Source organism: Erinaceus europaeus, chromosome 5 (genome assembly GCF_950295315.1).
Source record: "Erinaceus europaeus chromosome 5, mEriEur2.1, whole genome shotgun sequence".
Taxonomy (NCBI): domain Eukaryota; kingdom Metazoa; phylum Chordata; class Mammalia; order Eulipotyphla; family Erinaceidae; genus Erinaceus; species Erinaceus europaeus.
The window spans coordinates 60,275,716-60,347,804 of record NC_080166.1 but is presented as its reverse complement, the minus strand read 5'-3'; positions in this window follow the sequence as shown (position 1 = coordinate 60,347,804).

Genomic DNA, 72,089 nt, shown 5'->3' with positions numbered 1-72,089 from the left:
TGTAAAAAATGGCGACTAATCCCTAGCACTGCAAAAACAGTATCATCTGTTTTCCATCTACACCATGCCTCGGCCTCGCGTGAGCTTAATGTGCAGCTTGGCGATACGAGAATCCAGCATGAAGCCCAGCCAGTCTATCTTGGCGTTACTCTCAATCGCACTCTGTCATTTCACGAACATCTCATAAAAACTGCAGCAAAGGTGGGTGTGCGGAATAACATCATTGCAAGACTGGCCAGCTCCTCATGGGGTGCGAGCACTTCCACACTACGATCATCATCTCTGGCATTATGCTATTCCACTGCAGAATACTGTGCCCCAGTATGGTTCTGTAGCCCCCATGTCCACTTGGTCGATTCCAAATTATATTCCTCCATGAGGATAATTTCTGGAACCATCCATTCCACCCCGGTTCCATGGCTGCCAGTTCTTAGCAACATCGCCCCGCCAGATATTCGTCGGGATGCGGCATCATCTAAGTTCATTTCCCACGTCTGCGCTCGACCAGACCTGCCAATATACGTGGATATCTTCACCCACCCTGTCCAACGCTTGACGTCTCGTCACCCAATCTGGTCCCCTACGCCTACACTGAACTTCTCTGTTCCAGTCTCTTGGAAACAGAGCTGGCAGTCAGCTGAGGTAAAGAACAAACACCTCATCACAGACCCCTGCAAGCGTCAACCCGGCTTTGACCTAGCACGTTATGATTGGGCCCTCCTCAATCGCTATCGAACAGGCCATGGCTGGTGCACTGCTATGTTCCATCTCTGGGGAGCCAGAGATGACCCGAACTGCCCCTGCGGCTCCAGACAGACTATGACCCACATAGTTAACGACTGCCACCTCTCCAGATTCAAAGGAGGTCTTGAAACTTTACATCAGGCTCAACCTGACGCTGTTGACTGGCTACGGAAGAAGGGCAAACGCTAGAAGAAGAAGAAGAAGAAGAAGACCGGGAGAAGGGGTGTATTCCAAGCCGACTTGCAGGCACCAAGATACAGGCCTCCTTTAGGCGTCTAATATGGTTCCTGATACCATACTGGGCTTCCCGACTCATGGGATACTGCCGGACGTGGACTGGGGTGGCAGCGCTAACCAATTGAACTATTATGGGGGTCGCATGCTTAGCCAATCCTGGGGGGTTTGGCTCGGCCCAAACTCTTGGGATCTCCCACTTCCACCTTGTTAATAGGTCCTGATTGCCTGCATCCTGTGGTGCTTCATAGAGACGATATTCTTCCCTTGCTGGCATGGTGAGCAAAATTTGGCCACCTGCTTGTACTATTGGCCCTTCATTTGTCTCAAAGGAAATGGTGGCCTGTAACTTACGAAGGAGATCCCTACCTAACAGTGGCTCAGGGCACTCAGGGATCACCAGGAAAGAATGAGTAATAGTCTTCAGGCCAGGGCCGGTGACTCTTCCTATGGACTTTGGGTAACTCCTTGCTTCCCCAGGGGCTCTTATAATTTTAACCTTATCCTTTCCAGTGGGTCCAATTGGTTGCTGAAGTACTGAGTGGGTGGCCCTGGTATCCACCAAAAAATCAATTACCTTTCCCCCTACCGAGAATTTTACCCTAGGCTCCCGGGGACTGGAGGAGCCCTGACTTCCTCAGCCTAAAACTAAGAGGAGGGCTTCCTCCTCCATCTTCTTTCCCTCCTCTTCTTTTCCTTTTGGACATTCCTTCCTCCAGTGCCCTTCTTCCTTGCATAGGGCACACTGATTCTTTCTCAGTCCTCTTAGGGGCTTACCTTTTCCCCTTATCTGCCCTTTTTCTCTCGCATACCTCCCTCTTTCCTCTCTATTTCCTGTTTCCTTAGCCAAAAGGACCTGCACCATCTTCTTACTCAGTTCCAGAGTGGCTTTTGCAGGGTCCTCTCTATTATCAAAAACCTTCTGGGCTACAGCCAACAGCTGAGAAAGAGACTTCCCCTCAAAACCCTCTAACTTCTGCAACTTCTTCCTAATATCTGGGGCGGATTGGGCCACAAACTGGAGGGCGATATACCTGGTACAACTTTTCCAAGAAGGCAGTCGGACTCTCATCTGCACCCTGCTTACACTTGGTCACCTTAGATTGGTGGGTTTCCGACCCACAGCTCGGATACCCCTCTGGCGGTACCTGGTGAGGGCCTTGTACCAGGTGCTCGTGTTGGGGTCCCAGTTAGGTCAGGATTGGGGGAATACCTCCTCCACCACGTCCTGGTCGGTGGTAGGTTCTCCCCTTTTATCCCGGACCTGCTTCTTTCCCTCTGTTTTAATTCTTTTCCTTTCCTCTAGAGTGAATAGGGTACTCAGCAGCTGCTGACAATCATCCCAAGTAGGTTGATGAGTGTAAAAAACTGACTCGAGTAGGGTTTCCACCCCCTCTGGGTCTACAGAGAAAGGAGGGTTTTGGTTCTTCCAATTATACAAGTCAGAGGTGCTAAATGGGACATAAGTCCTGAGGGGCCGTCCTGACGCATCTAACTCCCCCACCTCCCGCAAAGAAAAAGTCCCAACCGGCATAGACCCTGAACCGTAGTTCCCGTTCGGGTGTGAGGTGGGCTCATGACCCCTGAGGGAAACCCAGAAGTGGAATCGGTTCAGGAGTGGTAGCCTTGGAAGTGCCATCGTATGGTGGGGGATCATCATCCCTCCTGTTCCTCAGTCATGGGGGGGATTTGGGATTAGTGGGGAGGACAGGAGCTGTGGGCTTTCTAAGAAAACTCTCCTCCCTCTTGCCCTCAACCACCAACACTCTCGACCTGCTCTTGACCTGCTTCTTTCCTCTGGCATCTCCCTGGCATTCCCGTACATACTTTGGTTTATCATAAGCAATACTCATCCAGATCTCAATATATTGCATTTGATCAGGGTGCCCAGGATTCCCAAAGATCACATCGTGCACCGCCACGTACTTTCCTAGGTCGAGAATTCCCATCTCAGGCCAACCGACCTCAAAGGTTGGCCATTCCCTCTCACAGAACTTCCTCAGTGTGAAGGCATCCACTTGGGCTCCAAACCCAGTGGCTCTCCTAGAAAAATCTGAAAAATTTTTAGTCAAACATTCAAGGGGGGTGAGTGAGCTGGTTTTGGACTGACTCTGTCCCATCTCCTCTTCAAAGTGGAACAGAAGGGAGACAAACACTGCAACAAGAATCACAGCGATTAGACCAAGGATTCCTCTCACTCTTCCTTGTACTCGCTGGTCAGCACACCATACACTCTCACACGTTCTCTCATTCTCCACCGTTTTTCCTACTGACCCAAAGGGTGTCCACCTGGGACCTTCTCCCTTAACTAGGCTGCGTGGAGTTTCTATAAATGAGGACTCCAGTTTTCCTACCCAAGAGTTCCTTTTAGAGCCTGTTGGCGTCTGGACACAGAAAGAGACAAACAGTGAGTGTTGGAAAAAGAACTGACATCCGATGGATGTCAGACAATCAACTATGCTCACCTGACCAGCCCCTGGAGGGACCTTAAGGAGTCTTAGCATAGGAGTAGCCGTATAAACCTCGGCCTCGGTCTCATTAGGCTGAGAATCTCCACTGAGCTGAAACAACTCCACGGACACGCAGGTTGGAGCCCAATCAGGCCCCATAGTGTTTTGACCATGAGGCACACGACATGCACACTAGCATTCACATCAAACCATTCACTCAGTCAAGGGAGGGCAATTACCTATCCGTTCGCCGCTAATAAGGCATCACGAGTTAGAACTTCAGGAGTCACCGGAGAGTAGCTCCAGCCAGACCCGTCAGTTGCACTAACAAGGTCAACCTTTTCACGAATCGCCAAAGAGGAGAGACAGAGAGAAGACAGACACGACAAGTGGCCACAAGAGACAGAACTAATATTCAGGCTGTCGGACCCTTTTGCAGATCCTTAGGGTGCGGATCCTGTTTCAGATCCAGTTATCACCCAACCCAACCTGGCACTGGAAGTAGTCACTTCCTAGTGCTGCGATCTGGGATTTCAACACGGCGTCCCGCAATCCTCAGATCCCTTGGCCCTGCGGGGACACCTGTACGGTACCATACACAAAAAGAAAAGACAAACAGAAAAATACAGGCCTGTCTCACCAGCACCGGGCTTCCGAGGCTGCTTAGGGTCCGGACCGAGGATGGGGTGTCCTTGGGGGTCTCCGTCCTCGGAGATCTCACTGGGGCCTAAAATGTTCGCGAGCAAAATCAAACCACCATCCGCTGCGAGGAAGCAAAAGATTTTATTAACGAATTCGAATCCAGGCCGAGTGGCAACTGACAACAATCCACCAGCTCGACCCTGAACAAGGCTCAAACCACACAATTTATAGGAATTCAGACTACACTCAGGGAGGGGGAACACATCACATATTAGCCTATATCCAATAACATGCTATAGAAAACACAAAATCCAATCATTTCAAACTTAGCAAAAGCATGATCCATTCAAAGCAAAGCATGAGCTAGTTCTAAACATCACACCATGAACCAGACCAATAGGACCCAGCCACAGTGGGGGTCACCACATACTTTTGCTATCTGCTGGGACCACCCGGCCATCTGTTTGCAATTTATCTGGCCATCTTAAGTAACTATTCGGTAACAGCATTCCTCAAACCCAATACAAAGGCCATGATAAGGCTTGCCCGATGCAGGGTCTTTAAAGCAACTTGCAAAATAACTGATGGCCTTCACTGATTAGGACCTGTTTATCAAGGGAAATGGGCAAGGAATTTTCCACCTCACTGGGCAGGAGGGCAAAAAGCAACTATACTTAAAACTGCCTCTAACAAAAATAAAAAAGGTTGAAGCATGGCAATCAGGAGTGGGAGTGTCCCCCTGGAAGGGCTGGAGGGACGGACCTAAGTCCAGCCAGTCCTGGACTCCTGAGAGAGAGGGATCCTAGAGGTTGCTGCCCTCTGGGGTAATATCTCAGGTACACCTGCCCGCCTGCCCCAGACACACACCCTTGATCTGGTCTGGTTACCCTGGTGCCTCTTGCTTGCAGCTGGCTCACTGGCTCCTTCCGTTGGGGGGCTGAGGAGGGCAGCAGGGCTGATCCAGGAGGTTGGGTGGGGGGGATTGTGAATGTGGGTGCAGTGAGCAGGTGAGCCTGTGAGCCTGGTCGGGTCAGGGGCAGGGAGGGGAAGGGTGGCAGGCACAGGAGCACTGTCACTAGGGCTGCAGCTGGTGAGCAGGGAATCCTGAAGAGAGGACAGAGGAGAGGAGACAAGAGGAGAGGAGTGGAACTAGGAAACCCACCTCAACAGAGGCAGGCATGCAGGCAGCCATCTTCTTGGCATGCAGGCAGCTGTGGCATGGGCTCCCGGGCTACCTGGCGCAACTCCTCCTTTCCTCTCTCGGCTGCCAACCCTGAGGTCCTTCGTCATTGTCTTTGGTTAGAGCTGTCCTCCCGTCTGTCCGTCCCTCTGTGTCAGAGCCCTGGGGTCAAGGCGCTGCCACCTGCCCTAGTGGCTGAGCACTTGAGCTGCCCAGTGCCAGAGCACCTGCGCACAGAATCCTGGGGACATCACAGAGGGCTTGCCCAGTTGCTAGGACACGGGGACCTCGCCCACGCAGTTGACCCCTTGGGTGGTGCTTGTGGCAGTGGCCTTGACCCTAACTGAACTTGATCTGAAGGGTGGTGACCAGCCGCCAGAGCCATGGCCCCTCCAGAGACTGAGCTGATGGCCAGGTAAGGGGGTGCAGGTGTCCAGACCTATCAGTAAGTCCCTGGCTCTTTGGACCTGCCTGCCTCCAGCTCCACCCACTCTTCAGTCTTGCCCCCTCCCCCAGGAGGCCCACATTCTCCTTGCCCCCTGTTCCCCAGCTCCCCAACTGTCTCCTACTGTGTGCCTCCCTGACCTTCTTTACTGCCACCTTGCCGCTGCCCTCCAGCCCTGAGGGACGTGGGCCAGCCCAGCTGCCATCTCACCATCCAGATGGGAGACCTGCCCTAAGCCCCTCCACACCCTCCCACACATCAAGCCCTGCACACTCTGGGACTTCCCTTCCTGCAACCTGCATCCCAGAGAGTCTCCCTCTGCCCCTCAACCCCCCTTCCAAACCCTGCCCCTCTCCCCCCCTTGACCCTCCCCCCCCACAAACAACCTGGGCTAGAGCAGCCCACAGGAACTCCTCTCTCTACCCCTCCACCCCATTTACATTAAGGATGTATAGATTCCTTTTCTCTTGTTGTAGGGGAGGGAGTTGAGTGTATCCAACGTTCTGGGGAGCATGAATGCCAAACAATCTACAATGTAACATTTGGGTCTGAGGCCGCCCACCTCCTACTGTGCTTCTAGGCCTAGGACTGGCTAAAACACCCCACCCTGAGCACCAGGTGTGGCTGCAGAAGTCGCTCTTCCTGTGGACTTGGAGACAGACAGACAAGGGTTTTCAGCTTCAAGACCTGGACTTCCTAGAAGCCGGTGATTCACTGTGGAAAAAAACAAAAAACTCTTTTGCTGCCTGGATCTCCTGTCTGATGTCTGTTTCTCTGTGAACTAAGGGAAAGATCTTTTTGGGAGGGAGCAGGACCAAGATGCTGGCAGGCGGAATCCCTGGAGCGAGGATGGGAAAGCCCTCCTGCCATGGCTCCAGAGCCCCAGCTGCTGTTCCAGGAGCTCTCTGATACCAGAGATCCCCCCTCCCCCCTCCCCGTGTTATCTCATGACACTATTTCCAGGACTGATCCTCAGGATAATGAGGATTCAAAAATAAACAGGTCATATTGCTGTAAAAAGTAAATACAGGGGAGGCAGGCTGTGGTATTGCAGAGGGTTAAGTGCTCAAGGCGTTAAGCACAAGGACTGGTGGAAGAATCCCATTTGGAGCCCCTGGCTCCCCACCTGCCGGGGAGTCCCTTCACAAGCAGAGGTGAAGCAGATCTGCAGGGGTCTGTCTTTCCCTCCCACCTCTGTCTTCCCCCCATTCACTTCTCTGTGTCCTATGCAACGACAGTAACAACATCAATAATAATAATATCCACAACAATCATTGTTGCAGAGGAGTTATTCTGATGCAGTCTCCGCCCCCAGGTTTTTCTGTGCCCCGCTAAATCCTAGAGTGTCCCCTTTCAACCAATCCTGGCCCTACACGTCACCCCTGGTTGTCGCCCAATAAAAAGCCCCCTCACCCCTGCCCTTGCTCTCTCTGGGCTCTCGGCTCTCCCTCTCTGAGGTCTCGCTCCCTGCTCTCCCCCCGTGGTCGGCCATTGCCGGCTGACTCCACGTGGTCTGAACCAAACCTCCCCCCCCCATCCTATTATAAAGATTTGTGTACCCCTTTGCTCTGGACGCCCGCTCTCTTCTCCGCGGTGCAGCCCGACACCAGACCACCGCAACAACATCTGGCGCCCATCGTGTTCCGTACCCACACCATGCCCGGCCTGAGGTCTCCGAAACCACCCAGACACAGGTAAGTGGCATCCGCCCACTTCTGTGGCCCCACGTTTCCCTCCACCATGGGAAATTTCTCGTTTTATGAGGAGGTGTCCCAGTCAGTATCTCTTGACCTGGGACAGATTCCCGCTGTCATAAAAGGTTTAATTTTCGCTACCCCTTGGATTTTTTTAACTGTGGTTGCCACTTTCAAGATATGTAAAACGTGGTATGCCATAAGGATAAGTGACCTTGAGGCTGAGGTACGAGAGTTAAATCACATGTGCTTAAGACTTAGACATCCTAAGCGATCAGCGGCTAAACCCAAGAATTCCGTTCCCACAGACACGCACACATGTTCGGACGCTCCTCCTCTGACCCCACCCCCTGCCGCTGCGGTTTCAGCTCCGCCTGCAGCTTCTGTGTTCCTGAACCCCGCCCCTGCCCCTGGCGTCCCGGTTTCAGCTCCGCCACCGGCCCCTGCCATCCCGGTTTCAGCTCCACCCCCGGCCCCTGTCGCCTTGGTTTCTGCTCCGCCTGCAGCTTCTGCGTTCCTGAACCCCGCCTCTGCCCCTGCCGTCCCGGTTTCAGCTCCGCCCCTGGCCCCTGCCATCCCGGTTTCAGCTCCGCCCCTGGCCCCTGCCGTCCCGGTTTCAGCTCCGCCTGCAGCTTCCGTTTTCCTGACCCCGCCCCCGGCCCCTGCTGCCGCGGTTTCAGCTCTGCCTGAAGCTTCCTCGTCCTTGACCCTGCCCCCTGCTGATACATCACCATTAAGGGACCTAGTGGCTGAGATACGAGAGCTGAAGGATATTTTTTCAGCATTTAAGGATTTTAAACCATGTGCAGTCCACCCCGGGAGCTCCGTCCCCGTAGATATGCGTTTAGTCTCCCCTGCAGCCACTACAGCAGTTTCTACTGAACTTTCCACTTCTGTAGCTCCCTCTCCCGCGCCATCGGACCAAATCCACACATTCCCGGTAAACTTGGCCCCTTCTAAACAAAACCCTCAGCCGTGGCAGCCATATTCCTCTAGAGAAATTGGAACACTCAGACAAGTAGTCAGGGAGGACGGGATGCATTCTCCATGGACCAAGTCCGTCTTGAGGAGCTTTTACCAGCATTTAAATACACCACAAGACTGGAAAGAACTGGCTCGTGCTGCACTCCCAGACCCACTCTATCTTCAGTGGCAGGCATGTTTCCGCGATGAGTGCTCTAGGCAATCGCAGGAAAATAGTAACAAACAGGTAGAATGGAATTCTGATGCTTTGTTTGGAGCAGGAGCTTATGAATCTGGAGCTCAGCAGGCAGAAGCCAGGTTTCCAACCGGTTATTTTGAACAGGTACGCATCTGTGCAACACAAGCATGGGAAAGGGTGACCACACCTGATGTAGATCCACCAGCTCCCATTAACTCTTTTCACCAAGGCTCTGATGAGTCATTGGCGAGCTTCATCTCAAGGGTGAAGAGAAGCTTAGAGAGAAAGGTTTATAATCCTGACGTCCGCACACTACTCCTGCGCTCTATTGTCTGGGAAGGCATGACACCACAATTCCGTCAGGTATGCCTTAATCTTAAACACCTACACCCAGATAATTGGATTCTAGCGACACAGGAACTTACATCAGGCAATTATGGGGCACCCGCTACGACGCAGGTCTATGCAGTTGCCCCACGTAAGCAAAACGGGGCCTGCTTTCAGTGTGGTCGCCAAGGACATTGGCGTAACCAATGTCCTGATAAGTTGCGACCACGCCTCCAGTCAGGGAAACCACGCCTCCAGCCAGAGCAACCCTGCTTTCAGTCAGGGAGCCAGAGACCACGTACTGTTTGTCCAAAATGTCGTAAGGGGTTTCATTGGAAGAGAGATTGTTGGTCCCAATTTCATAAAGATGGTTCGCCCCTGAATGGTACAAATTCGGGGCCTGAGATTTTGTGGACCACTCCTGTTTTAGAACAAGGTCACCCTTCTATGACAGTAAAGATTGGCAATATTCCTTTTAAATTTTTGATTGACACGGGGGCAGCAAAGACGATTTTAAGGCAAGAAGAGGTTCCCCAAGATTGGGAACTCATCCTTGGACCCAGTTTACATGGAATAGGAGGGATGACGAGAGCATTTTGCACACGAGACTTGCTTATGTGGGAAGACCCAGAAGGTTCTACCGGACACTTCCACCCTTTGGTAGCTAATATTAGCACCAACTTACTGGGCAGGGATCTTCTGGAATGTCTTAATGTTAGGATATCCACAGACGCCTCTGCGGAGTGTAAAACTCATTCCCGCGATACCAGGTCTATTCAGCACCCCCAATACTAAATGCCACTGTTTGTAGCCAAACACCCCGCTTAAGCTGGCTTTCTAATGAGCCTGTCTGGGTGGAACAGTGGCCTTTACCTAGGGATAAGCTAAAAATTTTAAAAGAGCTCGTCCGAGAGCAGTTGTCCTTGGGACACATTCGTCATTCTCGAAGCCCATGGAATACTCCTGTCTTTGTGATTAAAAAGCGCTTAGGAAAATGGCGCCTCCTTCAAGATCTCCGTGCAGTAAATAAAACCATGCAGGTCTGGGGCTCCCCCCAAAGGGGTTTGCCTCTTGCTTCTGCAATTCCCACGGGAATTCCAATCATAGCTATTGATATACAAGATTGTTTTTTCTCTATCCCCTTGCATCCGCGAGATTGTAAACGTTTTGCCTTCTCTGTTCCGTCTATTAATAACGCCAGCCCTGCTGATAGATTTGAATAGGTGGTGCTGCCCCAGGGTATGGCCAATAGTCCTACAATTTGTCAGGAGGCTGTTAAATCTGCCCTTGTCCCATATATTCATAAGGGCCTTAATATTTTTCATTATACAGATGATATTTTAATATGGGGAAAATCAGATACAGATCTCTATGCCTTACGTGATTTTCTCATTCCTGCATTAAAGAAAAGCGGCCTTAATGTAGCCCCTGAGAAGATACAGCTAATCCCTCCAATATCCTTCCTAGGGTCAGAGATTTCTCTAACACAAATTCGTCCCTTAAAACCTAATGTTACCTTCCCTTCTAACCTTACTCTTGCTTCTTTACAAAGTTTTCTAGGAAATTTAAATTGGCTTAGGCAGTATCTCTATCTGCCCACAAGCTGCCTCCAACCACTGTTTGACCTGTTGAAAGGAAACAAACAGCCCTCTTCAAAACGTAAGTTAACTCCTGAGGCCTCCTTGGCACTGGAAAGGGTTAACCAGGCCCTCCAGGACATGCACCTTGTTCGATTCTCCTCCTCCTCTCTGGTAAACCTTCTAATCTTCAACTCCACCCCCACAGTAGTAGGGGCACTGTGGCAAGACCATGGGGTTCTCGAATGGCTTCACACGCCAGTAGGAGGAGCTCCAAGACTCCTCACTGAGATAGACGCGTTAGCATTCATGGTTCGCCAAGGGAGAAATAGGTCTGTGCAGGTCTTAGGGAAAGAACCGGATTTCATCATTCTGCCCTTTTCTCTCACAGATACAGAGTGGCTTATACGCCATCATTCCCACTTTGCCATAAGCTTCATGGGGTTTCCAGGACAAATAGATAACCATTTTCCTTCTAATAAATTGATAGCTTCTTTACCTCTTCTGCCTCTACTAGCACCTAAACTTTTCTCTCGGGATCCCATTCCCTCTGCTCCTACAATCTTTACTGATGGCGGAAAAAGGGGAGCTGCTGCCCTTATATATTACCCAGACAAACAATCTCCTAAACCTCTCTTTACTGAGCTTCCTGATAATTCCCCTCAGTACAAAGAACTTTATGCTGTTTTTCTTGCACTAAAAGCTGTACCAGAATCCTTCAACCTTTTTTCTGACAGTGTGTATACTGTTAACTTACTTCCATGGCTTGCTCGTTCGTATGTGAAAATTGATGACAACCCACTTTCCCCTCACTTGATTCAAATCGCCTCTATGCTCTGTTCTCGAACCCAACCACTGTATATTCAACACCTTCGTTCCCACAGCCCTCTTCCTGGTTCCCTGTCCGAAGGGAATGCCGCAGTTGACCGCCTTGCCTCCACAGGAACTTTCCCAGTCTCTGTCTCTGATCCTGCTAATTTTCACTCTCTAACCCATGTTAATCTTAAAGGCCTTCAAGCTCAATTCCCTGATGTTCCTGTACCACAGTTAAAACATATCCTTGCTACATGCTCTTCTTGTGCAAGGCTCATAAAGACACCTGCTATCCAGACCCTTGGGGTTAACCCCCGAGGTTTAAAAGCTAATGCTATTTGGCAAATTGATGTCACCCACATACCAAACTTTGGCAAACAAAAATATGTGTTTGTCTCAATTGATACCTTTTCTAAATTTATGTGGGCTACAGCTCAGACAGGAGAAAGTGCTAAAAAGCTTGTAAGCCATATGCTCTCTTGTTTTGCCGTTATGGGGGTCCCATTATTTTTGAAAACAGACAATGCACCTATGTTTACAAGCAAACAATTTAAAGATTTTTGTTCCCTCTGGAATATTACTCATACCACGGGCATTCCCTACAATCCACAGGGACAAGGCATTGTCGAAAGGGCCCATCAAACAATGAAGGCTCAACTAAATAAAGATAAAGGAGGAACATATCCCCCCAATATCCAGCTAGCAAAAGCCTTAACTACGTTAAATCTCTTTAATATTTACAATAACTCAGCCTTACCCCCTATTATTCTTCACTGGCAAACACCATCTACCCTCCCATCTATTAATGTCAAATGGAGAGACCCACTCGATAAAATTTGGAAAGGGCCTGACCCATTATTGACCATGGGAAGGGGTTTCACATGCATTTTCCCTCAAAATTTCTCTAAACCTGTCTGGGTTCCTGCCCGCCATGTCCGACAATACCCGCAGGATGGCACTGTTATTCCTGAAGAACAAGAAATACTACAAGAGGACCAGATGCAGGATACATCCCAGGACCCGTAATACGACATGGCAGAACCTGCAAAATCTGGCTCACAGAGACCTCTCTCCTACCCTTTCCCTGTATGTCTTATGTTATAACTGGCCAGTTGTTTTTGTGAGTGAGTGTGTTAAATGACAAAATTTTTTTTTCTTTTTTTTTTTTGCATGACCCATCTGCTTGGAGTACTCTAAAAGGTAATTGGCCTTATATAAAAATGCTGGACGCAGCCAAAGTTTCTGGAGACGTCCAGAAACATTCCAAAATTTTTTTTCTTTCTCCCTCTTTTGAATTTTATATATAGTTTTGGTATATATGTAAGTGTTTAGTCTTAAACTGTGTGACTAATGACAGATTTAAAATTGTTTTTAAATAATGTGTTTTTATAACAAAAGTTCTTTTTCCTCCAGTTTGTTATAACTAAATGTTTATGGGTATGTCTCAAGTTTGGTAACACTAACTTAACGGTCAGAAGTGTAACCCTACAGCTACACTTTTACCAGACAAGGTAAAAATTAATTATTAAGGTAACTTACTATTTAGGTAAAAGTCTAAATGTTCAATGTGACTATTCATTCCCAAAACTAAACTATATAAATTTTATATACAGGACACCTTTGAAGGGCCCCCAAAGGTGCCCTGTAAACTATCTTGTGGAAATTAATCCACAACAGATCTGGCATCAATCTGGCACTGTAAACGTTAAAATCATTGTCACGAATATGCGTTAACTCTCTAAGCAATTTGAGTCTGTTTAAAATACATATTTTAGCTAAAATTGGTCTCAAGATCCTGCGGTAGAGGCTGCTACAGGAGGTCACATTAGATGACCTTTAAATAAAATCATAAAGAGATCCTAAACCAATTATAATCATCGAGGTATCAACTATAACAAACCTATAACTTGTTACAAGTTCAAATTAACCACGAGAAGCAGATTGTTTGTGTTTCTTTCACAGGAATCCCGGAAAAACCATCTGAATCCCTGCACACCCTGACGTCACTCACTAGATGGCACAACTACCTTGGCACACCCCCGAAACCCTAGATGTCGCTCAACGCGATCTGAAGAACCTGATACACAAACTCCAAGGACAGAACTTTCTTCATGCCTGGTTACCGTTCCTGCTTCTGACCTGCTTGTTACGTGTTGGCAGTTCCAGCTAGCTATCTACAAAAGAGCAACATTCCAGTGGCTAACCTCCCTCATGCAGCGTTGCACCCCCTGCCAATTCTTCCCCTAGCCATCTACTTTGGACTGAGACTTGTATCGGACTTTCTGACATACCCTATATACATTTTACACAATTTTGAAGCAGCTTATTTCCCTTCACGCTGCTGGTTTTTCATAGACTGATCCTGAGTAATTCATAGACTTTACAGACTGTTGCCTTGAGGACTATACAATGCCAAATAGCCCCTCTGTTTGGTGGGTCATGCCTCCCGCCTCCCCCTCATTATGTACCCTTGCCCCTTTCCCCACCCAAGCAGGGAATGTTCCTTTACACACCAATCCTTCCCTTCACACCACACTGACTTTTACTTCTCCCCTACTTGTCCCTTCCTATTTTGTTATGTCATTTAGGCTTATGCCCAAAAGGTTTCTGCCCCATGATAATCTTTTATAGACTTTGTACATCTTATGCAATTACTAGATAGAAAGATAGAAAAGATGTAGAGATACTGTGAAAAGATGGTTGAGCAGGCTGCGCTTAAACCTATGAGATGAGTCTCTCCAGGTAAGTCTCTCTCTCTAAAGAGGGGTTGAGCACAGGAGGACGCATAAATCTCACAAGGTTGGCAGCCATTTAAGCCTTCCCTCCTCCACAGAAAGTCCTACATCTTCCCACCTGAGCATGGCATTCCTCTAAAACATTTAAGCCTGCTCCATTCCATTTTTCTTTACTGTGTCCATTTAGATATAAAGGGATAGGAGGAGATGTTGCAGAGGAGTTATTCTGATGCAGTCTCCGCCCCCAGGTTTTTCTATGCCCCGCTAAATCCTAGAGTGCCCCCTTTCAACCAATCCTGGCTCCGCCCCCAGGTTTTTCTATGCCCCGCTAAATCCTAGAGTGCCCCCTTTCAACCAATCCTGGCCCTAAACGTCACCCCTGGTTGTCGCCCAATAAAAAGCCCCCTCACCCCTCCCCTCGCTCTCTCTGGGCTCTCGGCTCTCCCTCTCTGAGGTCTCGCTCCCTGCTCTCCCCCCGTGGTCGGCCATTGCCGGCTGGCTCCATGTGGTCTGAACCAAACCTCCCCCCCCCATCCTATTATGAAGATTTGTGTACCCCTTTGCTCTGGACGTCCGCTCTCTTCTCCACGGTGCAGCCCGACACCAGACCACCGCAACAACAAATCATCAAGCAACAAGGGCAGCAAAAGGGGACAAATGGTCTGCAGGAGCAGTGGATTCATGGTGCAGGCACCAAGCCCGGCAATAACCCTGGAGGCAAATAAATAAGTAAATAAATAAAAACATATAGAAATAAAATTACAGGTAATCTACATGTATACACGTGTGTTTCCACTGTAAATGTTCATGCTTTTTTTTTTCTTTCTTACCTAGCCATGTGGATTTCCTTTCATTGCTAAAGAAACGTCACATTCAGTGGACCAGGCAGTGCTGCACCTGGTTAAGCACTCCACAGTGCAGGAGGACCTGGCTTCAAGACCCTGGACCCTACCTGCACTCTAGGGGGAACGCTTTACAGGTGGTGAGGCAGTGCTGCAGGTGTCTGTCTGTCTCTCAGCCTCTCTATGACTCCCTTCCCTCCCGATTTCTATCTCTATCCAATCAATAAATAAAGATAAGTGAAAAAAATACATTAAATAAATAATGTTGGTATGTTCCCTTCCCCCTGACCTCTGTGAAGAATTGGTTTGCCCCTTGCTACTTTCGCGCCCCTCTTTCTCCCTGCCCCCTATGCTAAGGACTGGCAGAGTCCCAGCAGCAGCAGCGGAGGGAGGATGATGGAGAAAAGCACATGGTGTGATGATTTGCCTGTTCGTGAATAAAGATATACAGCTTCTCAGCCCAACTGTGTGTCCTCAAGTCTCTGTTACCTGCCCGTGAAGCCAGCTCGGTTAAAACAACAAAATTAAATGAATAAAATTAAGAAAGAAAAAAGAAAAAGCAGTATCCCAACACTTCAAGGGCCCGCTCAGGACACTGTTAGGAGCGGAAAATTTAGCTCTCTGCTCTCCTGCTTTAAACATAGTTAAGTGTAGTTTTAAGTTTTAAGTTGCTTTTTTCTTTCAGTGTGAGATGGAAAACTCTTTCCCCTTTCCCCTAGAAAAGCAGAAACTAATCAGCTGGCCACCAGTTGTTTTGCAACTTACTTAAAAGACCCTTCATGGGGGGCAAGCCTTATCAGGGCCTTTGCACAGGGATTGAGGAATGCTGTTTACCGGATGGTCATAGCAGATGACCAGATGATTACAGCGGATGGAGGGAGAATGTGGTGACTCTACCTGGCTAGGTTCTATTGGTTGTGTGGTTTTGCAATGTTTGAAATTAGCCCGCGCTTTGCTCTGAATGGATCACGCTTTTTGCTAGGTGTGAAATGATTGGATTCCGCCTTTTCTATGAAGTGTTATTGGACATAGCTTTATAAGATGATGTGTCTCCCTCCCTGAGTGTATTCAGAAATCCTATAAATTGTGTGGTTTGAGCATTGTTCGGGGTCGAGCCTGGGCTGTCAGTCACCTCTCGACCTGGATTCGAATTCATCAATAAACATCTTTTGCTTCCTTGCTGTGGATGGTGGTTTGATTTTGCTTGCTAACAGACACTGCCTTCCCTGTTCAGATCCTCACAGCATCCGATACCCAGGAAGGGCAAAGACATCTTTTTTTTTTTTTCAACTGAGTTTATTATATTGACTGATTTATTTATTTCTTTATTGGGGAATGAATGCTTTACATTCGAAAGTAAATACAAACATCTGTACATGCATAACATTTCCCACTAGGTTCTCTGTCACTCTTTTGGGACCTGTATTCTCCCCCACCCCCATACCAGCAAAAGACACCTTATCTTTTGAGTGTCTGAGGAATTTACTTACTTGGCCAGTCTTCCTGGAATGTTCCCCTCTTTCTCTTTCTCATGTGCAGGTCAGTGTCCAGGTCCTCCAGGAGGGATGGATCCTTGGCCCTTTGGGGGCTGTGCAGGGGGAGATATTGTTGGTGCTGAAGATACCCTTCTCCCCTGATGAACACAAAAGCAGCAGCGGCCAGGGAGCCCCCAACCTGTAGACCCTCCCTGTAGACCTGGATGGGTATGGAAATAAAAAAGGTTGAAGCATGGCAATGAGGAGTGGGAGTGTCACCCAGGAAGGGCTGGAGGGACGGACCTAAGGCCAGCTGGCCCTGGACTCCTGAGATTGAGGGATCCTAGAGGCTGCTGCCCTCTGGGGCAATAGCTCAGCGACCCCCTTCTACACCTGCCCACCTGCCCCAGACACACACTCTGGATCCGGTCTGGTTACCCCGGTGCCTCTTGCTTGCAGCTGGCTCACTGGCTCCTTCCGTTGGGGGGCTGAGGAGGGCAACAGGGCTGATCAAGGGGGTGGGTTTTGGGGTGTGTGTGTGAGTGTGGGTGGAGTGAGCAGGTGAGCCTGTGATTCTGGTCGGGTCAGGGGCAGGGAGGGGGAAGGGTGGCTGGTACAGGAGCACTGTCAATAGGGCTGGAGCTGGTGAGCAGGGAACCCAGAAGAGAGGACAGAGGAGAGGAGAGGAGAGGAGAGAAGAGGAGAGGAGAGGAGTGGAACTAGGAAACCCACCTCAACAGAGGCAGGCATGCAGGCAGACACCTTCCTGGCATGCAGACAGCTGTGGCCTGGGCTCCTGGGCTCCCTGGCACACCTCCACATTTCCTGTCTAGGCTGCCAACCCTGAGGTCCATCGTCATGGTCTTCGGTCAGAGCTGTCCTCCCGTCTGTCCGTCCCTCTGTGCCTGGGCCCTGGGGTCAAGGCGCTGCCACCTGTCCTAGCGGCTAGGCAGATGAGCCGCCCAGTGCCAGTGCACCTGCGCACAGAATCCTGGGGACATCACAGAGGGCTTGTGCAGTTGCTAGGACACGGGGTCCCCGCCCACCCAGTTGACCCCTTGGGTGGTGCTTGTGGCAGAGGCCTTGAGCCTCACTGAACTTGACCTGAGGGGTGGTGGCCAGCCGCCAGAGCCATGGCCCCAAGCCAGAGACCAAGCTGATGGCCAGGTAGGTGGGTGCAGGTGTCCAGACCTGTCAGTCAGTTCCTGGCTCTTTGAACCTGCCTGCCTCCAGCTCCACCCACTCTTCAGTCCTGCCCCCTTCCCCAGGAGGCCCATCTTCCCCTTGCCCCCTGCCCCCCAGCTCCCCAAGTGTACCCTACTGTGTGCCTCCCTGACCTTCTTTTCTGCCACCTTGCTGCTGCCCTCCAGCCCTGGGGGACCTGGGCCAGGCCAGCTGCCATCTCACCATCCAGAAGGGGGACCTGCCTTAAGCCCCTCCCCACCCACCCTGACACACACCAAGCCCTGCACATACTCTGGGACTCCCCTGCCTGCAGCCTGCATCCCAGAGAGTCTCTCTCTGCCCCTCAACCCCCCATCCAAACCCTGCCCTGCTCCCCCACAACCCTGCTCCCCCCCACATACAACCTGGGCTAGAGCATCCCACAGGAACTCCTCTCTCTACCCCCTCCACCCCATCTGCATCAAGGAAGTAAAGATTCCTTTTCTCTTGTAGGGGAGGGAGTTGAGTGTGTCCAATGTTCTGGGGAGCATGAATGCCAAACAATCTACAATGTAACATTTGGGTCTGAGGCCGCCCACCTCCTACTGTGCTTCTAGGCCTAGGACTGGCTAAAACACCCCACCCTGAGCACCAGGTGTGGCTGCAGAAGTCGCTCTTCCTGTGGACTTGGAGACAGACAGACAAGAGTTTTCAGCTTCAAGACCCGGACTTCCCAGAAGCCAGTAATTCACTGGGGAAGAAACCAAAAAACTCTTTTTTGCCTGGATCTCCTGTCTGATGTCTGTTTCTCTGTGAACTATGGGAAAGATCTTTTTGGGAGGGAGCAGGACCAAGATGCTGGCAGGCGGAATCCCTGGAGCGAGGATGGGAAAGCCCTCCTGCCATGGCTCCAGAGCCCCAGCTGCTGTTCCAGGAGCTCTCTGATACCAGAGATCCCCCTTCCCCCCTCCCCCTGTTATCTCATGACACTACTTCCAGGACTGATCCTCAGGATAATGAGGATTCAAAAATAAACAGGTCATATTGCTGTAAAAAGTAAATACAGGGGAGGCGGGCTATGGTATTGCAGAGGGTTAAGTGCTCAAGGCGTTAAGCACAGGGACTGGTGGAAGAATCCCATTTGGAGCCCCTGGCTCCCCACCTGCAGGGGAGTCCCTTCACAAGCAGAGGTGAAGCAGATCTGCAGGGGTCTGTCTTTCCCTCCCACCTCTGTCTTCCCCCCTTCATTTCTCTGTGTCCTATGCAACGACAGTAACAACAACAACAATAATAATATCCACAACAATAATCAAGCAACAAGGGTAGCAAAAGGAGACAAATGGTCTGCAGGAGCAGTGGATTCATGGCGCAGGCACCAAGCCTGGCAATAACCCTGGAGGCAAACAAATAAGTAAATAAATAAATACATAAATAAATAAAATTACAGGCAATATACATGTATACATGTGTGTGTGCTTCCACTGTAAATGTTCATGTACTTTTTTTTTCTTTCTTACCTTGCCAAGAGGATTTCTTTTAATTGCTAAAGAAATGTCACATTCAGGGGACCAGGTGGTGCTGCAATTGGTTAAGCACTCACTTCACAGTGCAGGAGGACCTGGCTTCAAGACCCCGGACCCTACCTGCACTGCAGGGGGAACGCTTGACAAGTGGTGAAGCAGTGCTGCAGGTGTCTGTCTCTCACCCTCTCTATGCCTCCCTTCCCTCCCGATTTCTATCTCTATCCAATCAATAAATAAAGATAATTGAAAAAAATAAATAAAATAAATTAGATGAATAAAAGAAGAAAGAAAAAAGAAAAAGCAGTATCCCAACACTTCAAGGGCCCGCTCAGGACACTGCCATCCCTGTTGAGATCCTCACAGCATCCCATACCCAGGAAGGGCAAAGACACCTTTTTTTTTTTTTCCTCAACTGAATTTATTATATTGAGTGATTTATTTATTTCTTTATTGGGGAATGAATGCTTTACATTCGAAAGTAAATACAACATCTGTACATGCATAACGTTTCCCAATAGGTCCTCTGTCACTTTTTTTGGACCTGTATTCTCCCCCACCCCCATTCTAGCCAAAGACACCTTATCTTTTGAGTGTCTGAGGAATTCACTTACGTGGCCAGTCTTCCTGGAATGTTCCCCTCTTTCTCTTTCTCACATGCAGGTCAGTGTCCAGGTCCTCCAGGAGGGATGGATCCTCGGCTCTTTGGGGGTTGTGCGGGGGGAGATATTGTTGGTGCTGAATATACCCTTCTCCCCTGATGAACACAAGAGCAGCAGCGGCCAGAGAGCCCCCAACCTGTAGACCCTCCCTGTAGACCTGGATGGGTATGGAAATAAAAAAGGTTGAAGCATGGCAATGAGGAGTGGGAGTGTCACCCAGGAAGGGCTGGAGGGACGGACCTAAGGCCAGCTGGCCCTGGACTCCTGTGACTGAGGGATCCTAGAGGCTGCTGCCCTCTGGGGCAATAGCTCAGGGACCCCCTTCTACACCTGCCCACCTGCCCCAGACACACACTCTGGATCCGGTCTGGTTACCCCGGTGCCTCTTGCTTGCAGCTGGCTCACTGGCTCCTTCCTTTGGGAGGCTGAGGAGTGTAGAAGGGCTGATCCAGAGGGTGGGTTTGGGGGTGTGTGGTTGTGGGTGGAGTGAGCAGGTGAGCCTGTGAGCTGGGTCGGGTCAGGGGCAGGGAGGGGGAAGGGTGGCAGGCACAGGAGCACTGTCACTAGGGCTGGAGCTGGTGAGGGCACCCTGGAGAGAAGACAGAGGAGAGGAGAGGAGAGGAGTGGAACTAGGAAACCCACCTCAACAGAGGCAGGCATGCAGGCAGACACCTTCCTGGCATGCAGGCAGCTGTGGCCTGGGCTCCTGGGCTCCCTGGCGCACCTCTTCCTTTCCTTTCTTGGCTGCCAACCTTGAGGTCCATCGTCGGTCAGAGCTGTCCTCAAGTCTGTCTGTCACTCAGTGCCAGGGCCCTGGGGTCACAGCGCTACCACCTGCCCTAGCAGCTGGGCTATTGAGCTGCCCAGTGCCAGTGCGCCTGCGCACAGAATCCTGAGGACATCACAGAGGGCTCACGCAGTTGCTAGGACACGGGGACCCCGCCCACCCAGTTGACCCCTTGGGTGGTGCTTGTGGCAGAGGCCTTGACCCTAACTGAACTTGACCTGAGGGGTGGTGGCCAGCCGCCAGAGCCATGGCCCGAAGCCGGAGACCGAGCTGATGGGCAGGTAGGTGGGTGCAGGTTTCCAGACCTGTCAGTAAGTCCCTGGCTCTTTGGACCTGCCAGCCTCCAGCTCCACCCACTCTTCAGTCCTGCCCCCTTCCCCAGGAGGCCCACCTTCCCCTTGCCCCCTGTCCCCCAGCTCCCCAACTGTCCCCTACTCTGTGCCTCCCTGACCTTCTTTTCTGCTGCTTTGCTGCTGCAGTCCAGCCCTGGGGACCTGGGCCAGCCCAGCTGCCATCTCACCATTCAGAAGGGGACCTGCCGTAATCCCCTACCCCCCTACACACAGCCCTGAACACACACAGGGACTCCTCTGCCTGCAGCCTGCCTCCCATACAGTCTCCCTCTGACCCTCACCCCATCTTCCACCCCCTGCCCCTTCCCCCCCACAGATCTGGGCTTGAGCTGCTCACCGGAGCTCTACTCTCTACCCCCTGCACCCCATTTGCACTAAGGAAGTGAAGATTCTTTTTCTCTTGTTGTAGGGAAGGGAATTGAGTCTGTCCAATCTTCTGGGTAGCAGGAATACCAAACAGTCTACAATGTAACTTTTGTGTCTGAGGCCACCCACCCCCTACTGCTCTTCTAGGCCTATGACTTGTGCAAATACCCCACCCTTGGCACAAGGTGTGGCTGGAGTAATGGCTCTTCCTGTGGACTGAGAGACAGACAGACAGAGTTTTCAGGTTCAAAACCTGTACTTCCCAGAAAGTGGTGATTCACTGGACAAAAAAAAAAAAAAAAAAAAAAGTATTTTGCTGCCTGGATCTCCTGTGTGATGCCTGTTTCTCAGTGAAAAAAGGAAAGATCTTTTTGGGAGGTAACAGGACCAAGATGCAGGCAGGCGGACACCATGGAGGGTGGATGGGAAGGTGCTCTATTCATGGCTCCAGAGCCCCAGCTGCTGTTCCAGGAGCTCTCTGATACCAGAGATTCCCCGTGTCATCTCATGACACTATTTCCAGGACTGATCCTCATCCCGACAATGAGGATTCAAAATAGGTCATATTGCTTTAAAAAATAAATGCAGGGTGTTCAGTTGGTATTGCAGAGGGTTAAGCACACGTGGTGTGAAGCGCAAGGACCTGTGGAAGGATTCCACTTTGAGCTCCAGGCTCCCATCCTGCAGGGCAGTCGCTTCACAGGTGTGAAGCAGATCTGCAAGTATCTGTCTTCCTCTGCCCCTCTGTGTCTTCCCATCCTCTCTCCATTTCTCTCTGTCCTACCCAACGACAGCAACAACAGCAACAACAATAATAGCCACAACAATGATAAAACAACAAGGGCAGCAAAAGTGGAATAAATTGTCTGCAGGGAGTTGGGAGGTGGCGCAGCACATTAAGAGCGCATGGAGCAAAGTGCAACGACCAGAGGAAGGATTCCGTTTCGAGCCCCCCGGCTCCCTACTTGCAGGGGAGTCACTTCACAGGTGGTAAAGAGCTTATTTATTCTAGGATCTCTTCTCTTGAGTTGCAGATGTCCATCTGTCCATCTTCTATTTACATTCTCCCTCTCTCTCTCTCTCTCTCTCTCTATATATATATATATATATATATATTATTGCCACCAGGGTGTCCATGTGGCTTGGTACTTGCACCTTGAATCCACAGTTCCCAGTGGCCATTTTTTTCAGTCCATTTTATTTAATAGAGACAGAGAGAAACTGAGATGGGAGGGGAGATAAAGAGGGAGAAAGGAAGAGAAACACCTGCAGATCTGCTTCTGTTGGGAACATGTGTAAGCCTGATAGAGCTTAGGGAGAACTACCCCCATCTTTGGATGGAGGTCTGAGAAGATAACCTCTTGGTAAGTCTCTCTCAACCGAGGTGAGCGTAAGGGGGAAAACTCAGACTTGGTTCTTTCCTTCTTGACTCTCAGGCCCACAGGCACCCCAGTACTTCCCTCCATTAACTGCAGGCCACATGGCCACAGATTCACTCATTCAAAGTCACCTTCTGATCACAGAAGAACACACCTTATCACACACTTCATTACACACCTCAGACCCCAGACAAGAGAAATTCCAAACTATATGGCCTTTTGATATTCATCTTCTTTCTGTCTCACCCTACGGGTTTAACCCCTATGCTTCTCTCAAATACCTTCGGATAATTAAGTTGCTTGTATCATGGAAAATAACTGTTTTGTATCTCATCAATTCCTGTCATACCAGCCCCCTACCTTGGGGGCATGCTGACTGTTAAGAAACCTGTAATCTCTGTCATATTTCAACAATAATTACCTCCATTGCTTTTCTATTTAACTCATGTCAATTTTGCTAATAAATGGACTCTAGGATTCTGGGACTCTAAGGACTCAGATTCTAGATTCACGCTAAGAGTCCCCTGGTGTCTTTTACTTCATGTCACCCCTGTCGTGAGCGAGAAAGAACCAGCCCGTTACCTTTCCCCTGGAGGCCACCCTGCCGGAGAAGGAGATAGACACCCCAAAATGCTTCACTGCCTGTGAAACTTCCCCACAGCAGGTAGGCAGTATGGCCTTGAACCAGGGTACTTGCTCATGGTAATGTGTGCAATCAATCAGGTATGGTAATTGCCTGGCCCACTCAGAGGGTCTTCTTTCTATGTGTGTCTAACCCCTTGTTTACCACCAAAGACTTGATACCTGCACTGCTCTAGCAATCCTGGAGGACATTTTTTCTTCTATTTTGAGAGAAAGTAAGGGTAGCATATAAAGACAGAGGAAAGGAGAGATACCTTCAACACTGTTCCATGGCTTGTAAAGCTACCCTGCTTGAATGTGGAGACAGTGGATTATACCCAGGTCTTTGCACACTTTACAAGGTGAGCCACCATGAAGCCCCATCTCCCCTTCTTGTAATCATTAAAATTTAATTTACACTGACCTTGATTACCTTGAATCAGTCCACAAAATACCAATAGTAGCTTTAGGAGGCGTTCCCTTCAAAATGAAGGCAAATACATGTTAGCAAGATTTGTAATACTTTTAGTAGCAGATAACATACCACTTAAAGGGAATAGCATGGTCAAGACAGACATCTCAGACAGAGACTCTGAAGAACATGCCCAGGGATTGGAGTGTGTCTGAGTAAATTTATACAATTTAAATTATAGGACTAATTTTTGGGGGAGATTTAAAAACTTGGAACTAGAATGTTCTAAGTGCAACTCATTCTTTTGGGGGGAAAACAAGCATAATATTATGTAGCAATAAGTTAAATAAAGGACAAATTTATAGATTTATGCAACATCAATTATTAGCAACAGTAGAAAGAAAGTTGGAGGCAGAGAAAAACTCACTGGATTTTAACATGGAGGATTTGTTATCCAGGTGCTTATAATTTCAACCAAAAGCAAAACTGACCCTGTAAGATTTTTAGTGACTATAAAGTTTAGAAAGGCATTACAAAATATTAAATCAGTTATCCTAAGTAGTTGATGCTGTGAGACACTATGTAATTATATTAAGCTTACAAAGGTGGCTCTCTAAAATAAATTTAGGTTAGGAATATCATATTAAATCTTCTTAAGCGTACTGTGCACTGTAGTCTTAACTTTTGTCAAATTATATATTTTTCTTCTGGATTGTCTCCAAATGATGAATCATATCATTGTTTATCCTTAGAAATAAATGTTACATGTCTGGGGTAAGTCACAATCTATTTCTATAACAGGATTGGCAGCATATGCCTTCTACTTTCCAGTTATTAAGACACTGCTGACTCAATGCAGTCTAAGCTGTAATTCCATTATTCTATTTTGCTAAAATATAGACTAACAATACAGAATGCATACCTTTCCCTTGAATAGTTTAACTCATGTTAAAAAAATAACATGCAAATATTGTTAAAACAGTTTAAAGAAATAATGGCAGTGAGATATTTATATGAGCATCAGAGTTGACAAGTCGACGCTTTTTGAAATCAGGGTTAAAATTACTTATGAAGATTTTGATTGTCTGCCTATGGATAAACATGTGAAATTGTACATAGTGCCTTAGGAAACCTGGCACTGACCCTTCTATTAATCAGAAGAATGCACAAGTCAATATTTACTGCTTTCCCCTCCTAGAGAATCTTAAGAGAATAGCAGTATAAAGAAAACGAACACACACACACACACACACACACACAGAGAGACACACACACAGACACAAATCTGAGATTTGGAGTGAACATAAAATGAGAATTCAATTCTTTCAGAGTATTGAATATCAATTACCATGCTAAAAAAAGAAATGCTGGTTTCTTATACAAGTAAAATGTTAAGGTATGGATTCATTTCTTCCAAAAATTTGTAATTACACTTTATGTATACATACATAATATATATTCTTTATATATATAGCCTTAGTCATTCCATTTTAATTTGAAAATTAATATTTAAAATTTTAATACAATTCTGTTGACATTCTTCAAGCATGATAGTTTAGTTCCAAACCATTAAACTATATACTTATTTTTAATATCTTTTCTATATTTAATTTATTTATGTATTGAATAGAAACAGAGAGAAATTGAGAGGAGGTGTGAAGACAGAGAAAGAGACACCTTCAGTAGTTTCACAACCAGTATAATTTTTCTCTCTGCAGGTGGGGAACAGAGGCTTGAACCCAGGTCCTTAAGCATTGTCAAATCTGAGCTCAACCAGGTGCACCACTGCATGGCCCCTAAATATTATGGGGCTGGGCCCATGTGCAAGGATCCAGGTTCAACATGCCCCCACTCCAACCCCACCACACTCAGTGGGTCCACTTCACAAGCAGTGAAACAGGTCTTCAGGTGTCACTCTTTCTCCCTCTCTCTCTCTTTCTCTCTCTCTCCTCTCTCAATTTCTGTCTAGCTTATCAAATATAACTAGAAAGAAAAAAGAGGAGGGCAGGGAATGGCCACCAGGGGCAGTGGATTCATAGGACTGACACTGCGTCTCAACTGACAATCTTGATAGTATAAAAATTGTAAATATTCAATAAATTATAAAACTTTCTTACATGTTTTTCCATCATGGTAGTCATTGGAGGTTCAAGACTGCATTATTTCATAACGCCCAACAGACTCTTTAGTATTATTATTTTAAGAAGAGGGTGAAATATGGAGGAGAGAGAGAAAGAGAGAGAGAGAGACTACTCTGTCAGGCAGTGATGCAGAGGAGAGATAGAGGAGATCCGGAGAGGAGAGGGAACACAATTCTTCATTTGCGCAGGCACCTCAGAATTGGGTGAGAGTGCAGTAGTTCGGGCCACTTGGAGATAGCAAAAATGGCCACCTTCCGCTACGTGCAGCACCCTTCCCTTGCGTCTATTCACTGAGGTGAAAAGCGGGCAAGAGTGAGAGAGGCGGAAGTAGGAGGGCTTTATAGGGCAAAACCCAGGAGTGATGAGTCGGGACAGGATTGGTTGGGAAAGTCACTCCGAGAATATTATATTAACTCTTGTGGGAACTGGCAATAACCTGAGGGGACAACATGGTGGAACAGGCACTCCGAGAATATCATCTAACTCTCACTCCGAGAATATTATATTAACTCTTGTGGGAACTGGCAATAACCTGAGGGGACAACATGGTGGAACAGGCACTCCGAGAATATCATCTAACTCTCATGGGAACTGACAATAACCTGAGGGGATAACATGGTGGCTGTTGAAATTGTGCAGACTGCATCTGCACAGTTTCCCAGCACTGCTTACCACACATGAAGCTTCCTCCATACAAGTGTTCCTGCATGGTGGCTGGGGACTTAAACCCTGAGTACAAAATGTGTGTTTTACCTGATGAACCATCTCCTACCCACTCTTCCATGTTCACTAAATAGTAAGCCTGATGTAATTAAGCAGTGGACTTGAGTTCTGAATATAATTTTCCTTCAAAACCAAAAGTTATACGGAAGGGGTTTTTAAAATACTGTGTGAATATTTCTCTGGAATATTGCAGTTCTCATCCATTTACTGGCATCTGTAGAGGACATAAAACTTGGCAAGTACATTCACACAAAATCTGCTAGTTTTATATATATATTGCTGGGTTTCATATTGATAATTGACCAAGTTGCTATATGTGGATTTATTATTACAAAAAATGAGTACAGAATCAAGTGGTGTTTCATCCATTAGGATGCATGGGTTCCTGTCTGCATGGGGGAAGTTTCCTGAGCAATGGAACAATGCGATATATGTCTCTCAGTCTCTCTGTTCCTCTTCCCCTTTGTCTCTTAACTTTACAAAAAAAAGAAGGGAAATACAAATGGTTACTTTTAGTAGTGGAGTCACCAAGCCCCAGCAATACCCTGGTGTAAAAAAAAAAAAAAGTGAATAAAGTACCAACAAGATAAGTTACCCAAGAGGGGCACCTGCTTTACCATCGATACAACTCTGGTTCAAGCCTTACTCTCTGGAGGAAATATTGGTGCTTTTGTGTTTTTTGTTCTCCTCTTGCCCCCACCCATTTCTCTTCTCTTCTCTTCTCTTCTCTTCTCTTCTCTTCTCTTCTCTTCTCTTCTCTTCTCTTCTCTTCTCTTCTCTCCTTTCTCCTCTCCCCTCCCCTCCCCTCCCCTCTCCCCTATCCTCCCCTCTCCAATCCTCCCCTCCCCTCTCCTTCCCATTTTCTCTTCACCTCCCCTCTCCTTCCCATCTCCCTCATAAAGGTAGGCATGGAAAGGTAAAGCCTTAGAAATAGGTACAATACAGCGAATTAGTGAACTCTCAAATACAAAGGCACAATATAATACATGTTTCTGTACCTTTTATGCTCTAACTCTTGATTCTTGCAATACTTTAACTGAAATCAATTATTCAAAAAGGCAATGTACTGAAATTTCTGAAATCTGCATTCTAGCCCAGACATTGAATTGGAATTCACATTGTGTGGGAAAGAGGATCAGGAGCAAAAATCAGATTTGGTATAGAGGAAACACTGAAGTATACCAGCATTGAGAGCTATTATTTCAACCCTCTAGTTTCTTTTTCTCTTCCTTTATTTTCCTTTTATTACATCATTACCCAGGTTTTATCTAAAAATCTCTTATAAAATGGGTGTCTGACCAAAATGGCAGTGGAAAAAAAGGACACTTTTACTTTTTTTTTTTTGCTAGGGCTTGGTGCCAGCACTATGAATACACTGCTCCGGAGGCTATTTTCCCCCCCGTTTGTTTCCCTTGTTGTTTATCATTATTGTTGTGATTATTATTGTTGAGTTGCTGTCTTTGTTGGTCTTCTTTACTTTTGTCATCACCACCATGACAGAGAGTGTAACAATATAAATGAACCAGCATAAAAACCAGAGTTTTGCTCTGTGGAACTATGTGAAAGCTTGGTAGAGCTTAAGGGATGCCCCCATCTTTGGATGGAGGTCTGAAAAGATACCCCTCTTGTTAGCCTCTCTCCACAGAGATGAGGCAAGAGAGAAAAGTCTATCAGACTCAGCTTGCCCCTTACTAGACTCCCAAATTCACAAAAAGCCTACACTCTCTCACTTAGTTCCCCCTGCTGTCAGCCAAATGGTTGCCTGCTTTAAGGTTCACTCACTCAAAGTTCACACATTCCACTTCACCTTTTGATCACAAAGGAAGAACACATCCTGTCACACACTCCTAACACCGGACAAGTGAAAAGCCCCCAAAACCGGACAAGTGAAAAGCCCCCAAAACCTTATTTCCTGGAGCCCTTTTGATGTTCTTAAAGCCTTGTTATTCCTTCTCTATCTCACCTTACTAGTTCAACCCCTATTCTTCTCTCAAATGCCTTTGGATAATTAAATGCCTACATCAGGAAACTGATTGTTATGACCTTTGTGTATCACATCAACTCTTGTTATACCAACCCCCTACCATAGGGGGCAAGCTGACTTCAAAGAAACCTGTGAATTCTGATGTATGTGAAAAATGTTCTTTGTTTAACTTTCTATATTAACCAAAACCCACCCCCAAATAAATGAGTGCATTTATGCCAGAATCCTCCCTGAGTCTCTTTCTTTATCACGCAGTCTCTTGAGCTGGTTATTGGAAACTCGGTAAGTTTACCTTCCTGGAGACACCCCTACATGAGCCCCAGTATTGTTCAGATAAAATAATGACAAAAGAAAAACAACTCAGAATACAGGCTTTAAGGACAGAGATACTTTCTCAGCAAATGTAAAGATCTCTTCCTCACAGAGTTCCACATCACCTGGCCAGGTGACCACTGCTGCTGTCATATATCCCATCAGGTTTTCCACACTGCTGCTAACCTTAACCAGACAACTACTGTGATTTTTGCTGCTTATCCTCACTCCTACCACAATTGTCTGCTGCCTGCTGCCTCCTGTCTGTCTTTGTTGCAGCTTCCCAGCATACCTGGCAAGACTCCTATGATCATTGCTGGTACCTTCACTCATAATGTTCACTGCACCCCAATCACTATTACATATGTGGCCTGCTATCTCCTGCACCACCTTCACAACTCATGATGTCTACATTACAACTCTCTGTCTATGCTGGCACTCACGTGGAGTGGATCCATCCAGGGGGCAAGTCTCCGCTTCTCCCTCACCAGTTCTAGTGACTGCGTGGTACAGAAAGGAGGGCTCAGGGAAGACTCTGGTACAAACACTCATTTACTTGGAGATAGGTACAGGTTTATATAGAGAGTTAAACAAAGAACATTTTTCTCATATGCCAGAAATTACAGGTTTCTTAAAGGCCAGCTTGCCTCTATGGTAGGGGGCTGGTATGACAAGAATTGATGTGATACATAAAGGTCAAAATGATTAGTCTCCATGATGCAAGCAGGCTAATTATCCAAAGGCATCTGAGAGAAACATGGGGTTTAAACCAGAAAGGTGAGGTAGAGAAAAGAAAAACAAAACTTGATGTAAATCACAGATATCAAAGGACACGAGGAAATAAGATTTGGGGGCTTTTCACTGTCTGGTATTGGGGGTGTATGACAGAGTGTGTTCTCCTTTATGATCAAAAGGTGAAGTGGATGTGTGAACTTTGAGTGAACCCTAAAGCAGGCAACCATTTGGCCTACTGCTATCAGAAGTGTGAGAAGCCTGTAGGCTTTATGTGAGCTTGAGAGACTAACAAGGAGAAACTGAGTCTGGGAGACTTTTCCCTCTTGGCTCATCTCTTTAAGGAGAGAGGCTAACAAGTGAGATGTCTTTCCAGACCTCCATCGAAGTATGGGAGAGCTTCCCTAAGCTCTACCAAGCTTAAACATAGTCCCACATGTCTACAGGTTTACAAGTTGTGAAGAAAAAGAGGAGGAGGAGGAGGGGAAAGAGGAGGAGGAAGAAGAGTAGGGAGAAGATAGAAGGGAAAAGAAAGAATGGAGAAAGGAAAAAGAAAAAAAGGATGAGAAAGAAGAAAGAGAAGGAGAAGAAGGAGGAGGGAGAGGAGGAGAAGGAGTGGCCAGATGGTGGTACACACACATTACAATGCATAAGGACCTCATTATTAGTCAACAACTTGTTTGGCTTTATATGTTAACTCTCTTTTCAGCCACCAGGTTCCAGACGCTAGCATGATGCCAACCAGACTTCCCTGGACATACCCCAGTGTTTCCTGGAGCCACGATTCCCCAGAACCTTGCCTCACTAGGGAAAGAGAGAGGCAGGCTGGGAGTATGGATCAAGCTGTCAATGCCCATGTTCAGTGGGGAAGCAATTACAGAAGCCAGACCTTCCACCTTCTGCATCCCACAATGACCCTTGGTTCTATACTCCCAGAACATTAAAGAATAGTAAAGCTATCAAGGGAGGGGATGGGATGCAGAGTTCTGGTGGTGGGAATTGTATGGAGCTGTACCCCTGTTATCCTATGGTTTTGTCAGTGTTTTACACACACACACACACATACAACGATGCACAAGGATCTATATTTAATCTTTTGATATGCACCTGCAGGGGTAAAGCTTCATGAATGGTGAAGCAGTGATGCAGATGTCTCTCTGTTCTCTCTAGCTCCCCTTCCTCTTTCAATTTATATCTATATCCAATAATTAATAAAAGGATTAAAAGAAGGAAGAGGAGGATGAAATGAAGGAGGAGGAAGGGGAAAAGAGGGAAAGGGAGGGGAGAGGAGGGGAGGGGATATCTTGAATATCAGGAAGACAGGTTCCTTCTATGCCTTCCTGGACCTCACAAGTTGTATGTTGTCTGTTGCTGAAGATTCACAACTGCCAGATCTGAGAGGAGTTGTAGGGGATTTGGTAGCTGCTATTATCTAAAAGCTGACATTCATCTAAATTAGAAGTATGTCTTCTTAGCTGTCTTTGGAAATGTTAAGTCTTCAATAGATCTGAGAGTTCCAAAAAATTCACACAAGGTAGTTTCCTCCAGTGCAGTTTCTGTCTATTCTGGGAGATAGAATACAGATGCTTCTCACTGTGTTATATTCTTGAAAATCTTCTTCAGTTCTAAACTAATTTTAAAGTTGTTTCTATATTAATTGGATAAGCACTGTCATATCATCAACTGAATAACCTCTTTATCACCATGTCATAAATTATTGTTAATAATTCATTTGTATTTTGTCACCAAACAAAACTATCACCTTCTTCATAGTTGTGTCCTTAGCTTATTTGTCTTCTTAATATTACTAGCATCTGTCGTGAGGAAGGTGTCATACAAAAAGATGTAGACATGAATTTTGTGAAAATGGAAAATGAATGTTTATAACTTACTGCATGACCAGATCCTCACATTCTAGAATCATGATCTTAATAAAACACCTATAAACCACTGAGAAAAAGAATTCTGTGTAGAAAAAGAATATATTTTGGTGGAATAGTTGATTTTGTCAGTCTAATCAATCTGCTTTGTCTAAATAAGCTATGTGTACACTAATTCCTTATGATCCTTTGAGCTTGAATCACATGCTTCATTATTTAAAACATCTTTTTAAAATAAGTATATGCAAATCTATCAGTAAATTAACGATGGAAAAAGGAAACAGGTAAATTATACGAAAAGAAAATCAATGCATAATTTTTCAGAGATCTAAGTCAAAGGTTGAAAATTGTGCTAATATTGTTCTTTTGTGTACTTGATGTGTGTGTGTGTGTGTGTATGTTTGTGTGAGAAAGAGAGAGAGAGAGAGAAAGAGAGGGGAGAGGAAGTGAGAGAGGGATGTTGAGCTATGTTCTGGCATATTCAGTATCACAAATTGATTTGGGGTCCTACATATGAAAATCTGGTGCCCTACTCTGTAATCTACCTCCTTGACTGCAAGTGTTTTTTCACTTTCATACACAATGTAGACTGACAAAGCAAATATCACTGTTATAGAGAAGAGAAATCTTATCCTGGAGTTAAACCTGAATTTGACAGGATTATAGACTTAGAGGCAGAGCATTCACTCAAGCATGTAGACATATACACTTCCAAGATCCAGTGTAAGTATCATTGAATCCTGCTAGAAATCTATACAAAGCTTGTTCCAATACTTGTAATTCTTTAGGTCTAGAGTTGGAAACAAAGCACAGTGTCTGTAGTGGTTTGTCAGAAATTGTCTGAGGAGTCACTAAATTACATTTGGTTCAGCCTAGCTTGAAAATGGTGGAAGATATAATAATGCAATCACCTTAGTTATGAGTTAGAATTATTCTTGTATACGTAAAACACTTGTATAGCTATCATTGCAATAAAAGAGAGAGCATGTTATTTGTTGACAACATATAGGTACATAGGCATTCAAAATTTATAAAATATTGCCAAAATTTGTTTGGACTTTGAGACCCCCATAAGAAATGTAGTTTATTTATCAAACTGAAGAGCTTGTGCTTGAGATAAGATACCTCTTTGGTGTTTTTTATAATTTTTTTATAATGAAACCCAGCATGATGTAAGATAGTCTAAGCATTTTCAGTCCTTAACTTTTGAATAATCTACTTCCCTGTAATCATTTTCCTTACTGTGGTAGTTAGGCAAGTCAGGCCAAGGTGTAGTGGCCAGGATGGAGAATAAAATAAGACAGTGCTCTATAATAAAATCTACCAGATTAAAAAAAATCAATTTTGGGAGTCGGGCGGTAGCACAGGGGGTTAAGCACACATGGCGCAAAGCACAAGGACAGGGATAAGGATCCCGGTTCAAGCCCCTGGCTCCTCACCTGCGGGGGGTTCGCTTCACAGGTGAAGCAGGTCTGCAGGTGTCTATCTTTCTCTCCTCCTCTCTGTCTTCCATTCCTCTCTCCATTTCTCTCTGTCCTATCAAACAACGACATCAACAACAATTACAACAACAAAAAAAAAGAGCAGCAAAAAGGAAATAAATATCAAACAAAATTTTAAAAATTCCAAAAAAAATTCCAATTTCACTCCTGTTAAAAAACAGAAATTCATTGGATATAATATAATATATATAATCAGTAGTTACTCTTTTCTAGGTTTGATTATATTTTAGACTGAATAATACGAGACAATGTCTAGACAGAATTTGAACTGAGTGCCAGTGCTTATGATGTTACTATTATAGAAACAAGTGACTATGACTAATTATGGTACAATAACTGTGACACGGAAAAAGGCTTTTGTCTTTTAGTCCATACAATTTTAAATGTCTGTGAATATTTGTAATCTGCTTCCACTCCCCTCTTTCTTTTTGAAAATTTACTGTCAAAATTCTTAGATAATTAACCTCTTGATTCTTGAAAATATAATCCAGGGCAGCTATTAGCTATTTAAAAACAACTGTAACACCTTTTAGCATGAAGACCATTAACAGACTTTTTAAGTCTTTCCCTGCCCAATGCTCTGCGTCACTATCTACCCCCTGTACTCTGTTGTTTGCTTTTGGTCAAAGGCCAGTGGGTTCCATATACTGGCACTGGATTAAGGTGTTTGTTTTTGTTTGTTTGCTTGTTTTTCCCCAGAATATTCAGCAGGTCTGGTTGATGATGCTAAGGATTGAACCTGGGACTTAGGAGCCTCTTACCATAATCATTATCCAGTCTGTGGAGTAAACTTCTTAAAATAAATCCACAGTAGTTTCTTGAAGCTCTTTTATTTTAGTTATAAAAATACACATAAGGAGCTCCGCTTCCCCAGAGCCCCACCCTACTAGGGAAAGATAAAGGCATACTGGGAGTATGGATTGACCAGTCAACGCCCATGTTCAGTAGGGAAGCAATTACAGAAGCCAGACCTTCTACCCTCTGCATCCCACAACGACCCTGGGTCCATACTCCCAGAGAGATAGAGAATGGGAAGGCTATCAGGGGAGGGGATGGAATATGGAGATCGGGTTATGGAAATTGTGCACAACCATACCCCTCTTATTCTATGGTTTTGTTAATGTCTCCTTTCTTAAATAAAAAAATTTTAAAAAATACACATACTTATTGATTAATTATATATGTTTATCAATATACTTAGAACCAATTTTTCCAATATATATGCATATATTTTTTAATTATAAATTTAGTGGGTTATAATATTGTAGATATCAGGTTAAATTTCCATACCACCCACCAACAAAGTTCTGTGTAACCTCCCTGCCACCTCCCGAAAGTAGCCACCATAGATTTTAGGAGTCCTAGAAACTATTAAACTATTAACTATTTGCTTTTTTTTTTTTTTTTTAGTTCTGGTATATCATTCATCTAGATTGAACATTTGAGTGAAACCAATAAGTCTTTCATCTCTTTATTTATTTCACTAAACCTAATTACCTTCAAAGGGTAATTGCACCAAAGGGTACAATATCATCCTTTTAATTACAGAGTAATACTCTATGAAATGTGTATATATGTTATATATATTATATCATAACTTATTTAATCAGTTATCTATCAGTGGACATTTAGGCTGCTTCCACTCTTTGTCCACTGCAGATAATCGACTATGAATATAACGATATATCTGCCACTTTGGATAAGTGTTTGTGTGTTCCTTGGGTAAATGCCTGAGTGCTATTTCTGGGTAATACTTTAATTTTATCTTTATTTGTTTAATTACTCTCCATATTTTCTTCCGAAGGGGATGCACCAGTATTCCCACCAGCAGTGCTGAGGAGTCCTTTTGTCTCCACAACCCCCCAAAACCTGTCACTGCTTCTTGTCTGGATGTAAGCCTTTCTCACAAGTGTGAGATAGAATCTCAGTTTAGTTTTGATTTGCATTTCTCCAGTGATAAATAAGTTGGAGCATATCTTCCTATATCTGTGGGTCATGTGTTTCTCTACTAAACAAAATTGCCTTTTGGGATCCAGGCAGTGGTATGCTGGGTTAAGTTCACATAGCATTAAATGTAAGGACTGGAGAAAGGATCCCAATTCCCACTCCCAGCTCCACACCTGCAGGGAGGTCACTTCACAAGCAGTAAAGTAGGTCTGCAGATATCTATCTTTCCTCCTCTCTATTTTCCCCACCCCTATCAATTTCTCTCTGTCTTATCCAAAAACTTGAAAAAATAACCACAGGAGCAGTGGACTCATAGTGTATGCACTGAGCCTCAATGATAATCCTGGAGGCAAAAAAAAAAAAAAAAAAAAAGAATAAGAAAAACCAAGAAAATTGCCTGTTCAGTTTTCTTGGCCAGTTTTTTTTTTTAAAGATTTATTTATTTATTTATGAAAGAAAGAGGGGTAGAACCAGAGAATCGCTCTATCACTCTGGTACATGTGATGCCATGAAATGAACTCAGAACTTCATGCTTGAGATCCAATACTTTTTTTTAATTGGGGAATTAATGTTTTACATTCAACAGTAAGTACAATAGTTTGTACATGCATAACATTCCCCAGATTCCCATATAACAATACAACCCCCCATTAGTTACTCTGAATCCTTCTTGGACCTGTATTCTCCCCACCCACCCACCCCAGAGTCTTTTACTTTGGTTCCATACGCCAATTCCATTTCAGGTTCTATTTGTGGGTTTTTGTTTTCTGATCTTGTTTTTCAACTTCTTCCTGAGAGTGAGATCATCCCATATTCATCCTTCTGTTTCTGAGTTATTTCACTTAACATGAATTTTTCAAGGTCCATCCAAGATCGGCTGAAAACGGTGAAGTCACCATTTTTTATAGCTGAGTAGTATTCCATTATGTATATATACCACAACTTGCTCAGCCACTCATCTGTTGTTGGACACCTGGGTTGCTTCCAGGTTTTGGCTATTACAAATTGTGCTGCCAAGAACATATGTGTACACACATCTTTTTAGATGGATATGTTGGGTTCCTTAGGATATAATCCCCAGGAGAGGAATTTCAGGGTCATAAAGTAGGTCCATTTCTAGCCTTCTGACAGTTCTCCAGACTGTTCTCCACAGAGGATGGACCAATTTACATTCCCACTAGCAGTGTAGGAGGGTTACTTTGACCCCACACCCTCTCCAGCATTTTCTTGGCCAGTTTTTAATTCGGCTATTGTCTTATTTATTTTATTATTTGTTAAGCTGTACCACTTCTTTATATATGTTTGATATCAATCTATCAATCATTGTTGTCCAGTTATCCATGGGTAGTTTGCTTTTGATGTATAAAAGATTCTTAGTTTGATATAGTGTCATTTATTTATTCCTATCTTATTTCACATGGAAAAGCCAGCGTTTTTTTTTTTTTTTTTCATCCTGTAATGAATAAGTTGGATGGACCTTATGATTTGATGCATGTTAAGTTTAAAGAAAATAGTCTGTGGAAGTGTGTAATAAAGAAATGGAAATGGAGTTGCTAGAATTTTAAGCTCTTCATTCCAGAGCCTGATATATCTCTCAGCAAGCACACATGGTTCTTTTATTCAAGGTCTTTATAGTTTCACTTCTGTAGAGCAAGTTGTCTCAATGATTCAAGACTATATAAGAATGACTTGTCCCATTTTTGACAGATATTTATGGATTTGTAATCACTAGTTGGAATGTGTGATTTATCAGCCTCACTATGAAAATTATACTTCTTTTAAATGATTGGGGAGGAAAATGAAAGTTGTTGCAAAGTAATTTGCTCTGTTTTATTTGATTTATAAATGCATCAATACATGTATGAGCCTTCTTAGAAAGGGCAGGGTTTTAAAATATAACATAGCTGACTCTGAAAAAGGAAGAACAAAATCTTGTTTTTCTTTACAGTTGTCTTTCGCAGACAATGAAGGGATGGGGATATATCTCATTGGTACAATTTGACTTGCCAGTCTGAGACTCCAGTTTCTGGTCCTGACTAATTATTCCAGAGCAGAGCAGTGCTCTGGAGTTCCTCTATTTATCTCCTTCTCCCTTCCTCATATAAATAAGAACATTAAAAAAGTGGCATTTATGTATGAGTGATTATTACCAATTTTTTTACCTTTAAACAAAAAGTTCTTTAACCAGTCTGCATCTTTGAAATTAAACTAGATGTAGCATACCACTTTTACCTGTCTCTTCAAGTGAGAGGATTCCCATTTGCATGAATTGTTTGTTTGTTTTTTTTTAGAGATAAAACTGTATGACTAATTCTTTCTCATCTCCTCACTATTTTTTGATGCTAGCCTTAGCTTGGAACTAAAATCAACTCATTTAATGAAATGCTTACTTAAACACCAAAGCTGTCATTACATATATAGCATTTTGGAAATGCTACACTATACTTGGAAAATGCCCAGCACCAGCAAGTCATTTTTTTTTTTCTGTTTTGTAAAAACAACTTCTGCTTTATTGCTTTTTGGGAAAAGAATTGGAGCAATACTTCACAAAAATCATTAAACAGAACTTATAACCCAGAGTATAAGACTTCTGATTAAATAACGTTTCTTGATTTCTTTTGAACACCTAATGACATAATGAAAACTGATTAGACTATTCATATGTTTGAATTCTTAGTTGTGATAGCTGATAGCTTCAAATTAAAAAGTTGATTTGTAAAATGAGAGATGGTACAATTGAACAATCAACCTCATAAATAATCTCCATCTAAGTAATCAATTTTAATTGGTCAACTCAAGTAGCACTTGGGGGTAGAAAATACAATGGGCAGCCTGTAATGAACACGAACATGTTCCTAACATAATAGCAACACTTTACATATTTCATCATGAAGAGTGAAAACAATTAAAAATTGGTAAAGAGAAAGATTTTTGAGATGATTTTCTGGAATTTCCTTTAAAAAAAACTAGTCACTTCAGAACATAGTCATTTCATACTGTTAATGCAAAAGCTGCAGCAGGAAACAAAAACAATACTGCTCTTACTTTTCATATTTTATGAGAAAAGTGGCTATTGGTAACATATGCATTAATTAAAAAGTACATGGGCTCTGTTACCTTTTTAGTATTGTCAGAATTTCTTTTTGGCTCCAGGGTTATTGCTGGGCCTCGGTGCCTGCACTATGAATCCACTGCTCCTAGCAATCGCTTTTTTTTCCCTTTCCATTTTATTGAATAGGACAGACAGAATTTGAGAGAGAAGGAGAGAGAGAGAGAGAGAGAGAGAGAGAAGGATAACCTGTAGAGGTGCTTTGCCTTTGTGAAGCATCCAACCCCGCACACACTCCCCCCCACAGGTGTGGACGGGGGTTCTGGTATCTGAATCTTTGCCAGGTCCTTGTGCTAAGTACTATGTGCGTTTAACCGAGTACGGGATGACTCGGCCCCTGAAAAAACTATTTATTTATTTATTTATTTTTTTATTTAAGAAAGGATTAATTAACAAAACCATAGGGTAGGAGGGGTACAACTCCACACAATTCCCACCGCCCAATCTCCATATCCCACCCCCTCCCCCGATAGCTTTCCCACTCTCTATCCCTCTGGGAGCATGGACCCAGGGTCATTGAGGGTTGCAGAAGGTAGAAGGTCTGGCTTCTGTAATTGCTTCCTCGCTGAACATGGGCGTTGACTGGTCGGTCCATACTCCCAGTCTGCCTCTCTCTTTCCCTAGTAGGATGGGTCTCTGGGGAAGCTGAGCTCCAGGACACATTGGTGGTGTCTTCAATCCAGGGAAGTCTGGCTGGCATCCTGATGATACCTGGAACCTGGTGACTGAAAAGAAAGTTAACATACAAAGCCAAGCAAATTGTTGAGCAATCATGGACCCAAAGCTTGGAAAAGTGGAGAGGAAGTATTAGGGAGGTACTCACTGCAAACTCTAGTATACTTCTGCTTTCTTACTTTGGTGCCATACTCCAAACTCAGTCAATTTCTGCTTTGCGTTTCTACTTCTTTTTTTTTTTTTTTTACATGCATAACATTCCCCAGATTCCCATTTAGCAATAAAACCCCCACTATTTCATTCATCATTTTTCATGGACCTGTATTCTCCCCACCCACCCACCCACCCCAGAGTCTTTTACTTTGGTGTAATACTCCAATTCCATTTCAGGTTCGACTTGTGTTTTCTTTTCTAATCTTGTTTTTCAACTTCGGCCTGAGAGTGAGATCATCCCATATTCATCCTTCTGTTTCTGACTTATTTCACTCAACATGATTTTTTCAAGGTCCATCCAAGATCGGCTGAAAATGGTGAAGTCACCATTTTTTACAGCTGAGTAGTATTCCATTGTGTATATATACCACAACTTGCTCTGAATGACTCTGAAAATGTCCAATAGTTCTAGGTTATCTATCTCTTCATTTAGCTCCCTTATGTCTTTACTGATTTTCTGCCTGGATGATCTGTCAAGTTGAGATAGTGGGGTGTTGAAGTCCCCTACTATGATTGTGTTACTGTTAATATATTGCTGTAGCTCTTTCAGTAGAAGTTTGATGTATTTAGATGGCTTCTCATTGGGTGCATAGATATTAATAATTGTTAAGTCCTCCTGATTGACTGATCCTCTGAGCATTAAGTAGTGTCCATTCCTATCTTTTTTAATCTTATGTATTTTAAAGTCTATCATGTCAGATATGAGAATAGCTGTTCCTGCCCTTTTTTGTGGGCCATTGGCTTGAATGATAGTTTTCCATCCTTTCACTTTAAGTCTGTGTTTGTCTTGTTGCGTTAGGTGAGTTTCCTGTAGACAACATATTGTTAGGTTGTGTTTTCTGATCCATCTTCCTACTCTGTGTCTTTTAATAGGTGAATTCAGGCCATTGACATTTATTGATATCAAAGATTGAAGATATTTTAACGCCATTCTTGTAGAGTTTTAGAGTGTTTTGATATATGTCCTATTTGTGGTGGTCTGGTTGTTTATAGGAGACCTTTCAGAACTTCTTTCAAGGCAGGCTTGGTGATGGTTGCTTCCTGAAAAAACTATTTTTAATAGAAAAACTATAAACTTCTTAAATTCCATTTTGTCATGCATTGTTTAAAGTCATATAAACATAAGGTTATTATGTGTTCTTTTATTGCCACTGGAGCAAAGACATTACAGTGACAAACAAGCCCCACAAATCTCTGGCTTTTGATTAACATAAACACATTACAGGAATTAGAATTCGTATCAATTATACTTATTTATTTTTTCTTCGATCATTGCTGAACTTTATTACTTTAGCTGATCTTTTCACATAGTAAGACAGAGACATATAAAGAAAAGGAGAGTGTGGTACAGGAGATGGTGCAGTGGCTAACGCACTAGACTCTCAGGCATGAGGTACTGAGTTCAATCCTCGGCAGCGCATGTACCAGAGTGATGTCTGGTTCTTTCTCTCTCTCCTCCTATATTTCTCATTATTAAATAAATAAAATATTTAAAAAATTGAAAAAAAGAAAGAGAGGGAGAGATGCCACACCACCAAGTCTTCACCCAGTGCTCCCAGGTGGTGGACCAGGAGTTCAAATATGTGTCTTCCATTTGGTAAAGCAGACAACTTCCTGGGTTAACTATTTTGCCAGCCATAGTATTGATTTTATTTAAGACTTTCCTTCCTTATCTTTGCAACTACAGATTATTGGCCAACATTAAACCATGACTTTTTCAACACTCTTCTGAGTAGTTGGGCAAAAAGTAGAGAGAAAATAGCAGAATAGTCAAGAGAGATTAGCGGATCTACTACTTTAAATGTAAGTTAAATGAAAGAAAATCAGATACCATACAACAAACGTTTTCTATGGTTACTGGTAAAAAAAAAAAAATTATGAGCAATTTTAGAACAAGTCTGAACTAAAGAGCATATATATTTTTTTAAAGTTCACTACCACTAATTGAAATCCTACTTTCCTTAAATTAGAGGAGATCAGGACCAATAATTAAGTACAAACTAAGATCCAATGTAGTTATTTTCAAATTACTATATAAATTGAAGTTTAGTCAGAAAAATGACTTGAACAATTTGCAAAAGCAGGAATATCATTACAAGGATGGAGAGACTTTGGATTAAACAAAATTATCATTGCTCTGAATTAAGAAGAACCCACAAAAGCTGAGGTCTAGTTCTGTCTGTTTATAAGGACTGAAGTCACAGAGTAGAAATATTCTTTCCTCCAAAGAACAGACTGGTAACATATATCATATATTTCTCCATTTCCACCTGACAGTCTTTCATATTATACTTACACAAAAACCAACTTATACAAGTGTCTGGGAAAAGGCAGACTCTAGAATCCATTATTTTTAACACAGAACAGCTATAGCATGGACATAAATAATCTAAAAGATGAATCCTTTAATTTAATGTTTTTAAATCGCATTGTTACATGAAGTAAAATGCCATACATTCTACTTTTTATTTTGCCTCCAGGATTATCATTGGGGCTCGGTTGTAGGCACTATGAATCCATTGCTTCTGGTGGTCATTTTTTCTTTCTTTTTTTGTCCTATTTTATTTTATAGGACAAAGAGAAATTGAGAGGGGAGAGGAGATAGAGAGGAAGAGAAAGACTTCTGCAGACAGACCTGCTTCAGGGGTCATGAAGCATCCCCACTGCAGGTGGGAAACGGGCTGGAACCTGGGTCCTTGTGCAGGTCTTTCCACGTAGTAAGCTCAGCCGGGTGCACCGTCGTCAGGACCCTACTTTTTCCACTCTATGATTAATGTAAGAAAGAACGAATGATTTGAAGACTGACAGTACAAGGGAACTATTAAAGAGCTTTGTTACCATATATATATATAGTTTTTTTCTTATTATAAGATGTAAATTGGCAAACATTGATGTATATTTACATGTTATCAACCCATCCATATCTAATTTGCATTTTTTTAATTTAAGAAAATATAAGTTTTATAGTCATAGGTGTGATGATATCATCTCCTCACTGTGAATTTAAACACAATGGACGATGATAATTCTGTATATATTATGAAAGGCATTTACTAAAACCTATTTTGATAAAAATAGAGCATATATTATATTATATGTATATATATATACACATAAGTACATATATACATATATGCAGCCACACAGAGTTAGCATGTGTACATATACATGTACACATATTTTAAAAAGGAGTGTTTCTGTTATTTTAAAAATATTATTTTTATCTATTGGAGACAGAAATCAAGAAAGAAGGGAGAGGCAGAGAGGAAGAGAGACAGAGAGACACCTGCAGCACTGTTTCAACCACTCACAAAGCTTTCCCCCTGCAGGTGGGGACCAAGGACTCGAACCTGGGTCCTTGCACCTTGCATATGTGTGCACAGCCTGGTCCGCCACCACCCAGTCCCCCAAATGAGTGTTTCTTTGGGAAAAAAATATGAATGGGGGCCAGGCAGTGGTGCATCTGGTTAAGCACACACACACTACTGTGTTCAAGAACCCAGGTTCAAGCCACTGGTCCCCACCCACAGGGGGAAGGCTTCACAAGTGGTGAAGCAGGGCTGCAGATTTCTTTCTGTCTCTCTCCCTCTCTATCTCCCCCTCCCCTCTCTATCCGATAATAAATAAATCAAAATTTAAACAATAAAATAATGAAAGAAATGGCACATCTCAAATGTAAGAGTTAGCATATGAAAACTACAAAGAAGCTAAATATGTTTAAAAAACTAAAATAAAATTATATTTAAAGAATTAAATTTTAAAGATAAATAATGACCATATCAGTAAATATATAATTCCTTGATTTAAAGTAAAGAAAAAATACTCAGGTAACTCAATGGAAAATTCAAGATGATAAAATAACTAATGAAGCTGAATATAACTTACCATAAATTATCTATGAATGGAGGTCAAAATAGAGAAAACATCTGCTGAGTCAAATGTATCTCAAAGTAAAATGAATTCAGATCAACTCACACTTAGAAACATAGACAAAATATTGACAGCTTAAAACAAACAAACAAACAATCTAGAGCACAGTACACAATAAACAAGTGGCTACAAAAGCTGTGGTATATATACACAATGGAATACTACTCAGTTATTAAGAATGATGAAGTCGGTTTCTTCACCTCATCTTGGATGGAGTTTGAAAGAGAGAAGCCAGAAAGCGAAGGATGAATATGAGATAATCTCGTTCATGGACAGAACTTAAGAAACAAGAACAGAGAAAACACAAAGTAAAACTTAGACTGGGTTTGGTGTACTGAAACAAAGCAAAAGACCCTGGGAAGGCAGGGGTAGGAGAGTGTCAGGGGAAGGTGGATTTGAGGTTCTGCTGATTGATAGTGGAAAGGGCATAGGCTGGGGGTGAGAATGTTTTGCAGAGACAATTCATAGTAAGATGAGAAATTTTGCTCATGTGTCAACAACTATACTGTATAAATCACTGAAACCTGCAATTAAAAAATAATTAAGGTATTGTGAAGCATCAAAATGTGTCACAGTTGACTTTCTGTTAGATACAGAAGACAAAAGAATTTATGGAACATAACCTGTTATTGGTAAGAGAAGAAAAAAAGCCACCTAAGAAACCTATACCAAGTATAATCATTATTCAAAAAGTTTTGAGAAAATTCTCTGATAAGCAAGTGATGTATTTCAGGCTTACAAGCTTATCATACAGAAATGACTAGAAAATATTTTATACTTAAAAAATATGAAATTAATCCCTAATTTAAATGCAAAGGGAGAAGTGAATTACATAGCACATTTGATATGTAAATGAACACTAACAATCATATATTTTCTCATAAAACATAATCATTTTAAATGTAAATGGATTAAATCCTCTAGTCAAGATAATGAAATTAGCATAATTAATTAAGAACACATACTCCAATTACTTGCTGTGATACTTGAGATTCAAGGAAAGAAAAAGGTTGACTATAAAAGAACAGAAAAAGAAATTGCATGTACATTGTGACTAAAAGAGATCAGGATTGTTAATATACTAATATCAGTCAAATTATCTTTCTATCAAAAAGCTTACATGAAAAGAGAAGGAAAACCACCAACTTCCAAAACTAAGTTAAGAGGAAGTAAACAACATGAACAGGCCCATCAAAGGTAATGAAATTGAAACAGTTATCAAAAATCTTCCCCAAAATAAAAATCCTGGACCAGATGGTTTTACAAATGAATTCTACAAAACCTTCAAAGAACTAACACCTCTACTTTTAAAAGGCTTCCAGAAGATTGAAGACAGTGGAATAATCCCTTCCAGCTTCTATGAAGCCAACATCACTCTGATACCAAAAGCTGACAGGGACACAACCAAAAAAGAAAACTATAGACCAATATCTTTGCTGAACACAGATGCTAAAATACTGAACAAAATTCTAACCAACCTGATACAGCAGTCTATTAAAAAGATTGTTCATCATGACCAAGTGGGGTTTATCCCAGGCATGCAAGGTTGGTTTAATATACGTAAATCAATCAACATGATCCACCACATCAACAAAAGTAGACCAAAAACCACATGGTCATATAAACAGATGCAGACAAAGCCTTTGACAAAATATAACATCCCTTTATGATCAAAACACTACAAAAAATGGGAATAGATGGAAAATTCCTGAAGATAGTGGAGTCTATAAATAGCAGACCTACAGCCAACATCATAATCAATGGTGAAAAACTGGAAGCATATCCACTCAGATTAGGTACTAGACAGGGCTGCCCACTATCACCATTACTATTCAACATAGTGTTGGAAGTTCTTGCCATAGCAATCAGGCAGGAGCAAGGAACTAAAGGGATACAGATTGGAAGAGAAGTCAAACTCTCCCTATTTGCAGATGGCATGACAGTACACATAGAAAAACCTAAGGAATTCAGCAAGAAGCTTTTGCATATCATCAAGCAATACAGTAAGGTGTCAGGCTACAAAATTAACATTCAAACGTCAGTGGCATTCCTTTATGCAAACACTAAGTTAGAAGAAATTGAAATCCAGATATCAATTCCTTTTACTATAGCAACAAAACAATAAAATACCTAGGAGTAAACCTAACCAAAGAAGTGAAAGACTTGAATACTGAAAATTATGAGTCACTACTCAAGGAAATTGAAAAAGACACAAAGAAGTGGAAAGACATTCCATGTTCATGGATTGGAAGAATTAACATCATCAAAATGAATATACTACTCAGAGCCATCTACAGATTTAATGATATCCCCATCAAGATCCCAACCACATTTTTAAGACAAATGCTACAAATTTTTACCTGGAACCAGAAAAGACCTAGAATTGCCAAAACAATCTTCAGAAAAAAGAACAGAACTGGAGGCATCACACTCCCAGATCTCAAATTGTGTTATAGGGCCATTGTCATCAAAACTGCTTGGTACTGAAACATGAATAAACATACTGACCAGTGGAATAGAATTGAGAGCCCAGAAGTGAGCCCCCACACCTATGGACATCTAATCTTTGACAAAGGTGCCCAGACTATTAAATGGGGAAAGCAAGAGTCTCTTCAACAAATGGTGTTGGAAAAAATGGGTTGAAACATGCAGAAGAATGAAACTGAACCACTATATTTCATAAAATACAAAAGTAAATTCCAAGTGGATCAAGGACTTGGATGTTAGACCACAAACTATCAGATACTTAGAGGAAAATATTGACAGAACTCTTTTCTGCATAAATTTTAAAGACATCTTCATTGAAACGAATCCAATTACAAAGGAGACTAAGACAAGCATAAACCTATGGGACTACATAAAGTTAAAAAGCTTCTGCACAGCTAAAGAAACTACTACCCAAACCAAGAGACCCCTCACAGAATGGGAGAAGATCTTTATATGCCATACATCAGAGAAGAGGCTAATAACCAGAATATATAAAGAACTTGCAAATCTCAACAACAAGACAACAAATAACCCCATCCAAAAATGGGGGAAGGAGATGGACAGAATATTCACCACAGAAGAGATCCAAAAGGCTGAAAAAACACGTGAAAAAATGCTCCAAGTCTCTGATTATCAGAGAAATGCAAATGAAGACAACAATGAGATACCACTTCACTCTTGTGAGAATGTCATACATCAGAAAAGGTAATAGCAGCAAATGCTGGAGAGGTTGTGGGATCAAAGGAACCCTCCTACACTGCTGGTGGGAATGTAAATTGGTCCAACCTCTGTGGAGAACAGTCTGGAGAACTCTAAGAAGGCTAGAAATGGAGCTACCCTATGATCCGGCAATTTCTCTCCTGGGGATAGATCCTAAGGAACCCAACACACCCATCCAAAAAGATGTGTGTACACATATGTTTTTGGCAGCACAATTTGTAATAGCCAAAACCTGGAAGCAACCCAGGTGTCCAACAACAGAGAGTGGCTGAGCAAGTTGTAACACACACACACACACACACACACACACACACACACACACACACACACACACACACACTGGAATACTACTCAGCTATAGAAAATGGTGACTTCACCGTTTTCAGCCGATCTTGGATGGACCTTGAAATTCATGTTAATAAGTCAGAAACAGGTAGACTGGCCAGCTCCTCATGGGGCGCGAGCGCTTCCACACTACGATCATCATCTCTGGCATTATGCTATTCCACTGCAGAATACTGTGCCCCAGTATGGTTCCGTAGCCCTCATGTCCACTTGGTCGATTCCAAATTATATTCCTCCATGAGGATAATTTCTGGAACCATCTGTTCTACCCCGGTTTCATGGATGCCAGTTCTTAGCAACATCGCCCCGCCAGATATTCGTCGGGATGCGGCATCATCTAAGTTCATTTCCCACGTCTACGCTCGACCGGACCTGCCAATATACGCGGATATCTTCGCCCACCCTGTCCAACGCTTGACGTCTCGTCATCCAATCTGGTCCCCTACGCCTACACTGAACTTCTCTGTTCCAGACTCTTGGAAACAGAGTTGGCAGTCAGCTGAGGTAAAGAACAAACACCTCATCACAGACCCCTGCAAGTGTCAACCCGGCTTTGACCTGGCACGTTATGATTGGGCCCTCCTCAATCGCTATCGAACAGGCCATGGCCGGTGTGCCACTATGTTCCATCGCTGGGGAGCCAGAGACGACCCGAACTGCCCCTGCGACTACAGACAGACTATGACCCACATAGTCAATGACTGCCACCTCTCCAGATTCAAAGGAGGTCTCGTAACTTTACATCAGGCTCAACCTGACGCTATTGACTGGCGCTAGAAGAAGAAGAAGAAGAAGAAGGTCTCACTAAGGTCTCTGGAGTCCCAGGAGGTGAGTCAGTGCACAGAATTTTAGATAAATATGTCTGAGTTCCTCTGATTTTTGTCTGTGTAAGAAATGCTTTAAATGTCTCTCTCTCTCCCTCCCTCCCTCTCTCTCTCCCCCTCCCTCCCTCTTTCTCTCTCCCTGTCTCTCTCTCAGTGTGTGGTAGGTAATAAATAACTTCTTGAAAATGTTACAACCTATGTTGATACCATTTTGAAAAAATTAGAGAGAAAATACATTAACTTGGGTAGGTCAGTGGTCGGAAAATTGAAAATCCATATGGCAAAAGTAGATTTTGGGGCAGTATGAGGGGACATGTCAAGGTCTCCTCTTTGACCAGGCATCTGGAGAATCTGCCCTTGCCATGCTGCACAGGAAGTCACTATATTCTGCAGGAAGAAATAAGTTTGTGTATTAAGTCAGCCTGTCAAGAGAGGAGATCAGAGCAGTTAGGCACTGAAAGGGCAGAAAATAAAACTGGGGCTCTCTGGTGTTAGCCTCAGTGTCCTGGTTTGAGCCATGTGACGGTCTGTTTCTTTCTGGGACTGAATCACAGTCTCTGGGCTCCTGTCAAGAGGAAGTCCTTGGGGGCCAGGCAGAGAGCTTACTGCTTAAGTCAAAAGCTTCCATGCCTCAGGTTTCAGTGCTTCAGGTTGCATCCCCTGCTCTCCAGCATAAGTCTGAACTGAGCAGTGCTCTATTCTTTTTTTTTTTGTATTTTATTTTATTTATTTATTCCCTTTTGTTGCCCTTGTTGTTTTATTGTTGTAGTTATTATTGTTGTTGTCATCGTTGTTGGATAGGACAGAGAGAAACGGAGAGGGGAGGGGAAGACAGAGAGGGGGAGAGAAAGATAGACACCTGCAGACCTGCTTCACCGCCTGTGAAGCGACTCCCCTGCAGGTGGGGAGCCGGGGTTCGAACCGGGATCCTTATGCCGGTCCTTGTGCTTTGCGCCACCTGCACTTAACCCGCTGCGCTACAGCCCGACTCCCCAGTGCTCTATTCTTACTCTCTTAGTTATTTATTTATTTTATTCATTCATTTCTTTTTATTTTACCAGAGCCCAGCTCAGCCCTGCATTGTGGTGAGTCAGAACCCAGAGAACTCCAGGTATGAGAGTCTCTTTTCATCAGCATTGTTTTATTTATTTATTTATTTATTTATTTATTTATTTATTGCCTCCAGGGTTATTGCTGCACCATGAATCTACTGCTCCTGGAGGCCACTTTCCACTTTTTGTTGCCTTTGTTGTTGTAGCCTTGTTTTGGTTATTATTGTTGTTGTTGATTTCATTCTTTGTTGGATAGGACAGTGATTAATGGAGAAAGGAGAGAAAAACAGAGAGGGGGAGAGAAAGACAGACACCTACAGACCTGCTTCACTGCTTGTGAAGCGACTCCCCAGCAGGTAGGGAGGCCGGGGCTCGAACCAGGATCCTTATGCCGGTCCTTGCACTTTGCACCATGTGCACTTAACCTGCTGCACTACTGGCCGACCCCCAGCATTATGGTTTTACCTCTGCCCACCTCACTCTCCTTGTATCTCTAGCTTTCATTAATAAACATGTAAATAAAATTAAATATGTACAAATTAAATAAAAAGGAGAGCTATGTGAAAGTGACTGCCTAGAATTCATCAACTTTCTTTTTTTAAACCCATCATATCACCTAAAATAGGAACAAAGTAAATTCAGAATATTTTAGAAGAAATTCCTTGTCTGTGAGACAGCTACATAGGTAGCATCATTCTCTCTGTCTTCCATCTCTCTCTTTGTCTCTCTCTGTCTCTCACTCTGACTTTCTGTCTCTCCATAGTTAAATATAATAATACAAGAAATTATGAATATTAAAATAAAAAAGATCTGATTATGAGCTAACGGTAAGAGTTCTTCTGCAAAGGACATTCATGCCTGTGGCTTCAAGAACCCAGTTTCAGTCTCTGGAACCCCCTTTATCGTGAGCTGACAGTGTTCTGGTGTTTCTCTGTGTTTTTCTCCCTATATCTGTGTCAGGAAAAGAAAATGAAGAGAATATTTGAAGAAATATGGTAGCCTTTGGTTGGCTCTAGTCTCACATTAGGTGCTTTCTGCTCTGTGTCCACAAGGCGGCAACATAACGTAGCAGCAGCCCTGTTGGGCGGGCCTTGCTCCCACTGCACTGCCCCTTGGTCTGGACTAGTTGTTGCTTTGGGCAGGGTGCTTGCAGCCTGCTGACAGGATTTGTTCTTGGGAGATTCCTTCCCAGGAGCTAGAGAGAGTCAGGAGACAGGCTTCACTGAGTTGAGCACCAGGGTTTTGAGGCTGAGGCACCAGGTTCCCAGGCCTGGGGTAGTCTCTGTTTTCTACACGTCTCTGTCTCACCCTTTCCTCTCAATTTCTCAGTTCATGTTGAACTCTGAGAGAAAGATCAAATTGGAGGGTGTTGGGAGGGGCATGGGAAGCTGTGGGCAAGCCTGGGTTCCTATTGCTGGCACTGAGCCTCGAAATCAGCATAGTAGTGCCCAAAGAGTGAAAGGAAGAGAGAAAGGGACAATGGGGGAAAAGCACATTTGCAGGAAACCTCACAGGGCCTGCTGGGGATTGAACTAGTAGAATGAAGGACAAGGCAGCTGCTTGTCATTGGGCCAGCAAGCAGAAAGTGCAGGAAAGTTTCCAAGCTGTGCACAGTGCCTGGGGTCAGGGTGGAGGTCACCCTAGCACGAATCCTTCAAGGGGAATCATTCCCTTGCAGTTGTTGCCCCAGGAAGCTCTGAGCTGTCCACCTCATTGAGGTCTCTTAAAGGTCCCTGGTGTCCCAGGAGGTGGGTCAGTGCACAGGGCCTTGGATGGTGAAGCCAGAGTTCCTCTGACCTTTATCTGAGCACAGAGTGCACTGAATATCTCCCTCCCTCTCTCTCTCTTTCTCTCTCTCTCTCTCTCTCTCTGTCTCTTTGTTGGTGCGTGGTAGGTAATTAACATCTTGAAAATATTTCATCCTAATTTGATGCCTGTTTGAAAGAAAATCAGAGAGAAATCACATTGGCTTTGGTAGCTCAGTGCTAGGACTAGGGGAAATCCATCCAGCAGGAGCGGAGTTTGGGGCAGTGCGAGGGGTCTTGTGTGAAGGTCTCCTCTGGGTCCAGGCATCTGGAGAGTTTGCTTTTGTCATGCTTCACAGGAATTCCCTGTTTTCTACAGGGGGAAACAGGTTTGTGTAGTTAGCCAAGGACGTCAAGACAGGGGGTCACAGCAGTTAGGCCTGGGAAGGGCAGGGAATGGAACTGGGGCTCTCCAGTGAAAGCATCACTGTCCTGCTTTGAGCCCTGTGGCAGGCTGCTCCTTTCTGGGCCTGAATCAACAGTTTGTAGGCTCCTGTCAAAAGAAGCCCTTGTGGGCCAGGCAGAGAGCTTACTGGTTAAGTAAAAAGCTTTCATAGCTGATGTTTCAAGGCTTCAGGCTGAATCCCCAGCTCTCCTTAAGTCTGAGCTGAGCAGTGCTTTGCTCTCACTCTCTGACACACACACACACACACACACACACACACACACACACACACACACACACTTATTTATTTATTCATTTATTTATTCATTCATTCACTTCTTTAATTTTACGAGCGCCATGCTCAGCCTAGAGTCATGGTGTTGCTGGAAATTCAGAGCTTCAGGTAGGAGTCTCTTTACATCAGCATTATGGTATCTACCACTGCCCATCTCCCTCTCTCTGTATCTTTCTGTATCTCTAGCTGTCATCACTAAGCATAACCATAAAATAAAATGTGATAAAATATAAGTATATAAAGAGAGCTGGGACAGAAGTGACTTCCTAGTAGTTATCATCTTTCTGTTTTTATATCTATCATTACTAAAGATATTTAAAAAGTAAAGAAAAATATTTTAAAAGAAGACTTTATGCTGGGAAATAGCTTATTAGCTAGCCTCATTCTCTCTGTAGCTCTCTCTTTCTGTCTCTTCATAAATAAATATAAAAATACAATAGAATATTTAAAATAAATAGACCTAGTTCTTAGGAGCTTAGGATTTTGGCTAAAGACTTTCATGCCTGTGGCTGCAAAACTCAGTTTCAATTCCTGACACCACCATTTCTTGAGCTGTGTTGTGGTGTTTCTCTGTCTGCCTTTGGCTCCATGTAAGGAAAGAAAATGTAGACAATATTGGGAGAAATACTGGATCCCTTTGTTTGGGTTTGTTCTCTTGCAAAGTGCATTCTGCTCCGTTCCACAAGGCGGTGACATAACACAGCAGGGCCCCTGCTGGGCAGGCCTTGCTTCCACTGCACTGCCCCTTGGTCTGGGCTAGTTGTTGCTTTGGGCAGGTTGTTTGCTGTCTGTTCCCAGGATCTGTTTCTGAAGTTTCCTTCCTAGGAGCTAGAGAGAGACAGGAGACAGTGTTCTCTGGGTAGAGCGCCAGACTTTTGAGGATGAGGTGCCAGCTTCCCTGGCCTGGTTGGGTGCCCACAGAGACAGAAAGGTCCTGGAGCTCTGCCTTTTGTCCCCATGTGTCTGTGCCATGGGCCAGTCCCCTTCTGTCCCCTGCACTGCTCAACCCCCTTCCAGGAAAAAAGCCATATGAGCACCTGTGCTGGGCTGCTGGGCTGTGAGCAACCCGCTGGAGCTCCCAGATTCCATGCACAGGGACCAGGGTTGGAATCCCGCTCCCCACCTGCAGAGGGAGGAGAGGTGAGGCAGGTTTGGGTAGCTCTCTCCTTCTTTCCACATCTTCATCTCACCCCTTCCTCTGAATTTCTAAGTGCACTTTAAACTCAGAGAGAAAGAACAAATGGGAGGTTGTTGGGGAGAGTATGGGGAAGCTGCGGGCAAGCCTGCGTTCCTAGTGCTGGCACAGAGCCTCAGCAGTCAGCCCAGTGGTATCCAAACTAGAAAAGGGGGCAGGGTAGACACCAGAATGGTGATGCAAAGACACTCTCTGTGCTCCATGCGCGCACTTAACCTGCTGTGCTACCACCGGACTCCCATCTTCTATTTTTGATTGTTGATTCCGTTTCTGTATTAGGGTTTGGCTTGTTTAAGCTGTCAGCTTCCTCTTGGGTTCAACTTGGCAGGCGATATGATTGTAGGAAGCATCCTTTTCATGGAGATAGTGGATTAATTTGCACAGATGGGCTCACAGTGGCCTTGTGCGATCTGTGTATCTTCCCATCGTCCATTGTGGTTTCCCTCTCTCATTCCTGATTGCTTTCTCAAAACTACCTCACTCTTCCTCTCTTATTTTAATTTTTCGGAGAAGTCTAGTCAATTGTTTTTATTTATCCTTTTGAATAAGACTTTTGGTTTCATTAATCCTTTGATTCAGCTTGCTGGTTTCTATTTCATTTCTGCTCTGATTTTGATTATTTCCCTTCTCCTATTGGTTTCTGGATCTCTGCTGCTTCTTTCCTAGTTGGCTCTCTGGCAGTCAACAATGACATCAATAAAAATAACTACAATAACAATAAAACAAGGGCAACAGAAGGGAAAATAAATAATAAAAAATTAAAAAACAAACCAAAGAGACTCTCTTGCCTGAGACTCCAGAGTCCCAGGTTCAATCCCCCTCCCCCACATCACCAGAAGCCAGAGTATTGGTCTGGTAAAAAAAAAAAAAAGGTTTTCAATTTGGGATTCTGCAGAGAGGCCACCAGGTTCCAAATGCTACCATGATGTCAACTGGACTTCGTGGAAGCAGATGACCTCACCATGTGTCCTGGAGCCCCACTTCCCCAGAGCCCCACCCCTCTAGCGAAATAAGAGAGACAGGCTGGGAGTATGGGTTGAACTGTCAATGCCCATGTTCAGTGGAGAAGCAATTACAGAAGTCAGTCCTTTCACCTTCTGCATCCCACAATGACCTTGGGTCCATACTCCCAGAGGGATAAAGAATAGGAAAGCTATCAGGGGAGGGGATGGGATATGGAGTTCTGGTGGTGGGAATTATGTGGAGTTGTACCCTTCTTATCCTATGTTTTTTGTCAGTGTTTCCTTTTTATAAATAAAAATTAATAATAAAAAAACACCTTCTACACTTTCTATCCATGTAATGAGGGAAAGGGTTACAGAGAAACAACCAGGCCCAGGATGGACAGGTATTTAACTTAGGATCACACATTTAAGTCCTGCTCTCCACCTCTTAGCTATCTCCCCAGCTTCTATATATTATTATTATTATTATTATTATTTTAGCAGAGCACTATTTAGTTCTGGCTGATGGTGGTTCAAGGTATTGAACCTGGGACCTCAGAAACTCAGGCTGGAGAGTCTATTTGCATCAGCATTTTGCTTTCCCCCCTCACCCTCCATGGTATTTTTAAGTGCAGTGAGATGAATATCTTTGAATATATAAACTGGGAATTGATGAATTCGTCTACTCAGATGCATTCTACAGTGTGTCCACAAGGTGGCAGCAAAACACAATAATCTAGCTTGTTTCTAAATATTTTGTGAAAAGAGGAGCTCATGCTTTGTACACAGTGCATTTCTTAAATACTTTTTTTTAATTAACACACACACACACACACACACACACACACACACACACACACACACACACACACACACACACACAATTACCTGAGGACTATATGGAGAGTTACAACTTTTATATTCAGATGCATTCTTCAGCATGTCCACAGGGCGGCAGCAAAACACTGCCATCCTGGTTGCTTCTAAGCATTCTGTGTAATGTGGCTATTTGCACAGTGGATTTAAACACGAGTGCTACAATTACCCTCAAACTATTGTTTTGTTTTTCCCCTATGATGTATGGAGTATCTGGTGTTTATAATACATTAATTTATATTCAATGAACATCTTTCTTTAGGCACCTGGTAGATTCCACTGCTGTTTTGTTTTTAATTTAGAGGTGATAGCCAGTGAGATAATGTGGACAGGAGATATCAATGCCGACGGAGAGATAGAGAGAGAAAGAGAGTAGTGGTCCAGTAGGTGGCACAGTGGTCAAGCTTTGGACTCGCAAGCATGAGGTCCCAAGTTCGATCCCCGCAGCACATGTGCCAGAGTGATGTCTGGTTCTTTCTCTCTCCTATCGTTCTCATAAATAAAAAAAATCTTTTTAAAAAGAAAGAGAGTGAGCTGCAACACTGATCCACTGTCCCTGAATGTTGCCCATGCAGGTGGAGACCTGGGGCTTGAACCTGGGTCCAAGCACATGGCGCCTGGTGGACCACCATCTGGTCCCTCCCCCAACTTCCACCATCACAGCGCCCCTTTCTATGCAGCCCCACCTTTGACTTGGCTGGACTTACGGCTATGCCAATGCAGAAGGTCTCCTAAGTCACTTTCCTGGAGATGGACGTGTGGATTGGAAGGGCTGCAGGTGTAGTTAATCTGGGGGGCAGGGTCAACACCCTCCCCCTGCTCCATAGATGCAGGATCAGCCAATAAACAGACTCGAGGTCAGCCTTTGGTGGGCGGGGCCGACATGCATCACGTGAGGTCATCCTAGCGCGTGTGGGCGTGGCCCGCAAACCCGCACCTGTGCAAATGCAGGACTCGAGATGCTATGGCGGTACTGCAGCCCAGTCCCTTTTCCAATCCCCAGCCTTCAGGGTGGACACAGGGCTGTGCCATCTGCACTGGGGGGTCAGCCTTGACTATTGAGGGCTCACTGGCCCCGTGGCAGCCCCCCACCCGGAGGCATGGTGAGTCCTACCGGTGCTGGCCAGGGATTGGGGGCCCTGGTGTGGGTTGGAGGTTACTGTCCGGGTAAAAGTTCAGGCATGGAGGGAGAGGCCAAGGGGCATAGCTGCCCAGGGTCCTCAGTGTCCCCAAGTTCGAGGAGAACAGTGTCAGCCAGGAGAGCTGGGTGTGGTGGCCGTTTTCCACCCAGCTTCGCCTCTGGCTCCTGCACCTGCTCTGAGCTCTGAGCATGACAAGGGGACACGAATCCCTCCCGGCCCCACCCAACATATGGAGTCCCGAGACTCCTTGACGTTCCTGTAATTTTTTTACATTTTATTGGAGAGAGACCGAAAATCAGGAGGGAGGATAGGGGAAGAGACAGAGGCACCTGCAGCCCTGCTCCTCCACTTGGAAGCTTCCCCCCTGCAGGTGGGGGCTGAGGGGATTGAACCCAGGTTGTCACACACCAGCACCCCCCCATGCTGTCATGTTTCATAATTAAATGTCAGTATGCGGAGTAGTTTATTTTTTGTCTTTGTCATGTCTGTGGGACCACGTGTCCCACGGTCAGTCCAGGGGCCGAGGAGGGAGGAGCCAGGACACGGCCCCTCCAGGCACTGTGCGCTCCTGTGTTCCTGCTCACACCCGGGTCTCCTGTCTTTTCACGGTTACCTAGTTTCAGGGGAAGGAAAGATGAAGAGAAGCGGGAGCAGTACTCTGCACACACCCTGCACAGCGCGGGGCTGCCGCTGGAAGCAGCTACACCGGTGCCCACCATGTCCCTTCAGCGCCGGCCACGCTGCACTTTGTGGGGGGTGGGGAGCCCCAGCCCCGCTCGCCCAGGAGCCCAGGGCCCAGTCGGTTGGATATTTGGGGCCCCTGGGCTGCTTGCTCAAGCTGAAGACGTCCTTGGGCTGAGCAGAGTGACGGACACTGGGTTGAGGTCATGTCATGGTTAGAGCCAGTTTTGGGGGCTCTGAACCTGTAGTGGGAATGGCCACTGAGCCAGACCGAGGGGAAGTGGAAGCACAGGGTGCCCCTCACCTCCAGCATGGGAGGCCTTGGGCACAGAGGTCCTGCACTCTCTCGCTGAGCTCTCTTCCTGGCCTGAGAGAACCCTGTGGCAGGGAGATGGGGCCACAGGCAGAGCAAGGGACTTGCATATGTCAGGCCCAGAGTTTGTTCCCAGCCACTGCCAAGGCTGGAGTGATACTCTGATTCATTCTCTAATCTTTTTTTTAAAAAAAATCCTTTTTGATGTCCTTTTCCTTTTTTCCAGAGCTCCCATCAGCTCTGGCTTGTGGCGGCAGGGCCTCCGGGTCCCAGCCCATGGGTTATGCTGCGTGAGTGTGCTGCGTGCTGTCCGATCCAGACGGCATAGTGGGCACTGGCTGGGGGTGAGGGCCGGGCAGATGGTGTAGGGGGACTCAGGAGCAGGGCACCAACCTCCGGCGTCAACAGATGGCGCCACATCCCCACAGCCCAGTGCTGGCCAGAGGCCGCTGACCTGGATGAAGCCGTCCACCCGTCCCCTCAAGGCTCTCAGCAGCCCCTGGCCTGGAGACACTTCAGGGGTTAGGGGGGTCCCCTCCTATTTCTACTTTGGTCAATTCTCACCCTGCTCTGTCCCTTCTCCTGGCTGGGGCTGCTGTAGCAGATTCTCCTGCAGGAAGTTGAGAGAGTTGTGTGGGTATTGGGGGGTGGTGAGTCCAGAGCCCACCTGGGCTCCCAGGGCCTTGGGTTCAATCCTTGTTTGTCACAGCTTGAAGGAGAGAGTTGTCAGAGGCAGCGTGTGTGTGTGTGTGTGTGTGTGTGTGTGTGTGTGTGTGTGTGTGTGTGTGAACAGCCCTGGAGATTGGGCTGTTTCTCATGTCCCAGGTCTGGGGTTCAGTCCTCCCTAGTGCCCCCCACAACCCAGTGTGTAAAACATTTTCAGGTTTTCAAGCCTCAGCCCCCCCACCCCTCAGCCTGGAGGAAACTTGGGGGCAAAAGTCCAGGAGGCAGGTGAATAGCCCCGCAGAGGCGCTCTTGCCTCTCACATCCCAGGACCTGGGATCTGATCCCTGGGGAGCCGAGTGTTTTTCCCTCTGGTTCGGGCAAAAGTAGGGTAGGAGAGTAGGGTAGGAGAGAAGGGAAGGAAGGAAGGAAGGAAGGAAGGAAGGAAGGAAGGAAGGAAGGAAGGAGGGAGGGAAGGAAGGAGGGAGGGAGGGAGGTAAGGAAGGAGGGAGGGAGGGAGGTAAGGAAGGAGGGAGGGAGGGAGGTAAGGAAGGAGGGAGGGAGGGAGGGAGGTAAGGAAGGAGGGAGGGAGGGAGGTAAGGAAGGAGGGAGGGAGGGAGGGAGGTAAGGAGGGAGGGAGGTAAGGAAGGAGGGAGGGAGGGAGGTAAGGAAGGAGGGAGGGAGGGAGGTAAGGAAGGAGGGAGGGAGGGAGGTAAGGAGGGAGGGAGGGAGGTAAGGAAGGAGGGAGGGAGGGAGGTAAGGAGGGAGGGAGGGAGGTAAGGAAGGAGGGAGGGAGGGAGGTAAGGAAGGAGGGAGGGAGGGAGGTAAGGAGGGAGGGAGGGAGGGAGGTAAGGAGGGAGGGAGGGAGGTAAGGAGGGAGGGAGGGAGGGAGGGAAGGAAGGAGGGAGGGAGGGAGGGAGGGAAGGAAAGGAGAGGCAGGAGGGAAGAGAGAAAGGAAAGGAAGAGCAAAAAGAAAGGGAGGTGGGGGGGAGGAGAGGAAGGAGGTGGGAGAGTGCTGATAGGAACATCCTGAGGTCCCACTGAGATCCCCCCCCCCCCCCACTTGTTTGAGCCTTGCTGCCTGGAGAAGACTTAGAGGCAAAAGTCCATGTACGGTGGGAGGGAGGGACAATAGCAACATGCTCAGCGCTCTTGCCTCTCATGTCCCAGGTCCCGGGATCAGAACCCCCAGGAGACAAGTGTTTTTCCCACTTGTTGGGTCCTGCAGGAGATTTGTGGGCACAAGTCTAGGTAGGGTAGCAGGGATGGCCCATAGAAATATTGAGAAAGCTCTTGCCTCTCATGTCCCAGGTCTCAGGATCCGGTCCCACACCCCCAGAAACTTTTTCACACTTGTTTGAGCCTTGTTTGAAGCAGTTTACTTTTGTCAACATGTTTTATTTTCATTAACTCTGGTTCAGTAAAGACCGAGGGAGGGAGATCCCTTGAAACCTGTTGCTTAAATCACAGGAGAATATTACAAACCATTAAACCTCTGCGGGTCTTTGTCTTTCCAGCAGGAACTACAAGTGTCTGCAGGGCGTCCTCTGTCCTCTGCAGCTTGACTCCAGCCTCCTCTGCCATCCAGATGCTGAGAGTGGCAGGAGGGGACATGGGGCTGAGTGACACACCAGGAAGCAGAGAGAACATAAAATTGAGGGAGATCCCAGCCCTGCTGTTCCCTGAGTTCTCGGCAACAAGTCTGCCGTGAACACAACCGCAGTGATTAATGATTTTATCAGCCCCAGAGGTGGAAGGACAGGTTGGAACAGGGTAGGAAACGGGTCCCAGAATAAAGCCCAACCTGTGTCCTGGGCCCTTTGGGACTGGCACTGGCTCTCTGACTACCGGGCACGGCAGCTGGTGCCTGGGTTTTGAATGCAGCCGAGAGATGGATCTTAGAGCTTTTCTGAGGAGGAAGATTTAAGGATTCAGGAGCATATGAGGGACCAAGAGAACTATAGTCAAGTGTCCCAGGGACCCATAGGGTTCATTTGAGGTTTCTGGCTCTGGGGGAAGAGTTTGAGAGCCGCAGAGACCAAGGTTGCCCCATGGAAAGCCCAGGCCATTGCAAGACTGCTGACAGGCCCCCCCACCCACACTCACCCCCAACAAACAGGGCAGCTTCACCATCTCTGCTTTGCTACAAAAGATTTCAAAGATGCAGGAAACAGCACATACTGTGTTGTCCTTTGTGGAGACACCGGTCCTCTTTCTCCGTCTTCTGTCTGTCCCATCCCGGCGTCTCTTAGGTGTTTTCTCCTCCTTCCCTTCTGGTTAGCAGGGCTTCTCCTCCAGGTGAAATCTATCCAGCTAACTCATCTGAAGGTCTTTGCAAACCTTAATCACTTCCTCCATGAGGCCCAGCTGAGAGCTCCACAATGTCCGTGCAAACCGTGCGCTCAGATGCCTCACGGCCACGGGGCTCAGGAGGCGGCACAGTGGATACAGTGTCGGACCCTCTATCAGGAGACCCAAGTTCCATGCCAGGCACCACGTGGTCCAGAGTGATGCACATGCTCTTTCTCGCTCCCTCTCATTATATATATTAAAGAATTAGCTACATCTGGTCATGTAAGGGTCACATACCTATCTGTCTACTCACCTACTTCCTATCTGTCAGATTCAGAGAAGGAAAGTGAGTTCTGGACCTGTGCAAGTCCCAGCACCAGGCCAGACTCTCCCTCTCCCCTCCCACCTGGAGCAGGGCCCGGCCAGCACTGTCCGGCTGCACCTGACTGAGCTACACAGTTCTTAGCTGTCCTCTAGAATTCCTGGCTGCCACTTTCAAGTCAGAAAGAAACTGAGACACCCAGGACCCTAGTCAGGGAATCCTGGAATTCCCACAGAGACATGAGAGGCTGCAACCTCTAACAGATCCCTGTTTCCACTGTCACTGGTCATCTCCATCAGGAACAACAGAATGGCCTCTATAGGACCCTGTGGATCAAGAATGGTCGGGGCTGCCTCATTCTTGGAAGGGAGGTTGGACCAAAATCCTCCACCATACGAGGAAGATGGGTCCTGAAATTAGCGCAGCCTGGAATGTTCCTGTCCATGACCACAGAATGCAAGCTCAGACCCACAGGGATGCAGAGGTTACATAGGCTCCTGTGACAGATATGAGCCCAAGATCAAATCAATGGGGGTTACAGTTAACAACAGATCCTTTAGGGAGCTGGGTGGGGGTGCACCTGGTTAAGCACTCACATTACAGTGAGCAAGGCCCCAGGTTCAAGGCCCTGGTCCCCATCTGCAGGGGAAAGCTTCACAAGCGGTGAAGCAGGACTGCAGGTGTCTCTCCATTTCTCTATCTCCCCTTTTGAATTCTGGCTGTCTCTATTAAATAAATAAATATAATTTAAAAAACAGAATATATCCTTTCCCCATATTTGGGAGCTATTCTCTTTCCTGATCCAGCTTTCTAGTCCTATTTCCAACTATCACACCATCTCCCCAGACAATACCTTTGGTCCACCTGCATGTTAGCTGTTGGGCTCAGGCAGAAAGTAGTAAAGTCATGTTGGGGAACATCTAATACAATACACGTGGTGTCTTGATATTCTAGGCTCATGTATGTTTTAGACGAGCACAAACTATGATTTCATCAACCATGATGTACAGCTTGACAACTCCTTGGTTTCCCAGAGGTCAATGCATGTTGTGAAAGGCCAAAGCCTCCCCCTTTTGTAGCTCCTTCATTTGCTTTTCTGGAGACAGCAGAGAGGCTAGGGAAGGCAGCACAGTGGCTCCCCAAGACTCCTGCCTGAGGCTCTGAGGTCCCGGTTTCAGTCCCCAGCATCACCATTAGCCAGAGCCAAGCAGGGCTCTGTTCTCTCTCTTCTCCCCTTATTTCACTCTCATTCTCCCCTTATTTCACTCATTAAAGTAAACAGACAAAATATTTTAAAAATAGCAATAAAAACTAAGACGACCACATAGATAAGTGACTTGTATATCTTTGTATAAGTGACTTCTCACACCACAGTGCAATCTGTGTGGTGGCCCATGGGGTGGCATGGGAAATAAAGCAATGACTCTCCAACATATCAAGAGAGAGAGAAAAGAGAGAAAGAGGAGGGAGGAAGAGAGAGAGACAAAGCAGGTCCCACCCTGTGCCGTCCCCGCAGCCCTGCAGCCCAGGGGCTCAGCCTGAGCACCTGCTAGAGGACAGTCCGCAGGGTCGGGACCCGCAGACCCTCCCGGGAGTCAGGGCTGCCGGACCGCACAGGGGGGGACGCACGGCTTCCGGCCCCGGGAGCAGCAGGCTGCGGCTCGGCACCGGGTGCGGAGCCCAGGTCGGGACTCACCAGAGAGGAGAGAGCGGCCTTGCAGGTGACCCGAGTCGAGGGTGGAACGGGAGGCACAACACGACCGCAAACCTGGTGCCACCTGAGCAGCTCAGGACCAGCGTTTCCCTTCTGCCGCTGGTGGGAACCACAGTGACAGGAGACGCTACCGGAAGTGGGCGGGGCCGGCTCAGTGACTCGGGGCGCAGGTGTCTCTCCATCTCTTGCTCTCCCTATCCCCTTCCGCTCATGATTCCTCTCTATTCTATCCTATTTAAAAAGGGGAGAGGGACGGCCACTAGAAGCACTGGATATGTCACACAGGCACCAAGCCCCACCAATAACACTGATGGCCAATAAATATTTTGAGGAATTTGGGTTTAAAGTGTGGACCACTTCCATTTTTGAAAGCTAAGATGCTGGACCTTTTTAAAATAAAAATTTTAGCACTGATTTTACATGAATGTAAGATAATAGGGTTCTAATCACAACCCACTCTAACCAGAGAGGTCCCCTGCTCCTAATCGCCAAGGATAACCACCTCTCCTCAATCGCTATCGAACAGGCCATGGCCGGTGCGCCACTGTGTTCCATCGCTGGGGAGCCAGAGACGACCCGAACTGCCCCTGTGGCTCCAGACAGACTATGACCTGCATAGTCAACGACTGCCACCTCTCCAGATTCAAAGGAGGTCTCGAAACTTTACATCGGGTTCAACCTGACGCTGTTGACTGCCTATGGAAGAAGGGCAAACGCTAGAAGAAGAAGAACCACCTCTCCCAAAGTTTTAGAGGCAGAGTTACTTTTTTTCAAGCTCATGTATTTCAGTTATCTCCCTTCCATGTCTGAGTACTGCCATCCAGTAGGTGTCTTTCACTGCCTTACTCCATGAAGCACTGTCACCTAGTCCTAGCCACTTGGTCCCAAAGGACACATGCCATCTTTTATAAAGACCTGAGACGTCCTCCCTTGAGTGCATGTTCCTTAATTCTTTATGCAGTTTTATTTCCATGGACATTGAGTTAACTTCCATACTTTGGCTACTGAGAAGAATGCAGTTATGAACATGGGGTTACATATGTCCCTTTGAATTAGTGTCTTTGATTTTTGTTTTTGTTTATTACCACCAGGTTTACTTGTGGGGCTTGGTGCCTGCATGACAGATCCACCAATCCTGGAAGCCACTATTTTCCTATCCCCCCTTTTGTTTGATAGAACATAGAAAAGGTGAGAGGGAAAGAGGACTCAGAATAAAGATGCATCGTATGAACAGTAACGGGAGGGGGGCAGGTGGTGGTGCACCTGGTTGGGCACACATATTACAATGCCAAAGGACTCAGTAAAGCAGCAAGACACAAAATTAACACACATAGATCTGTATCATATTTATATAGAAATGGCTGATTAGAGGAAAGGAAATTGAAGAATTTAATCCCATTTGCAATCAAACCTAAAAAATTAGCAAAATACCTCACAATAAACATCACAAAAGAAGGAAAGACCTTTATAAGGAAAAATACAGAACATTGATAAAATAAATAGAAGAGGACACACAGAAATGGGAAAACACACATTAAATAATAGCCATTTTACCAAAAGCCATCTACAACTTCAATTTCCCTATCAAGATCCCAATGGCATTTTTCATGGAAGTTGAACAACTTGGAAAAAGAAGGCCTCTTCAACAAATGGTGCTGGAACAATTTGACAGACTCATGTAGAAAAATAAAAATACATCATCACCAAATGTAATGCACCAAAATCAGATCAAAATGGATCAAAGATCTAGACATTAGACCAGACACTCTAAAACATATAGAGACTACTGGCAAAACACTGCAGGATCTTAACACCAGAGAAACATTTGGAGACTCGACTCCTGGGCATGTGAGATGAAAACAAGAGGAAATAAATGGTACAAGATCAAATTTATAAGCTTTATACATAAAAAGACAACTACCCAAAGTTAACTATGCAAATTAGAAACTGGGAAAAAAATCTTTATACACCACACAGCAGACAAATGTAAAACATCTAGAAAGAACAGGTATCGCTTAATAACAAGAAAAAAAATAAATAACCCAGTCAAAAGTGGGAGAAAGAACTGAACAAGCAGCTCTCCCAATATGATACATATGACCCACATATATATGAAGAAATGCTTTGCACCACGTATTATGAGATAAATGTCAAGTAAACCTGCACTGAGGGGGTGGGTAGCGGTGCACCTGGCTGAGCACACATGTTATAATGTGCAAGGACCTGGGTTGGAGCCCCCAGCACCCACCTGCAGGGGGAAAGCTTCCGAAGTGGTGAAGCAGTGTTGCAAAGGTCCCTTTGTCTCTTTCCCTATCATCCCTTTCCTTCTCAATTTATGGCTGTCTCTATCCAATCAATAAGTATAGATAACAAAAAAATTTTAAAAAAAATAATAAACAACACTGAGATTCCACCTCATATGAAGAGTCAGAGGAAGGAGAAATACCATTGACAAACTCCAAAAGATAAAATACCTTGGGGGGAATCTCTCCAAGGAGGTGAAGGACCTTTACAGAGAAAACTCGAAGACATTGCAAAAAGAAATAGAGAATGACACATAGAAATGGAAGAAAACACCCTGTCCCTGGGCCGGAAGCATAAGCATTATGAAAATGGTCATTCTGGGAGTCAGGTTGTAGTGCAACAGGTTATGTGCACATGGCACAAAGTGAAAGGACCTGCATAAGGATCCCGGTTCAAGTCTCCGGCTCCCCACCTGGGGAAGGTGGTCACTTCACAAGCGGTGAGGCAGGTCTGCAGGTGTCTGTCTTTCTCTCCCCTGCTCTGTCTTCCCCATCTCCCTCCATTTCTCTCTGTCCTATTCAATAACGATGACATCAATAACAACTACAACAATGCAAAAAGGAATAAATATTTTTTTAAATCTTAAAAAAATAAAAAGAAAATTAAAAAAAAAGGTCATTCTAAGAAGTCAAGAGACAAAAGGCAACAATCCGATGGTTTCATTCTTATGTGGGATAAAAAACAGAAAATGAACAAAACAGAAATGAACAAATGTGTCTAAGACCTTGTGAGAAACAAGGAGTGATAATTGGGAGGGAATTGGGGAGGTAGGGACACAGAACGTTAGTACTTTAGTGATAGGAACGATGTGAAACTACACCGTCACCTTTTATGGAATGCTTTCTGAACACCACACATTTTCTTTTTAAATATTTTATTTTTATCAACACCAGAGAAAGACGGGATGCTTGGGATCAATCTTCAAACCTCAAGACTATGGGCACTGTAGTCCCTGCCACTTTTCCTTGTCTCAGCTTGCTTCCTTTTGATTCTCCTTTTCTTATTGCAGAGTACATCCTAGACCAAACATTTTATATATACTATCTAATGTAATTCCTATGCCAGCTCTAGAAGTAGGTGCTATTGCCTCTAAAGCAGAGAGGAGGAAAATAAACAGTGGTGTAAGGATTGAAGTTTCTTGCCCAATAGTGGCTAGAAAACCCAACTTTTCATCAAAGTGTGGTCTGTTACCCTGTACTCTTACCATCTTGAAACCGATTATTAATCCCAAACAATAAGTGAAAAGGGGAAGAAGGGGAAGTTAAGGAGAGACACCTGCAGAACTGATTCTCTACTCATGAAGCTTTTCCCCAGCAGGTTGGGAGCTGGGGCTTGAACCCAGGACCCTGCACAGGATGTGTGCACTCAGTCAGGTGCCTCATTGCCCAGCTTCCTCTTATTTTTAACTTACTGGGTAGAGAAAAAACAAGAAGGAAAGGGTACAGAGAAACAGAATGAGAAGGAGAGGGATAGAGTGAGGGAGAGAGAGAGACCTGCAGCACTACTTCAGGGCTTGTGAGACTTTGAATGTTGTCTTTTCCTCACACATCCAGTGAGAAAAACATACAGAGAAACACCACCACACCAATCAGCTTAAACTCAACATGGTGCCACGGACTGAAGCTGAGTTTTTTTTTTCCCTCCAGGTTTATTGCTGGGATCGGTGCCTGCACCATGAATCCACCGCTCCTGGAGGCCATTTTCTCCCCCTTTTTGTTGCCCTTGTTGTAGCCTCGTTGTGGTTATTATTATTGCCATTGTTGATGTTGTTCATTGTTGGATAGGACAGAAAGAAATGGAGAGAGGAAGAGAAGACAGAGAGGGGGAGAGAAAGACAGACACCTGCAGACCTGCTTCACAGCCTGTGAAACGACTCCCTGCAGGTGTGGAGCTGGGGGCTCGAACCGGGATCCTTCTGCTGGTCCTTGTGCTTTGCGCCACCTGCGATTAACCCACTGTGCCAGCTGCCCGACCCCCTGAAGCTGAGTTTTTAAGCTGTCTCCCAGCCTATGCAATTCTTTTAAATATGCCTATTTTACTGTACTTGGTTCCTCAGCTTAGTAATGAGAGGTTTAAAGAGAGAAGGATGATAACTGAGAGGCAGTCACTCAAAAACAACAAACAAACAAAAAACAGACAATTAAAAGAAAAGAGGCAGACACTTCTGCGCAAGCTCTTTTTTCTTATTTCTCCTTTTTTATTTTATTGTCATCTTAGGAATGAGAGGTAGAGATCCACAAGAAATATACAGAGACACTGACATGGGCAGGGGCCAATATCACAATGCAGGTGCAGAGTCTCTCATTCCTGAAGCTCTGAGGTTCCCACAACTGCATGATGCAGGGTTGATCCAGGCTTTGGTAGAAAGAAAGAAAGAAAGAAAGAAAGAAAGAAAGAAAGAAAGAAAGAAAGAAAGAGAGAAAAATTCCATAATGAGGCCATAGCACTGCTCAGATCACATTTATGTTGGAGAGCTGGGGATTGAACCTGCTGCCTTGCTACATCAAGCACAGAGCCTTTGGCATCACCATGATGCTGTCTGCACAGCCCCTAAGGTGTTTTATGAACTCGAGCCCACAGATTGGTGATTGAAGGTTCAGTGCAGGACAGGGCTTCTCACACCTGAGAGCTCAGTTCCATTCCCTGCCCTTCCTAGGCCTGTTCTGATCCCCTCTTGATTGGCTCACTAAATACACAAACCTGCTTCACCCTGTAGAAAAGAGTGAATACCTCAGTTTTACCGTTTGTGAGTAAAATGGCATCAATTGAGAATACAACATTTTCAAGATGTTATGTATTACCTACCACACACCAATTAGGAGAGAGAGAAAGAGAGAGAAATTTAAAGCACTTTTTACAGACAAAAGTCAGAGGAATGCACACCTCACCTTCCAAGGCCCTGTGCGCTGACCCACCTCCTGGGACACCAGAGACCTTTGTGTACACGAGGGGCCAGCTCAGAGCCTTCCTGGGTCTACAGCTGGGATGGAATAAATCCCCTTGAAGGATTCCTGCCTCTGTGACCTCCACCCTGACCCCAAGCACTGTGCACAGCTATGCAACTCGGAGGCCCTTTCTGCTTGCTGGCCCAGTGACAAGCACCAGCCTTGCCCTTCATTCTACCAGTTCAATCCCCAGCACCTCCTGTGGGGAATCCTGCATTTGTACTTTCTCCCCATTTCTATTTCTTTCTCATATTTTTGTAGGCTCTTTTTTCTCTTTCTGTTTCTTAATAGCTTTTTTTTGCTCATCTTTTTCCTTTCTTTTCCTTTAAATTGGAGCACTCATAAGATCTGGTGTATGGTGGTATGGGGCAAGGAACCTGGGACTTCAGAGTGTCAGGCATGAGAGTGTCTTTGCACCACCAATATGGTTCCTACCCAAACCCCATTTTCCGATACCACTAGGTTGACTGCTGAGGCTCCTTTCCAGCACTAGCACTCCCAGGATGTCAGCAGCTATTACCCCTGAGCCTCTCCAATTTGTTTTTTTCACTTTGATTTACAGTTGACTAAGAAATGGCGAGGAGAGGGTGACATAGAGAGGGAGAAAGAAAGAGATGCCCCCCGCAGACCCGCTTCACCTCTCCTCCCCCTTGCAGGTGGGGAGCGGGATCCCAGCCTGGTCCTTGTGCAAGTCTGGGAACTCCCTGGGGTTGTCACTGCCCAGCACCCAGCAGAGGATCTCCAATCGCCTTTTTCCTGGAAGGGGTTTTCAACAGAGCAGGAGGCGGGAAGGACTGACCCCAGGGACAGAGAGAGGGAGCAATGCCAGAGCTGCAGGAACCTTGTGTCTCTGTGGCCACCTGTCAACCATGCCAGGGAACCTGGGGCCTCAGCCAAACAAGACTGGTGCTCTACCTGGTCAACTCTGCCTCCTGCCTCTCTAGCTCCTGGCAAGGCAGCTGCCAAGAACAGACCCTGTGAAAAGACTGCAAACACCCTCCCCACATGAACACCCCAGGGGGCAGGCCCATGGGAGCCAGGCGCACAAAGCAGGGGCAATGCTGTGAAATGTCGCCGCCTTGTGGACACGCAGTAGAATGCACCTCGAGGGAGACTAGAGCCCAGCAAAGGGCTCCCGTGTTTCTCTGAATATTGTCTTCATTGTCTTTTCCTCACACACATCCACGGAGAAAACACACAGTGAAACACCACAACACTGCTCAGCTCAAGCTCAGGATGGTGCCGGGGACTAAAACTGGGTTCTTGAAGCCACAGTCATGAAGATCTTTGGCAGAACTCCTAACAGATCTCTTAAGCCTGATATAGTTTAAATACTTGCATTTTATTGTACTATTATATTTAGCTATTGATACATAGAGACAGAAAGACCCTAGCTACTAAGCTGTCTCCCACCACAGGACTTTTTTGTTGTTTTTATTGTTGTAGTTACTGTTGTTATTGATGTCATCGTTGTTGGGAAGGACAAAGAGAAATGGAGAGAGGAGGGAAGACAGAGAGGGGAGAGAAGGATACACACCTGCAGCCCTGCTTCACCGCCTGTGAAGGGACTCAGCTGCAGGTGGGGATCCAGGGGCTCAAATCAGGATTTTAAGCTGGTCCTTGCGCTTTGCGCCACCTGCGCTTAATCCACTGCACTACCGCCTGACTCCCAGGACTTCTTTTCTAATTATGTTTATTTTACTTTACGTTTTTTATTTTATCATTATTAGTGATTTACAAGATCGGAAGACTGTAGGGGCATCGTTTCCCACTGCACCCATCCATCACCAGAGTTCTGTACCTGCTCCCCAAATACATATTTATGGCCCCAGGGACGTGGGCTCCATGGCTGTGAACCTTCCTACACACGAGGTTATGAGGCTGTGGGAGGAGCTGGAGGGACTGGCCTCTCCTCCCCCTGCACTTTACTGGGGAACCAGCTCTGCCCCCAGTATTACATGTAAAAAAGAACAAGTGTGGAGTTAGCATGATGGTTATGCAAATGTTAATACAGTGGGGAGGGCCAAGGCTCAATCCCTCATAACAGCATATGCTAGAGCCAGCATATGCTAGAGCCATAACAGCATATGCTAGAGCCAAAAAAAAGAAAGAAGGGAGTCAGGCAGGCGTGCAGCGGGTTAAGCACACGTGGCACAAAGCTCAAGGACCCGCATAAAGATACAGGTTTGAGCCCCTGGCTCCCCATCTGCAGGAGAGCCACTTCACAGGCGGTGAAGCAGGTCTGCAGGTGTCTATCTTTCCCCCTCTGTCTTCCCCCCCCTCCATTTCTCTCTGTCCTATCCAACAATGATGACATCAATAATAATAACTAAAACAATAAAAAAACAACAAGGGCAACAATAGGGCATAAATAAATAAGTAAATATTTAAAAAAAGGAAGAAAGGGGAGTCAGGCAGTAGGGCAGTGGGTTAAGTGCACGTGGCACAAAGCACAAAGACTGGCATAAGGATCCCAGTTTGAGCCCCGGGCTTGCCACCTGCAGGGGAGTCACTTCACAGGCGATGAAGCAGGTCTGTAGGTGTCTATCTTACCCTCTCTCCCTCTGTCTTCCCTTGCCCTCTCAATTTCTCTCTGTCCTATCAACAATAAAAAAAATGGCCACAGGAGCAATTTATTCATAATGCAAGTACTGAGCCCCAAAGATAACCCTGGAGGCAAAAAAAGAAAAGAAAGAAAGAAAGAAAGGAAGGAAGGAAGGAAGGAAGGAAGGAACAAAGGGAAAAAAGAAATAGTGACTTAAGTGGTCTGGGCGTAGTGGATAAAGCATCAGATTCTTAAGCGTGAGATCCAAGTTCAATCCCTGGCAGCAAATGTACAAATAACTTTCTCATAAATAAATAAAATCTTAAAAAAGAAAGAAAGAAATGTTATCTTAAAAATCAGCAAGGAGGGCTGGTGAAACAGCTCACTTGAGCAGTGTGTTTATTTGCTATGTATACAACCCAAGTTTGAGCCCCCACCACATAAAGCTTCAGTGCTGTGCACTGCAGTCAGTCAATCAGTCACTCTCTCTCTCTCTCTCTCTCTCTCTCTCTCTCACACACACACACACACACACACACACACACACACACACACGCACCCTCTCTGTCTCTGTTAAAATGAAACTAAAATCAGCAAGGATACAATGAAATACAACCCTGCAGTTTAAAATGATGAGACTGTGTCATTTAAAGAAAAACTGATAAAACTGCTCAGCTAATCAGACTCGAGAGACAAGTTCAGATAATGTTCCTTGTATGTGAAACTGCAATGACCAAAGCAACCAAATGTACAGCAACTCATAGATCACCAAACAGACTCACTCTGCGAGGCCTTGTGTACTCTTAAAGGGGGTGGGGAGGCACAGGGCTTCGGTGGAGGTGCTAGACGTATACACACCCAGTCTGTGAGCCTATACCTGAAATCTTACAATGTGATAACCCACCATTCAGTCGGTAGCAATAAAAGATAGCAAAATAGCCTCTATATGTTAACTCTTTTCAGCCATCAGGTTCCAGATGCTAACATGATGCCAACCAGACTTCCCTGGGCAGACAACCCCACCAATGTGACCTGGAACCCCACTTCCCCAGAGCCCTGTCCCACTAGGGAAAGAGAGAGGCAGGCTGGGAATATGGATCCACCTGTTAACACCCATGTTCAGCTGGGAAGCAATAAACCTTCCACTATCTGCATCCCACAATGACCCTGGGTTCATACTCCCAGAGGCATAAAGAATATGAAAGCTATCAGGGGAGGGGATGAGATATGGATTTCTGGTGGTGGGAATTGTGTGGAGTTGTACCCTTCTTATCCTGTGGTTTTTGTCAGTGTTTCCTTTTTATAAATTAATTTTTTTAAATTGATGGGGTTTACAGTTAACAATATTGATATACTTTCCCCATATTTGAGATCTACTCTCTGCCCTGATTCAGCTTTCTAGTCCTTTTTCCAACTATAACAACATCTCCCCAGGCAACAACTTGGGTCCACCTGCAGGTAAGCTGTCAGGCTCAGACAAAAACTAGTAAAGCCGTGGCTCTCTGGAATATAACTAAAACAGATCTATTAGCTTTCTCCAAAAAATGAAGACCCCAAATCTTCATCTGCAATATTCTCACCTTTAGGTTCATGATTAGTCAACAATTTGTTCTGCCTTATGTCTTAACTCTTTTTCAGCCACCAGGTTCCAGATGCTACCACGGTGCCAACCTGACTTCCCTGGGCAGACAACCTCACCTATGTATCTTGAAGCCTCACCTCCCCAGAGCCCTTCCCCACTAGGCAAAGGGAGAGACAGGCTGGGAGTATGGACCCACCTATTAACACCCATGTTCAGCTGGGAAGCAATTACAGAAGCCAGACCTTCCACCTTCTGCTGCCATAATGACCCTGGGTCCATACTCCCAGAGGGATAAATAGGAAAGCTATCAGGGGAGGGGATGGGATACGAAGTTCTGGTGGTGGGAACTGTGTGGAGTTGTACCCGTCTTATCCTATGGTCTTGTCAATATTTCCATTTTACAAATAAATTTTTTAAAATTTATTTCTTTATTGGGGAATTAATGTTTTACATTCAACAGTAAATACAATAGTTTGTGCACGCATAACATTCCCCAGTTTCCCATTTAACAATACAACTCCCACTATGTCATTTATCATCCTTCATGGACTTGTATTCTCCCCACCCACCCACCCCAGAGTCTTTTACTTTGGTGCAATACGCCAATTCCATTTCAGGTTCTACTTGTGTTTTCTTTTCTGATCTTGTTTTTCAACTTCTGCCTGAGAGTGAGATCATCCCATATTCATCCTTCTGTTTCTGACTTATTTCACTCAAAATGAATTTTTCAAGGTCCATCCAAGATCGGCTGAAAACGGTGAAGTCACCATTTTTGACAGCTGAGTAGTATTCCATTGTGTATATATACCACAACTTGCTCAGCCACTCATCTGTTGTTGGACACCTGGGTTGTTTCCAGTTTTTGGCTATTACAAATTGTGCTGCCAAAAACATATGTGTGCACAGATCTTTTTGGATGGATGTGTTGGGTTCCTTAGGATATATCCCCAGGAGAGGAATTGCAGGATCATAGGGTAGGTCCATTTCTAGCCTTCTGAGAGTTCTCCAGACTGTTCTCCACAGAGGTTGGACCAATTTGCATTCCCACCAGCAGTGTAGGAGGGTTCCTTTGACCCCACACCCTCTCCAGCATTTGCTGCTGTTACCTTTTCTGAGGTATGACATTCTCACAGGAGTAAAGTGATATCTCATTGTTGTCTTTATTTGCATTTCTCTGACAATCAGAGACTTGGAGCATTTTTTCATGTGTTTCTCGGCCTTTTGGATCTCTTCTGTGGTGAATATTCTGTCCAAGTCCTCCCCCCATTTTTGGATGGGGTTATTTGTTGTCTTGTTGAGTCTGGCAAGCTCTTTATATATGTTGGTTATTAAACTCTTATCTGATGTATGGCATGTAAAGATCTTCTCCCATTCTGTGAGGGGTCTCTTGGTTTGGATAGTGGTTTCCTTTGCTGTGAAGAAGCTTTTTTAATTTGATGTAGTCCCATAGGTTTATACTTGCCTCAGTCTTCTTTGTAATTGGATTCGTTTCATTGAAAATGTCTTTAAAATTTATGTGGAAAAGAGTTCTGCCAATATTTTCCTCTAAGTATCTGATAGTTTGTGGTCTAACTTTTATATTTGGTGAAATACAGGGATTCAGTTTCATTCTTCTGCATGTTTCAACCCATTGTTTCCAACACCATTTGTTGAAGAGACTGTGCTTTTCCCATGTAATAGTCTGGGCCCCTTTGTCAAAGATTAGATGTCCATACGTGTGGGGCCTCATTTCTGGGCTCTCAATTCTATTCCACTGGTCAGTGTTTCTGTTCATGTTCCAGTACCAAGCAGTTTTGATGACAGTGGCCCCATAATATAGTTTGAGATCTGGGAGTGTGATGCCTCCGGTTCTGTTCTTTTTTCTCAAGATTGTTTTGGCAATTCTAGGTCGTTTCTGGTTCCAGATAAACATTTGTAGCATTTGTT